This window comes from Larus michahellis, chromosome 8, assembly GCF_964199755.1.
Source record: "Larus michahellis chromosome 8, bLarMic1.1, whole genome shotgun sequence".
In the NCBI taxonomy this organism is placed as follows: Eukaryota; Metazoa; Chordata; class Aves; order Charadriiformes; family Laridae; genus Larus; species Larus michahellis.
The window spans coordinates 43,009,243-43,081,331 of record NC_133903.1 but is presented as its reverse complement, the minus strand read 5'-3'; the positions used below and the strand labels follow the sequence as shown (position 1 = coordinate 43,081,331).

The 72,089-nt window shown below is 37.7% G+C and overlaps 1 long non-coding RNA gene across 1 annotated transcript; it reads left to right on the top strand.

Moving 5' to 3' along the window:
* The first annotated feature begins 51,396 nt into the window (after positions 1-51,396).
* Positions 51,397-54,229, top strand: LOC141747680 (uncharacterized). Its single transcript, XR_012588798.1, has 3 exons — positions 51,397-51,495; positions 51,596-51,644; positions 53,344-54,229. It is a non-coding gene; the product is annotated as an uncharacterized LOC141747680 (long non-coding RNA).
* Positions 54,230-72,089: the final 17,860 nt, after the last annotated feature.

Genomic DNA, 72,089 nt, shown 5'->3' with positions numbered 1-72,089 from the left:
CTATATAAAGGCAGCACAAAGCTACTCTTTCTGAAACAAAAAAAATGACCCTCATCCCCTCGATGGTTCCAAAGGAAAGGGGAAACTGTAGAAAGGAAGGAGCAACAGACTCATCTAGGGGAGGAAGCATCATATCACAGAGACATATTTTAATACTCGGTGCTGGATTTTTACTGCTTGCAAAATTGCCTTTTCAGATAACACACATGAATGGAATTTATAGTGTTTCATTCTTTAATACAAACCATGCTTTCTGCTTTTATCAGTTCCATCCTGCATTTGTTGCGATACTCAGCTCATTTCCCTCTCAACACATTCATTGCAAAGGCTTTTTGGACAGGAAGAGTGGAGAGGGAAATATTTTAAATGCATGCAACATTAGAGTACAGCTCTGAAAATTGTAGAACACCATTCCAAATAACTTCTCCTTTTACTGTAGCTTTCTGGGACAGAGTTAACTGCAGCGCATTCACTGGACGGAGCACTCCCATCAGTTTGCTCTCTGAGTGAGACAGCATTGGCAATATTAATAACCCATTAAAATTGAGACTTTGGCATAAACTTCCAGCCTCATATAAAATAAGCTTTAGCAAACCAGTGAAATCAAATCTTTCTTGCCAACAGAAGGTTTAAGTTGTAGCCAAAAGAGGGTCAGTATTACCCACACTTTCAAATTTTCCTTACACTAAGGCATTCAAAGGAACTTCCAGTCTTAAAGTTCAACAGAAAATGTTGATCTGCTGTAGAATTACATTTACGCAGACATGGGTGCACACATATATGTTCATACACCTCTTTTTATGACAGTCATATTCAGCATCTTTTCTGACTGTTACCGTGTACTGCTCCTTAGTGGTACAGGTGTATCTCTTTGTTTGGTATAAAGGAAGCCTTAGGAGAATTAAATCTTCAGCTGTATTAATCCAGGTACTTTGAAGTTGTTATGGAATTCCCCAAGAAGCATCTATCTAGTCTATCTAGAAGTTCAGTGTTTTTCATCACAAACCATACTGAGCACAATGGTGATTCTTTCAAAACTTTCCATAAAAAAAAAAAAAAAATTGTTCTCTTTTTACTCTGATTTGAAGGCTGAGCTTCAATACAAAACAAATTTTCAAATAAAAATCGTTAAAAAAACGTGCCAAACATTTCAGTTTGAAAGTGTCAAAACAAAATTTTCTGACCTTAACAGAACGTCTTTTTCTTCCCGAAATAAAATTGTTGAATTTGTCAGGTTTCTGTAAAACATTTTACTTGGACGCATTGGTATTTTATATTCTCTGATAAAATGTTCTGTCAAAATATTCCCAGCTGGCCCTATAATAAGGCAGTAGAGATTTCTACCAGTTGAAGACAGGTCTTTTTTGTTCAGATACAGCCATCATAGGAGAAATATGCACATAGATATTGGTTTTGTTACTCTTTCCTATGGTTTTCTCCTCTATTGAAAATGGAAGATCAGAATGGGAATGTTCTTATATTTGCAAGCAATCAATTTAAGTTACTCTGTAAAAACACAAGGAAAAAAACAAAACCAAACGGTATGACAAGAAGCACATTCAGCTGTTCAGGGCCAGCCTTTCAGGAGGAGGTCTTAGTTTTTTCATTCTCCACAAAACAGTGCACATTATGAAATCATATGCCATGAATAATAGGAATGTGCTGCAAAATAAATGCTCACCGTTATGAGCACAGCAATCTACAAATTCAGTCAGGTTGGTGCAAGTGAGAATCCTATGAAAAATGACTGTTAAAATGAGCAAATTTTTTTCCTGAATAAAAAACTTCCTTTGGTCTATTAAAATCCCATGTTTTGGTGGTATTTAAAAATTTTGGCATGTTACTTACATGGAAACAAACCCTTTAATGACTGCTCCACCACTGCTACCCATGTCATGCCCTCCCCAGTCCTCTGCTGAAACCATTATGCTGAAGTCCCATCTGGTTCTGATGTCAGAGGACTCCAGCAGAGACTGGCATTTTTACTCGGGAATCTGTAAAGATTTTAATTTGCTTCATGGATTTTTAAACTGTGCAGTGAAATTGATGAGCAGACCACAAAGTCACGGTACCATAACAGAGAAAATTGCCAAAAGATGACAGAAGACAGTAGGGAAATGAGCAAACAGAACTGGACTAAGGAATTAAAGCCTCTTTCCATAAAACATATTTTTTTAATTGTTTTTCCCTTTTTCTTTTTCTTTTTTTTTTTTTTAATTTTTCTCTAAAAGTCTCAGTGTAATACTGGTTTTAGTGGAAAATTTAGGCTTCAGCTTGGGTTAGATTTACTGAGAGAGAGAAGGGTAGAAAGGCTGGCATTTCTGAGGCAGTGCGGCGTGATGAGGAGCAGCTGCACAGCCCGTCATCCCTAGCTCTGCAGCATCTTGCCCTGGCCAAATCACGGAAGGGCCAAGGCATTTCTGCTGTTCAGACTCATCCTCGGTGCATCATGAGCCATTAATACAAGCCACCCAGCACTGATTTTGTAGCATGCAGACTCTGAACAAATAAAAGTAATTAAAAGCATCATTTGGAAGGATGTTTATGCAGATCTTATCAATGAGAAATGAAGTTAGGAAGTGCATATGGTAAGAATCTATCTGCTTGAAAACTCATAAACAGGCTTACTTATTTGTCTAAGAGATTGAAAGGAGTTCTTTGGGGTTCCCAATTCAATTAATAATATGCTATTTTGAATGTTTAGTTCTGGTTTTATGATATGCTGCTCCCTGTTTCCAGTATTTACCATCTTACATCACAGCCACTGAATATGATTTGCCCAAAATGCTACTTTCCTGGCTAGTTTCCAGCTGATGTTTTTAAGCCTCTTTAGCAGGGCAGACTAGTGAGATGTTGCTGAAGACCAGGTCAAAGCTTCCGCAGCCTCAGCTAGTACATATCTGGAGATGTCCAGTTCGTAACTTCCTTTTTACCTGCTTGGCAGAGCGATTCACATCTTCCGCTCATTTGTTCCAGTAGGTTTATTCTCAGTGAAATCCAAAGAGGTTAAAAGAAAACAAGATTTCAAAAGATCTGGGGGTGGGGTGGGCACAGAAATGGTAAGGGAGGGAAGAAAAGCAACGAAAAGTTAGCATCAAGGTCTAGCGACTTATGTTTGTAGGAAGCATAGGTTACATACACATTATCTGTTCATACTAAGACACAAATCCCATTTTTGCTAGGAAGGTAGCTGCATTCAAGTAACTATATACATTCCTATTACAATATAGAAGAATTTTACACGAGTAGTAGTGCTTTCTATGAATTTGAAAGTCTCAGGAATTACAGAATGAGGTTTCAAGGTTTGTAGTAAATTTAAATCAGAAACACAGTCTTTACCAGGAGGAGCCAGCCTGAAATAGATGGCAACATGAAAATTCATCCCACTCAAGGTTTCTATCTCCCTAAAGACAGCTGAATACAATCCTAACCAGTGATTCTTTTTTTTCCTTCTTTCACCTCCTATAATTACTTTAAAAACTCTGTGCTTTCAATACAGTATTCTTCCAAATCTGAAGGAAGTTTTCAAAATGAATAATTTCTTTTTTTCTTTAAGCAGAATTGTGACATGCGTTTAATTTCATAAACTTAGATGACACGGGAACAAAAGAATAGCTTAAAATTACTTCAAGCATTTCTATCACTGAGACAGTATGCTGAATATAACATATAATTTTCAAATTTAATCTCTTGAACTCGTATGTTCTACAATCTTAAGTTTACTCATTGAAAATTAGATACTGTCTGGTGGGAAAAAATCTCCACCCAGAACTTTATGAAATTATAAACTGGAAATCTTCCCCACTTCTCACTGAAATCCATTCTTAGAATTAAGTCATTTAAACATTTGAGGAATATTTTGGAGGTATAAAGTGAGTAGAGTGACAAGCGCATTCAACTATGAAGCCTCAAGAACATGAAGCTTGGATATTGGTTCCATCTATACACTCCTTTGTCTAGCAATCCACACTCACTCGGCGGCGAGGTTGGGGAGATGAGTCAGTGCTGGCTGAAGTTAATAGGAGGCGGTTTCTCTCACAACTTATTCCTTTATTACCTGTTGCCTGGTATATTCACCTTCAGATATTCACCTTCACTAATTCGACAGAATTAATGGTGTGCAATTACTTTCAATGTTTGTATGTAGCCAGTCCTTCGCTGACGTACACAGACTGATGTTTAATAATTTACTACTTCTATGGAATGAAGAGTGGACCAGCATCCAAGTTCCTATTTATCGATACCTCATTTGAGAGCTGCTAACTGGAAGAGCTAGCATATATCACGTAGACAAAAAAGGTTTATCTGAAAACAGAAAAAATAAACTCAGGAGAAGCTAGTATTAGTTTAAAGCATGTTAGAGTGTGTAAACTTCCTGTTTTGATACGATGCATGCTTTTTAAATTTTGTTTTAGGACAGATTCAGCTGAAACTACTAGTAAACCAAATTACAGCTGTAGATAGCTATTTTTTCTTGTCTGTCTGCTTCATTATCATGTAATCTGCTCAATTTTTCTTTCCACACAGTGCAAATACCCACAGTACCGTACTATACTTTCCCTATTATATAGACATCTTAATTCTAAGAACTAGTCCTATTTGTCATGATAGGAAGCAGCATTATAGCATAATGAATACTCTCATTTCCTCTAATTTTTAATAAAAGTTTAAGCAGTTAAACTGTGCAATCCACTGATGTTCATTAGTGACACTGCATATTTTAATGGTGTATTTATTATGCAGCCATGCAGACAGAGCAGAAAAGATGTTCTGAGGATATTTTTTTAGTCTCCAGTTTCAAATGCTGCAGCCAAAATGTAAAAAGACCTTGTCTTGTACATAGACGTAGTGTTTGGGGAATTTCCAGATGAACTTATTTGGAAAATTGAAGGTACCTCTTTTTCTACATTGAAAAGTCTTCCAGAAACATGGATAAATAAGTATTTGGGCTTTCTGTTGGTAGAACATGACATCGCTGGGAATCAGTCTTCCCTCCCCTGTCCTCTGCTGTAGCTCTTCAAAACAATGGAGAGAAACAACCCCCCCCCATCTCTGTCTACGAAATACTTAAGCGATTGACTGGACAACCATCTTTGATACCCTTGTGATCATCTCCTTTTCGATATTTTGTTAAGGTACATCACCCTGTATACTTTAAGAATGGCAGGTTGGATGTGGGATGGTCCTTGCACTGTTGTTAGTTATCATACCAGCTCTCCCAGTTAATATGGCTCCACTGTATTCATCCTCCACATTTTGCATAACCTTGGTTAGTGTTGCAAGAAGGAATGCAGGATTAGCACTGAAAAACAATTTGGTCTCCATGGTGATTTAATCCTAGGCCTCTCTGAGGAAACTTTCCAAAGGTGCCCACAAGAGCTGTTAAATTATTCATTGTGAATAGTATTTATTCCAAATACCTTTTCCTGGTTGAAAATGACTCCTGAGCCAGGCCCTGTTGTTCAGGATTAACTGCCAAGTAGCCTAACGGATAAAATCTCCGGCCCTGGTTTAGTGACAAGTAGCCCACTCAAGCATTTGCCCCCTCCTCATGATAACTCATTGCGTGTGATTTCGCACATGCCATCAGTCAGGACGGTCAATCAGATGAAAAGCCAGACCAGAAATAAACATATAAAACCAGACACATAGGAAATGGTGAAAGCACGTAGCACACACACGTCAGAATTTTAGTCCATAACTGGTTTTGTTGGAAACGCTTTTCTTTAGGTTTCAGGCTCTCCAAATTCTGGCAAATGATACGCCACAAGTAACAACAACTGAACTTGCTGTTTCTGTTCATGCAAATTGTCACAGTTCATCTGCATTTTTATTCATCCAGCTGAAGAGTACACTATGATAGCGACGTTTGCTACAAAGACATTTGCCTGTAAGGAGAGCCTGATCCTTTCCCACTATGTTGGCTGTAACTTTCAGAGTGGTAATGACTTTCAGTCACTTCTAGTCTGGCTAAAACTCAACCCAATAATTTAGGTGTGAAAGACTATCATGTCATTATTACAAAATTCCTGAGCTCCTGCGCCCTCCTGGGACTACTCAAAAATAGGTGTATTTTTGGTACCACAAAATGATAAATTGCAGAATATTTCTAGAGTTTAAATATTTCTGAAAGAGCAATTCTTCACTCCCTGCTGTTTACAAGGGAAATACTGTCTACAAATAATACATTACATTAGCTGTCCTCTTTATCATAAAGCCATGTTGAATACTTGTAGCATTTATAAAAAGACACCAACTGATTGCAAGATGAGCGTTACCCTTGAGCAAATTATGAACACATTTATTTCAGTCTTATGCGTTTGAAACTAATTTTCTGGTAATATCAAAAGTGTTCATAGAATTAATTTCCTGTCAGTTCAGCAGTATTCAAGTGAATATTTTATGATTTTGCATTAGCTGTATTTGTCTAGAGTTGTGACATGATCGAGTCATTCTCTGAGGGAAACACATTAATAATTAAACTCTGTCCAATGTGGAGTGCTAAAGATGACAGCATAATTGTACATTTCAGAGACCGTTTCACAAGGCAGAGAATGAGAATTGCCCTGCCACCATTTAAATGTCAATTTAGAATTTCTTTCTAAAACTAAAACAGTCTTGCAGAAAACAAAAAAAAAAAAAAAAAAAAAAAGAAAAAAAGAGGGGATAGAAAGACTGATGTCAAATTCAGAACCTTGTCCCTTTTTTGCTTCCCCTTTCTTTTTAAATGTGAGCTAAATGTAAATGGCATTCCAAGAAGAAAAGGAGAAGGGAGAAGGCAGATAAATGATCATCTCTAAGATTTTCTCCCCCTTTCTTTTGGCGATATAATATCATCACCGGTTGTAGTACTAGAGCTGTTTAGATGATAAATGCAACATGCATAGATTAGCTCCGGAGAAAATACTGCTGCATGACACTGAAAGCTCTGATTGGTTTCAGCCCTTACATTTGACTCTTTTTTGCCCTGATATCTTCAGCAGTATTTTAAGATTTTAATCTACTTTCTAGTCAAATGCTCATGGATAGATCACTATATTATTTATTATTTATGTTTCTTTTTCAGCTTCTGAAAGTAAAACATTATTGGGCTGTAGCTAAGAGATCTCCAAAATTTCCGAAGCATATATTTTGCAAACACTTAAGCTTCCCCAACGAAAAGTGCCTGTACTGCCCTGGAGAGACATCTGAGCTACACTTACACATTGCGTACGCAGACCACTTAATGAACATGTATCCTTAAAAAAAGTGCATAAATTAGAGACATATCATTATTTCTGTAAGGCTCCTTTATTTCCCCCACTGCCTGTGGCTGATGCTATGCCAAAGAATGCCTATTTTGACGAGAACCCAGGTGATGTCCCACTCACTCACTGCATCTTTTACCACTTTCTCCCTACACATTTAGTCAAAAGCCCAAATGGGTAAAGCAGCTGGACGGACTCGGGCAAATAGGAATAACTGCAAGAAGTCTCCTTACAGGCCCTTTGCTTCAGGTTGCTGCCTTGCTGCCTCCGTTTTCCCTACTCCTACCTCACCCTTACAGTTTTCTTGCATGTTCTTTTCAGTTGATCCCTTCCTGATAAATCCCTTAGAAAAGGATAGATTCTTTTCATATAAAAACATTTAGCAAATTATATCCACTTCCTACTATCTCCGTGTTCACTCATTTGTGCTAAATCTTTTCCCTCACCCATATTTTCCATCTCATTCGTTTAGATTATAAGCAGCTTAGGAAAAGCATTTGCTCCTCTGCCTCTGTACCTCATCTACCAGAATAGCTGCTACTTGGCCACTACCATATGAAACATGATTGATCATAATAATTCATTTCATTTCATTTCACTCAGCCCACTTACATCTCTGTGGTATAATTCAAGAACTATTTAGGGTAAACAGGAGCTTTTAATGAATACAATCCCTGTGTTTTAAGGGGCATGTTTCAGACTTTTTGGCATGCAAATGTGAAAAAGGAGCATTTGATCTCAATGATGTGTCGATTTCAACATTTGGTACTATTTTATGAGCCAGTTAAATGAAAAGAAAGTGAGCAGAAGAAAAACTGCTATGATGCTAAAAGTGATTGATACCCCTTGTCGTTGTTTGTATATGCTCATAGTTGGCATCCCACTAGAAATATAGTTCTCAAGTACTACTTAATTTTGGATTTGCTAAGGATGAATTTCAAAGCGACCTTTTTAAATTTTTTTTAAGATTATTTTAACATATTTAAGAGAAAATATAAAAGAGCATTTGAATATGAAATACACCCTAAAAACCTAGTAATTTTTTGCACCTCAATTTTTACCTGTATGTATAGAGAAAAGTACCTATACTTTTCTAAGTACACTAAAGACAGTGAATGCTGATGACGTGTTCAGACACATGAAATGAAAGAGAAGCTCTTAAAAACATGGCAATAAAGGATATTTATAAAGCGGCACTGTGTGAAACCGTGGCAAGGTTGGGTTAGGCCAACGTATAGCAAAGTGAAAGAACCCATTTCTCCATGTTAGATAACTGAAATATAGTTGTTTTAGATGAGTATCCATGTTTAATTGTACAAGCTGGCAGTTAAATAACCTGTAACATGTGGTTCATTTTCTCCTGACATCCGTTTATATTACTTGCTTGTTCCAGTACAGCTGTCTATGTTATGTAAATTCATGCAGCCAGCAAACTACTTTTGAATTCCATGAAACTAGCTAAAAAATAGATGTTACTTCTACAGAGTGATTGTGACTCACGTAAAAAATATCAGTCCTAACTTTGCTGTGAACTTGTTTCAGTAAAGATCCCCTTATTCTAGTAAAATATTTGACCAGAGAAGAAAGCACAACTGATCAGTGTTCACTACCCCTTGCATTATTTCTGAACACACTTTTGTTGTGTTCCTTATTCTCCACACTTTCAGCAACTGAAGCCTCTCTAGTATTCAGATATCAGAGCTTGAGAACACTCAATTGCTTGTGTTTGGTTTTTTTTTCCAAATATTTAACTTTATTTAACATGTTAGAATAGATGAAAGTCTTTCTCACCTGTCATTCTTTGAAAAGTGTGTAAACAGGATCACAGAAGATACTTAGTGATTCACACTGTTAGGAGGCTGATAAATTGTTCCATTTTAAATTCCAAAAGCAGCTAATATTAAGGAAGCTGATAGGATTTTATCAGATATGATTCTTTTTCTTAGAAAGAATTTTAAACTACTCCTCCAGAATGTTCTTTTTGAGGTAATTTGTCTTTGATTGCAATGCACTTATCTAGAAGAGTGTGATGGCGTGACCCTATAGGTATGCAACATGTAGCACTTAAAATTCTGCACTTTTTGAACAAAGAATGGTATTCATGCCTGGGAGACACTTGTTCACCAAGTCCCTTTGGTCAAGCTGTGGCCCAGTGAGAACACAGAACACTGAAAACAGGTGAACCTGGTTTAATAAATATTTATAGATCATAAGTATTCACCAGTAATTAAAATGTTAATGCTAATGCTTTAACGAATTAAAATGTTAAGCATGCACTTCCAGGAATTAATGCACTGCAAACTCTTTCTCTGTGGTAGAAAGGACAGTGACTTGATTCTTGGTCTCCAATTAAATTCAGTATTTTTTTATTTTGACCACAGATGGGTCCATGGTCAGCTCCAAAGAGAACTTTGTGAGACTCTGCAGTATATTTGTAGCAGCAAATATTTGTAGGTTTTGTGTTTCTTTGAATTTTCAGATTGGAAACCAAACCTCTAGGCAAACAATGCGGTCCTTTGGGAGGAATGAGAACTGGCCATGTTCTAAGTCAAAGTCAGCTTCAAATATAGAAACCGTCTTCTATTTAAAATACAAACAAGGAAACGCCATGGCCGAAAAAGCCAAACTGGAATGGGGGGCTGCTTTGTAGCACTTGCAATGTAGTGCAGAGATGGCTGAGCCAGTAGCAGCAGCATGAATCTCAGCATGGGTTTCTCTTTTCCAGTCAGGTTCTTCCCTGGCAACTGCTGTTTATTTTGTCTGTGTTTTAACGACTGTTGCAATCCAGCAGTCTAGGGGAGAATCCTTTACTTAATTCACACAGAAGAGCCTACTTGCTTGTTCGCTATACTTTAACCGTAGTAATATATGTGTTTTATGATTCAAAGTAGATCTTCAGAGACTTTTCATTCCTTACTATTCCACCTTTTATGCAACTGAAACCTCAATTAAAATGTCATTTTTCCCATCCAATGTCAATGTTGTAGATTTTTCAGCACTATTGACATTTTCCTTCTTTTGTTTTGTCTTACTATACCCTAGAATTTAGTATGCTGAGCCTTATTCTTGCATTACAATCTATGTACATTGTTAAAACAGTTTCATCCATAAAATTTGTCCTTGCGTGCATAGCTAGAACTTCACTAATGTGAAGGGCGACACTTACTTCTGCTATTATTAGTAACATCTAACACAGAGTGAAGATCTCTTCATAGCCAAGGGAGACAGAACGGCTTCCCTAGGCAGTGATGCAAGGCACTCTGGATCCTACTTTTCTCCACTCATTATGTAAGTAACTTATAGTTCAATGTCAACAAATGAATTTTCCATTTCCTAAAATTAGCATTTTATTACACAAAATTGTTATTCCACAAGTATCAGTTTATACTTAGTCTTTTTGCATGGAGAAATGATGGCCTTTTAGATAAAAAGGATAAAAAGATAAAAATATCTATTCTAATTTAAAACAACAACAACAACAACCACCCCCCAAAAAAACCCCTCAGGAACCTCCCTCCCCAAAACAGATTCATTTTGCTTCCTCTAAGTGCATGAGGAAGCCTTATAAAAAGAACACACTGCCCATCCAAAACACTGGCTATTTAGAACAAATGAGTCCTATAGGAATTCATTCTGGATCTTATGTTTCTGCTAATGCCGATGATTATGATGAATAACTCGCTTTTGCTGTTGCTTTTTCTGCTGATTCCTCGGTTCTTGATATTGTTGCTACAGTTATTGCTGCTGGTCCAACTGCATAATGTGAGGAGAATCCAGAGAGATACAAACAAGCTCTTTAGCAGCCAAGTGAAAAAACCTGTAATTTTACAAACAGGAAGCAAAATGACTAATGATCACTAAATACCGCAGGAGGTATACCATAGCAGGCCACTCTGAGAAAATCCCAAACAACACCTGAAACTGTCTCTGTGTCATAATACTTTAAAGAAACATTGGGCCCCACGTTTTGGGTTTGTTCTTCTCTTCTCTTCTCTTCTCTTCTCTTCTCTTCTCTTCTCTTCTCTTCTCTTCTCTTCTCTTCTCTTCTCTTCTCTTCTCGTCTCGTCTCGTCTCGTCTCGTCTCGTCTCGTCTCGTCTCGTCTCGTCTCGTCTCTTCTCTTTCCCCCCCCCAAGTTAAACGAAATGACCATGTATTAAAAAAAAAAACAAACAAAAAACCAACAAAACCCCACAACTGAGGCAGGGTCTTTGCTTTATTGGTATCACTGACTCAGATGTAATGGAGTTTGGTAGCACAAATGGTCACTATCAGAGCCAAACCGTGTCATGACTATTGCTATCATCTTCCAGTAAGTGATTCCCAGACATATTTAGAATATAAGGCTTTTGTAAATACTCCAGCTTTTTTTACAATGTGTTTATAGCACTTAACATTGTATGGCTCTATTTGATGAACAGGGCTACCCTAAAACATCCTGACAGCAAAGTGAATTTAAGATAGATGAAAATATTTTAAAAGGGACAGCAAACATAAGCAAATATTTTTGATCTACGTCCAGTAGCTAAAAAAATTCCTAGCTATAAATGCTCTTTCTGTGATCAGCTTAGGAAACAACAAAGATGGTTGGTTGAACCAGGATATGGAGCACCTCATTTATAGGCAGACAGATATTATAAAGATCTAAAGACTAGCAAGATACTACGTGATACTGTTTGCTCTTCGTTTCTTAATAGACTTGTCCTGCAGCGCAAAAAGCCCCTGTCATTAGTGTAGTTGATGTTTATCATAATTTAAGGGACTTATATAGAATTCATGAACTAATAACACAGAGTTAGAACATTACAGTATTTCTGTAAGTATGTGCAACTAGGTGTTTGACCTTACAGACAAGGCTCCTAGAAATGGTCATACGTGCGAGCACAGATCTGTTACTAAATCTTAGTATAAGTCTATAGAGACTGGAACAGCTTTGGACAAAAGGTGTCCTCCTTGGGAGAGCTGATTTTTCTCATGCCTATCTGCAAGAAGTTGGTGTCTTTCCACACTCCAAAACCAGAAAAAAAATACTCTGGAAGTTTTGGTGAGGAAGGACATAAACAACTCTGAAAACTATGAGAAAGAGACTTGTGGCAGGACTTAGAATTTTGGGACTAATCTTGCTTTCAGAGCAGGAGAGAGGGAGGTTGTTTAGCTGTGGAATGAAGGTCAGAAATTAAAAACTGCAAGGTTCAAAATAGCAGGCTAAGATGCACAGAAGGGTCTTAGCACCATGAAGTCTCAAAGAATATCCCTGAGTGATCAGAAAATGGCTGATTTGTTTTCTTTTTTTGAGGTTTACATCCAGATACATGGTGAAGACCAACGATTTTCTCAGAAACTCTAAGCCAAGACCAGTTGAATGTGAAAGTTTAAGTGATAAAGCAGAAGACTCATTCCACCAGAGGTGAGCAAAGAGGATGTTTGGAGGCGCGCTGGTGTGATACTAGGATATTTTTTGTCAGACCTTGAAGACAGCCAGCAGATTCATCCTGTTGCAGCAGTCTGGTAAGCGTCTAATGAGAAAGCTTAGCAGAACTCATAGAATTAACAGTCAAAGTTGCTGACATTTTTTAACTCTCCAAGGATTCCCAATAGCATTACTGTTTAAATGCTGAAGGATTGTAGTTTGTATAAATAATTAATTCAATTAAATCAAGGAAAGAAACAACATCTTTATATAGTTACAGGGAAATTAAAGAGGTGGTGTGTCTTTTCAGTGTAGTTTTAGACACAACTTATCCTTAAATGGCTACATACTTCCCTTGTTTATATATTATGACATGCACTGCTAGACTGCCTTGAAAAGAAGTTCTCATCGCTCAGGGGACTGATTTTTCTAACACCAACTGAAATCGATGGCAATATTCCCATCCTGTTCGGTGGCTTCAGCATAGAGCCAAACTGAGAAATTAATCCTGAGACCAAACGTGCCGTTTGCAGCCAGGATGTGACATGACTAAAACCCTTACTTTGTAGAGTGTTGTTTAGTTCGGTGCGTTTTATTTTATTATGTCTTTAAACTCTGCATTTGCTACAGGACAAGCACTTGAGAGATGTAGGCTTCCCCTATTAAAATGACTTGTTTGTACAGGCAGGATGAAATTTAACACCACCAAATGCATGAAAGGATCCTAATGCGTGACAAACAGGCTGCCTGGTCCCCTCCCCTGACCTAGCATGCTCTGACTCTCTGTAAAGGAACTGTTTGCACTGGAGCCCTCCCATGGGCTGGCACGTAAATCTTAAAAATATCTTCGAAGCCCATCTGCTCTAGTGCTTCATTTTTAATGAAAATGGAAGGTGCCAACCATAAGTAGTTTTGATACACCAAGTCTCTTCCATAATGCCAGCTTGTTACATCTCGGAGGAGTCAATTTAAACGGCCACATATTTCTAGGACTTGCTTGTAAGTTTATGATTGACTGTCCTTAGAGATGAAGTAAAAAAACCCCAAACCCTGCAGACAAGAAAGACCCGATAATAGGCCATTTTGACAATTAAGCTGTCAATGTAAGATTGTTAGCTTCGATATATTCTCATGAGTTTGGTCTATTTGGTTTTCCGTACATATTTTGTACAAGATTTATATTCAGAGATAAACATCTTTCCAAAGAAAATTTGTCATTTCTCTTTTCAGCTGGCACATAGCTTTTTTCCTAACCGAGTCAAACCCAATAAGGACATTACCAATGTAGCGCTAGATATCAATGTTGAAGAGATTTATTTTCTTGTGGGGTTTTGTATTTTGCAGACATGTAGCCAGCATAAAATAAATAACTAGGTATTAGCCTAGAAGACTTCTATTTCTGCATCAGACTTGCTTGTCCATGCAAGTTAATGTTTACTATTCATTTCAGTAACAGTCCTTAAAAAAGCTGAAAAGTTGTTCAATAAAGGTTTTACCCAGTGGTAGGAAATAAAATAAAAATATCCAGATGTTTGGAAGATTTGTCACCAGTAAGTCAGAGAGTGTGACAAAAATAATGTCAAGGAAACAAACTTCAGAAATATTTGGAACAGCATTTCAAAAATTTGGAGGTTACTTTCCCCACATTCTAGAGCCTGAGAATGGGCGCTTCTGTAACCCCTTGCCTCAGAGAAGCGTTGAAATAATGTGTAGGTTATTTCTCAAATATTTTAAATCCCAGAAGTAAAGTAAATCCAGGTATTATTGACACATTAGCAGGGTCACAGAACTCACAATTCAATGGAAATAGAGAGGTACTAAAGAACTCTGAAACTTGGATTATTTCTTCAATACTGCCACAGGAGCACTACAGATTTACTACACTACCTGGAGTATGATTATTCTATAACCATTTGTATTCCTCCTATAAATCTGAGAAAAGCACTCTCTACAAATGATTAGGGGATTAACTTTCCTTGTGAGTAGGTTCACATTATGCATGGTCAAAGTCATATCACAGACACACATGGAAAAAAACATTTCAAGGGTTATAATTACATTCACATGTTGGCTAATTGGGCCCTCAGGGGCCTAGTTCCTAATTATAAGAGGGTATGCAGGAAAATACCAGTAAAAAAAGTATGTATAGAATGAGTATGAGATTAAATGGGCTATGTTGGCTGTATAAAAGCCGTAAAACTTGATAGGAAAGGAATGCAGTTACTTGCCAAGTATCTCTAAACCATAAATGTTTTTTTGGTGTCATTATCAGAAGGAGATGGGAGGAGGCTGTGTTGTTTTAGGGGAAGTCTGCAAACATCTATTGTAGCCTCAAGTGGAATTTCTTCATAATTGTAAGGAAATCAAGTAATGATTGAGTCAGATGAGAAAAAAGGGGGGAGAAAAAAGAGTAACGTCGTACAACAACTTTGAGATCCAAAGAGGGTGAAAGTAACCTAAAGGAAAAGAGGAGGAGGACAGTTGCATACTCACACGTGTGTCACTGAGACCTATTAACCAGAAATGAAATGCTCTAAAACCTTTAGATATTCATTAATTAAAACGGCATAAGCTTTAATGACACTGTTTATTAGTTTAGCTAAGGGCAGAATTTTTATCTCCATAATTGAAAACTATAGTTTATTACCTTGATTATACACCAGGTAAAATATACAGGCTTTACTTTCTGCTCCATGTCTCTCTGAGGGAAATGACTATAAGAGAGTAAATTATAGAACTTTTACAAGGTTGTAATTTATTTTATTTCACATCAAATGGTATCCTTTTCACATATCTATAAAAGTCTCACTGTTTATAGTAGATGTATATGTAATATTACATTACACCTCATCAGAGAGAAACTGGCAGGAACCCTGAAGCTGAATAAGAACAAGATTGTCTTTATCTCTTAAACCTGTCATTTTAATTTTCCACTCTAGACAGTACCGTATAAGTAGCCTGACTTAAGTTCCTAGTGGCTGTTAGACCACATTCTTGTAACATTTTGAATTTCGTACCTAATCAAATTGCTTTGCTTTCAGTATTCTTATCTTGATTCATAGGAATGGGTATACGGTACCTTTATAAGTATACCCAAAGGAATACAGTGTTTTACAGCATTCTAAATGCAAATCCTGTTTTCTTATTTATGCTGTGGCCAATGTAACTGCACCATTAAAAAGAATTTAAAATGAAATGCAGAAAAATTGAAATGACAATTTTAGCATTCTAAAGTCTTGAACAACCAACCAACCAGATGCTCCACAAGCCATGACAGCATGAAAGTGCAGCGAATGAATCAGGTATCACATACCAAACCTGGTCTTTGTGAAGCTGAAATTAAATGCTCACCTAAAAAAAAAAAAAAAGAAAATTTCTTTTGTGTCTAGTTTAAAATTTGTCTGTAACTACCAGAATTATAATCATATAAAACTGTAGTTACAAACAGTTATAAGACTGCTTCGTAAAAAACGTTGAATCTCAATTTCACTGTGTATTTCAGTCAGATCTAAACACTGTTTAGACTCGCTGCTCATTATACCTTTGATCTCATCAATCAGTATGGACCAAATTTTTGGATGACCACAGGCATATGCGTGCTCAGAATGCAAGGGAATAAAAGGTATCACTGGTGTAGAAGTTAAATAGTCCATCCGGTTGAGCTAGCTCTTGCGGCGGGGGTTCGGTCGGGACGAGAGGGCAAAAGTGATTATTGATACCTTAGCAAGAAGACATTTCATTAGGCGCATTCCTCCCATCAAGTTTCCGTACAAGAACATGACTATTGACAGGGTGTCTGCGGTGACAGTCTACACAAAAGCATTCTCTAACACAACTGTAAGATTGACAATGTCCTTCTGGGATACTGGGACAAGGAACAGTGTTTCTCATTTATCAGATCTATATTAAGGCACACTTATTTTGCAAGGGTAGTAATCCTGATAGTGTTAATAGTTTTGCTCTCTTTAGACTTCTGATCTGACCTGCCTGAGATGACTGGAATCTCAGAGCCATTCTTTTACATTTGGGAAACCAACGCTGCATCATCATCCAGAACTTCTGACTTAATAGTTTAATCATATTCCTAATTGATCGAGACATCATACAGTCACAAGATTGCAAATAATAATTAAAAGCTAAAAGGACAACACTGCCACCTGATCATAAGCTAGGGGAAATCAGTGCTGATGCCAAGTTCCCTTCTGAGAAAGTGGAGAGATAAAGGTTGCCATGATGCATAAAGGAGCAGTCAGGAATATTGTTGAGGTTAAGACAGTTTTCCTCTCAAGAGGAAAAGCAGTGTTTAAGTGGGATTCTTGATATATGTTCCAAACACAAACGTGAGTGAAAACGGATAACCTGTTCTCTCCTTGAAAAAAAATTAGAGGCTGAGAACTCCAAATAGAAGTAAATAACTGTGATAAACTGTAGGAAATAGCAATGAAAAGATCACAAGCTAACTAGAAGTCTTAAGCAGCAAGGGTGGTAAAACTCCAAATGATTATTAGAGAACAACCACGGCAGAAAAGTTTGATGACAATGTTGTTCAGAGCTTTTTTCTGAATACAGACACGGTTTCTTGTAAAAGGATTCGGTAGAACAGTGTTAAGAAAAGTTGTAAATACTGACCAAGAAAAACACATTAAAAAATGATCAAAATAGAATCCAATTTACATATGCGTTATGAAACAATATATAACTTTCATTTTAGCTATAGTACCTTAAGCACAAAATTTTGATTTTGTAAGTTTAATACATGGATAACTATCCTGCCAGAAACAATTAAAAAAATGGCTGAAGAAATCTCTGGAAATCATTGAGGTAACATCAAGAAGGGAAACAACTGCTACTTGGTGTTCATACTGGAGGCGGTTTACTGAAGAAAGTTTCTATGACATGCTGTGACAGAAAAAGGAATCTATGGAGAAAATAAATCATAATGCAGGAAAAAAAAGAGAGGAATTCTGTGTGAAACAAGAAATTTGAGAGACAAATAGATCAAAAAAAGTTCCACTTAAGTTTGGTGGTTACTCGATGAGACGGTTCAGAACTACCCCTCCAAGATATGATATTGGAGTAATGAGGTAAGAACTCATATACTAAGTCACTACAATATAAAAAAATCCTACATCTAAACAGAGGCCATTTTTAGGAAGTTATTTTGCAAAGCAAGAATTGCCACTAGGCAACAGGGTGTCAGTCATGGTTTCAGTTTGTTTTGTTCTTCACAGGGCCCTGGAGATCAAAATTCACTTACTGAAGACCAACTAGCTAACAGAAGTGGTGATGCTAGAAGAAAACAGACACTCAGAGACAAGAAGTGTCCTGTCCAATTTCCACAGCAAATGAATGAGGTCACTGAGGGAGATAGCCAAGGAAGAGTGTAATCTCTTGGAACAGGTGTTCAAGTGATAAAAGCTGTATTTTTCTGTTTTCTACCTGTGCAACAGGCATAAAAATGTTTTCCTTCTCACAGCTTTTCTTTCTTTTCCCTCACATTCAATGGTTTTCACAACAGTTTCTTGTTGCATGGCTGTACAGCTTCTAATACTTATAGTGCAAACACGATAAATTATGGATTTTGTGATAACCCATTGTAATCAGCCAAATAGCTATCTGGTTTACACAGTACCACCTACATCAGTATCTGAGAATAAGATAAGGCACTTGTATGGTCAAGTACTCTTTACCTCCAATGCAACTTTTTTCCTGTGTTGGCCAGAAGAATCAATATAGCATTCAAAAGGAAATTATTCTAATAGCACAGCATAGATAAATTTTATGTGGTTATATTAGTCTAATGTTATTTTAATGGATTGGGTTATTCTTACCTCTCCATAAAGGAAAGGAATGATAGGTAGCAAGCCTTGAAAGAATGTGATCTCTTATTCAGTACTACTATTTCTGCAGATGATAGTGTTAATCTGAATGTTTTGTTGACAGAGAAAAATAGGAGGAGAGGAATGTGGGTCCTCTTGGTCAAGGCTGTTGAGGGCAGCTCTGGTTTGAGGGAGGGTTAAGACCACATAGATACAGGGAAGAGCAGACCGCTACCAGGAGCACACCAATGCACCACTATTAGCCAAAATTACTACTTTTCACAAGATTCTGCCTTAATTATCCAGATTTTCTTGAACTACTGTATGAGAAAGTTGGGCATCTTTCCTTAACAAGTGCACTCCTGTCTATTAGGACAAGAAAACCCCCTCAGATTTTAATGCAAGAAAACAAATAGTTACATTTCAAGCAAATCATTTAGTTGAAAAAGAAAGCAATATGCCACAATAACAATCCACACTAACCCCAAAGGGATAGAAATATTTGTTAATTAGCTAAACCAGGTATAAAGATTTAACTATTATAAAGGAAAATTGGAAACTCTCACTGCCTTGGGATGTGTTGCAATACAGACATCAGATACAAAACCTCCAGTTGCATTTGCCTGACTCCTTTTGTCACCTTCAAACACTTTCACCCAAACGCAGTAAACAGGAGTCAGTAGGAACTGATCAGATAAAAAGATACTCATGTCCCTTCAATAACGTCAGGAATATGTATACTGAAGTTCTCTGAATATTGATACCATGTACGTAGTGCTCCGTTGAATAAGGATATACACTCAACTTAATTTCCAATCATTTGGAAAGCATAAAGCAAGACAATTAAGAGTTGAGTGTGCTGCACAGCTGGGCGAGTTATGATTTCCCTATTTGCTCCTGCTTGCTGGGGCTTTTTTTTGTTCACCACTTTCTAAAGACGCGGTTCCAGCTTCCCTGCTTGAAAAGCAAGGTATGTATCTCCCTATTATCAATGCTCCTTAGGGACAGAAGCCTTTTGAAGGTATTGCAGAATTTGTTCCACTACACAGAGTCTGCTATCCACCACAGGCCTTGAAGAGAGTGCAAGTTCACAATCCTAAATTAATACTTATGTATCAAGAGGCAGATTTATATCCTTTACTGTGAAATAATATATTTCTTCCCTTAAAGGACTTTTCACTAGATATGCTGATGTAACCTGAATGCATTCTGAGTGTCGCCACTATTATATACCTGAATATGCAGTTCTATGAAACAAAACCACATCAGCAAATGCTCAGTAAATAACAGGCCTGAAATATCACAAACCTGCATTATATTCATAAGCAATTTCAACTCTATTTGCTTAGTTTTTCAGAATATCTTGGTACAATACAATATATTGAACAGTTAAGCTGTAGGAAGCCTTAGAATATGAAACTTTTTCCCTTCTGTCTTTTTTGCCCTTCTGTCTCTGCATTGTGAAATACAGGGATAACTCCATTCTTCTGTTCTCATAGTCCAACTGACTAAGACCATCTCTATCAGTTCAGATTTAAACCTCTGGTGTCAGGTTATCCTTCAATTTTTTTGGCCTGCCTCCAGAGGCAAGTTTCTGTTCTGATGTGGTCTAGAGTGTGACATTAGTTTACACAAGCTTGACAACTCAGCCAAGACTTGTATTCAGGGGAGGAAGATCTACAGCATTATTTACCATTATAATTATCACAAAGGTATCTCATGCTAGATATCAGTTGGTTGTCCAACTCTATGAAAAAAGGAGAACACAGTACAATAATGAGAAACCCACTGTGACCCTGCTCTGGCAGGGGGTTGGACTAGAAGATCTCCAGAGGTCCCTTCCACCCTACCATTCTGTGATTCTGTGAAACATGGGGCTTCAGAAAGACAGGCTTATTTTCAGCTAAGCTTTTTTTCTGGAGGAACAGCCAAACAGGTACTCATAAAATCTTAGTTTTCATAACAGTGAAGTTTTTAAGAAAAGGGGACACGAAAAGACGCCCATAGCTCTTTGAAGGAACTTTTAACAGATCCTACAGGATCTCATTTTTTCATAGACAATTTTGTTCAATCTGGTTCTAAGCTACAGATCCTACAACCAAAAACGTAAAATCAGACTTTAAGAATAAAAAAGTGTTTATTTATACCTAGAAAAGATCAGAGGAAAGACCTAAAGACCTGAGCCTTTTTAAAGTAGTTCTTTTCCTCACAAGGAAGCTTCAAAGTCTAATATGATCATCTAGAGAGGAGAACTTTCACCTTACAAGCCTCGTGAGGAAAATGAAAGAATTAGTCATTTATAACGCATGATAGAGAAGAAGAGAGAGAATATGAAGACCTGTTTATAGCAAACAGTAATTTATATATTCCCTAGCTACAACTGCAAGACAAGTCATCATTTTCAGCAAGCAGCCAATAGACTATGCTACAGAAGAATAAACCTTAGAATTTCCTAAAATTGTCATACAGTTGTAAATATTTTCATAAATTGTACAAAGCAAAGAAATCAAATATCTCCTAAGAGAAAAGGATAAAAAAGAGACCAGCTGACCAAATCCCAATACTTCCCCTAAGTACCTTGAATGAGAAATTTTTTTTTTTTTTTTTTTTTTTGTACCTTCAATACATGCAACTCACAGATGATCGGAGCCCTTTTATTACTCCACCCTCAATTAGTCTCAACAGGGTACTTTATAAAACTGGGCTCAGCGAGGCACAGTTCTTTTGGTTTAAAAGGGGTTATGGGGTTATTGAGGGTATTGTTCTTTCAGCCTCAGTGTTGCTTTTTAAATAGAAAGGAATGTTTTAATGTCTTTCTCTATTGAAACTTCTCATTAATATATTATTTTCCTAAGCTAGTAGTACATGATATCTAACCAACAATTTTAGCTTAAGTTGCAGTAGAATATTGCGTAGTTTGTATTAATACTCAGTATTCAGCAACTGTCACCTATAGTTCAAGATTTTAATCCTGTTTTCTTCTAGATAAAAAATGAAATAGATGGTCAAGTTTGTAAGGGTATTATTTAGGATGTGTTAGACTTTTTTTTTTCTGTGTACAGTACACATATTATTTAAGGCTATTCTTGCTGTATGCTTCACCAAATGGTAGGATATATTCTTTATAGTTGCATAAAAAATATTTCTAATTAAAAGTTCATTTTCAGTTTGTAAATATTTTTAAAAGGTGCGTAAATTATATATTACCTGTGAGATATGTGTAAATTACCTGAGAATACCAGCTTGGGGCGGATCAAGTTATTAACTGTCTATCCGTGGAATAATAGAAATAATGAGAAGAGGTTATTTTTTCACCGTGCATTCAAGGTCTTTGGAGTATGCAGCATTATTTCCCTTGCACAAATTAAAAATCAGGTCACAGAGCATGTAATGTCTCACACCTACTTCTTAAACCTGTAAATACTTGGAAGCCTGGTGAGCACTAATGGTATGATTTTCTGCAGTATCTCGCACTCTTGTACTCTGAGCTGTACCCTTTTACGTACTGAAGTAGTTTTTCCTACAAATGGTCTGCGTTCAGATTTCCCCTTTCCTAGAGTCTTTGTATGAGAGCTGCCCTTGAGGAAGGGCGTGTATGGGGTCCTTTGGGCTAATAAAGGCTGGGGTGGGGGGAGGATACATTGAGGATCTTGTTTTTAAATCACAGTAGGCTGAAGTGTTTTTGCTTTTAAAAGACGGCTCTACAGCAGTGACATTTCTAATCTAATTTTAAAAGTAATAAAATTGGTCCCAAAAGTTTAGGGATTCAGCAGCTCTAAGTTTGGCCTTAGAACGTATTAGTACAGATGATCCTATCAGTTTATTAAAATGCAAAAGCCAGTTACAGAGGGACACAAGTAACTCAGTTCCTCTTGGCAGGAATATTCAAAGTGTGAAGGTAGCTAGATACAGAGAAAGTCTGTTCTGCCCTCGGGGGGCTCTGCACAGTGACCCTTCCTGCCAAAGAGATCTGATGTTGTGAAGTCCTGATTCCTGCCCTTATCAGGAACAGTGGGGAAGCAAACCAATGCTGTAAGGGAGTGCTGGCTTGTGCTTGTTACCCCCCAGTGTGCTAAGTGACTGCAGCAGCCTCAGCAGAGCTGGTATAATTAACATACTTCCCCTCTGAGGTGCGATGCTGGAACAGGAGCAATGAAGCAAGAGGTACGGTATGATTAATGAACAAAACGGGCTGCAGAATTAGTGAACCTGGCCCTTCATAGGGTTGCATTATTAAATCCATATGTGTGTGTAAATACATGTTTTATATGCATAATATTGTTTCAGTTCTTATATTTGTTATTCATATCATATTTAACCCCTAAACTTTTCCTTTTATTTAGCTTGCTTCTTATGCAGGTGTCATTACTTTTTAACTAGTAGGAAACCAACCATCTGACATTTCAATTTAAATCAGGCCTGCCATTCATTTTTAATAACATTTATGAATCTCTGAGGTAGAAGAAATCTATACACATTTTTAGGAAAACAAAATCAGCAGGAATTAGAAAATCCTTAGCAATGCTTTCAGCTTCTTTCTGGGGAGAAAAAAAAATATGCTGTCAGTATTTTCTATTTACTTAAATGTTCATAAACATTTCAGATTTAGGAGGGCTTCTAAGAAAGAAACATCTTTCTAAAATCCTTAGGCTTTCAAAATGATTTGTGACTTCTGATCCTGGCATTTCTCCATTGCACTATATCTGTCTGTCCATCTTTCAGCTCAACTGGAAACATGAATTGTGTAGGTGATATAAAAATAATTCAGCTCCTTATGCTTTCTGAGGTGACTCAGAAACAGGTTAATTGGAATTCATTATACACAGGTGATAAGTTGAAAGAAGTGGGCTCAAGATTTTGAAGTCCTATGCATTTCCTTTCTTGCTTAGCTTTTACTCGGATGCCTTAAACAGATATCGAAGTATTATAGGATCTAGCCAAGTAAAACTCAATCGGATTTTCTGTTACCTTCCAAAGAGGATAATAACCTTGTTTTCTTGCAGTAAAATAATAAAAAAATATTTTTTATTAATTTAAAAATACTTTAAATTAATTTTTAATTTAATCTTAAAATTATTCTGATTCTAATATCATTATTTCATTTTCCAGAAGTAAGTCATTCTCCAGTTGTGCTGGAGAAGAATCTGTACTGCAGTTAGTGGTGATGCTATTCTCTGACCTTTCAAGTGATTTACTCCTTTTAGGATACAACACTCTTAAAATGGTTACTCTTGCTAATATTCACTACTGAGATGGATATTAGCACCTTCACAATACCTATTTGCCAAACCGCCGTCATCTGTTAATTCAAGTCCTCCTTAAAAACTTGTTCAGTAGCATAGAAAAGTGCGTAAATATCAATTAAGAGTGGATTATAACGGATGTATCAAACTCTGACAAAGTAATTAAATAATCCTTTCAGTGTAAACCTTGACCCTAATTGAACTAACGATGTGCTAATGGACTAGAAATGTTGGCTTTTAAGAAATTTCTACCTATCAGTGCTTTTACTTGTGCGTGATTATCCTTTCTCTTTCACATGGTCACTAAATACAATATCTTCTTAGGCAGAACAGATTTGGCATACTCCCTCATGTTAAGGATGCAGAAATATATTTTTATTAACAGGGACGGAGTGAGTTCTTCAAATATGGTGTGTTAGAAAAATCTGTCGTTCTTTTTACTTCCTTCACTTCTGCAATATTTTTATCTGCCTAATCTGAGTCTTTGGAGCTAAACTAATTCTTCTCTAAATATGTTTTCCTCACCTGAAATCACTAATGGGACATTTAGATACTGTTATCACTGTCAATGTAATACAACAGTAAGTTGGCTGCAGTTAAACTATAGCACAAATGGAAATCTTGGTAACAGAAAATGATCAAATATACCTTACGGAGTTTAGCTGTAATGACTATTTCTGATATGCATTCTGATAACTAAATATTGAGATGCTGTGCATGATCTCTTCAAAATTCGGTACTAGAGTTAATTACAGAAAGAAATTGAAAGCTTGGGAGCTACTCACCCTCTGTTTTCGTATGACCCTGAAATCCTCAACCGTTCTGGGAACACACACACACGAGCTTCAGCCGGTTTACTCCGGTCAAACTGTGCTTTTCCTGGGTGTCTTGTTAGCAGATAACATGTAAGAACTACTTGAATCATATATCAAATTTGTGTAGCATTTCCAATGATTTTCCTCGGAAGTATAGAATTAAACACCACAGAACTTCAAATCAAATTTGGTGGACGTAAGCATTTTTGGGCACAATATCTCATAACTTCACCTTTAATTTCATTAATGATCTGCAAACAAGCACTTCTGGGCTACTGGGAAACTATGGGAAATCTCAGAACTTTCTGTGACTTGCTATTTGCGTTATGATATTGTATAAATCCCATAGGTATCTGTAGAAACATTAGGTAAATGTATATGGGTTAAAAAAGCCTTTCCCAGAGATCTTACGGTTTCATTTGATGAGGGATATACAGAGGTAAAAGAAAGAGAAAATGTCTCTATCCCTTCGTTTTATGTGGCAAACAGGGTAACTGTTATAAAATGCTGACTTACTGCAATGTTTTGAATAGAAAGTAAGAAATACTTAAATAATACATAAACAACCTTTTGCTATTGCATACAAAAGGGAATCTTTTATTTTCCATGTGACTTACAAAACTGTGTGGGCACATAGCTTTTTTGTTTGATTGTTTTTTAATTTTTGTTTAATAAAACATACTTAGAAAAGGGCCATGCAATTTCCTAAAGAATGTATTAGTTCTCAGGATGTGAGAAGGAAGGAACAGATCAGACTACTGTCCGGTATATAGGAGATAAAACTGTTTTTACCCCCCTCTAAACATTAGTATATTTATTTTTTTTAATACCAGGGACAGAATAACAATATAGCATTAAATATTTTTAACAGGTTTGGGAGTCTTCGGTTATGTGTTGTTTGTTGGGCTTTAGGGTAAAATTTCAGTAGATTGTTTTAAGCTATTGATCTTTTCTTTTTTTTTTTTTTTTTGTCTCCACAAACGTACGGCAGAGAAGTGCACTGCAACGCATGTACTGGAATTAGGGTTATAATCACTGAGCCTGTGGGCCACGTTTGCCAGATAACGCTTGCAGCATTTAGTTACTTTCTGCTTCAGCACGATTTTCTACACCAAGGGCCTAACATTCCCCTTTAGTCTTTAAAATTTCAAAAGAGGAGCAGATACAGTGGACAATAAATCTAGACTAAAAGATGTATTTAAGCAAAGCATTTACATCTCTTGTGTGCTGCATTTGCCAGCTTCACACTGTTAGTGGAAATTTAGCAAAGAGCACCACAGCAATTTCTCAATAGCTGCCGTAATAATGTCTCTAGTTATGACTTTCTGATCTAGCTCTTTACTTATAGCCATTGTAGGTAAACAGAATAGCTCTAGCAGATCTGTTAGTAGATCTGTATCCTATTTATAGGGGAAGAAATACATGTGTATATATATATGATACTACATGTGATGTTAACCGAACAGTATAAACATGGAGACTTGACCTTCAGAGCAAAAATCAAGAAGAGGAGAAAACTATCACAAATGTACATTTTAACAGCTCTTCAGAAAAACTTACGTCTGTTTTCTCTGAAAAAAAAATAATCTTACTTCACAGTCATATTAAACAGTGTAACTACTTTTCAAAGTTGACTAATTGTGCAGGCACATATATATCTTTCATAAGTACTTAAGTTGCAGAGGGGTGGTTGGATGCTAGGGAAAATGCTATTTTAAAGTTTGGCTGCACAGTTTTGAAAAATATTGTGTTTAATTCTTGCCCAACATGGCTGAATGACCTTTGCATAAACAGATTGAGAAACTAAGTGAGATTTATCTGTCTAAACCTGTTAATGTTGTTTCTGTGAGGCGGACTGTGTGGGTCAACTGAAATGGTGGGCTTGAGCTCTCGTTACGCGGCTGGCTCGTTCTGTTGGGTCCCTCACCACAAATGTGCAGATGATGTTCTCTTTTGGTGGTAGAAGAATAGTCAGAAATCAAGTATGATCCGACCAACTATTTGTATATTGAGTAACCTGGGAAAGGATGCAGTAGTCTGCTGTTCTACAGTCCAAGAAACTGAAATAACTCTTACAACCTACTCAATTGTGTCTGAGAGCTATTAGTTTGGGATTTTTTTGCATATCCAGTTTGTCGGTGGCCTGGATTGCCCTTCTCACTAACAGTCAAGAACAGTTCATGAACCACAGGGCCCAACATTTGCATACAGAGGAACAGAAGGCATTATAATATGCATATCTGGAATCAACAATAAATAAAAATTGACAATAAATATCTGGAATCCTGGCACTCAGGCCATCCTGGAATGCATGAGAGTGTGGCTATATTTAAGTACAGAAAATTAAGTGAAACTGGAAGGGGGGTACTCGGTCAGCATTATAGCAGATTTGTAAGATCTTTCAAAACCTGATAAAAATATTTTTAATGTCATATTTTGTTTGTACTATATTTACTGCAAGATTTACTAGGCGTACCCATTACCTCTGTGAAACACAAATCAATGGCGTTTCCCAGTATCTTAAACTCCTGGAGCGCAACTTTTCATTGCGTTTCAAGGAAGGTACAGGAAAAGAAATAGAAAGCAGATCCCAAATTGTAAACCAAAACAAACCAGAACCATTCCATAGAGTCATTTCAAAGTTTTTTGGTACTGACCGATAACGTTCAGGTTTCAGTGTCTGGCAAGAGCCGCTCCAGGCTCTCAGACCAAAGAAACTTGGAGTTACACAACACTGCATTGTCTGTCTTAACTAGACATGCAAACAAAAGCCTAACATCTGGGCTGAGCCAAAGCATTCAGGGAAACCGTATGTTCTTCTCATCATTGAAACTGTACTAAATTAAGAGGCAGAATCACTGTGTTGTCAGCAGAAACATATCTATGTACATAAGAGCTCTGTGCCTGCTAATAAAACTGACAGCATATTGCAGCAAACTTCATGTGATACCAGCACATTTGTCCGCTGCGGTATCGCAGTGTCACTTCCTGGCTCACCAATCACCTGTGTGAAGATGTGGCTCAATTACAAGCCCTTATGAATAAATAACAAGTCAATCTGACAACTCACTACCTGATTGAGATAAAAAATATGTTGAGCTTTGTGAATTTTTAACCTGAAATACAAAGTATGGCATGTTACAATGATAAATATTGATAAAGCATCTAAACTGCTTTCCACACTATCTACTTTATATTTAAAATATCTTTAAAATCACTCTGAATCGAATGAGTTATGCTTACATTATATTAGAAGAAAATGGAATAAAGTTAGCAGATCCAACTGCAACCGGATTTTGTTGTTCCAGGCCATGGGGAATGCCTTCTGGGCTTCTGAGGCAGAAGATCAGCTTTCCTTAGACAGGTAGGAAGCCCCCAACAAACATTTTGCAGCAAGAACTGTTTTGCACAACCCTGTTGCAAGACTTTTAGTCTCCCTTTGGCCAGCGTTCACCACAGACTGCACCAGGAACCAGAGGGTGTAACAGGTTTCCGTCACCCCCTGTAGAGGCTTTGCTTGATGTTTCCAACAGCAGTACTTCAGGAACAAAAAGAAAGCCTTTTAACATGATGCTCCAGGAATTAAAGGGTTACACGACTCCAGCTGATTCCAACTAAGCACACAAAGTGTGTTTTTGACTCTGTGATTGTTACACATGTACTATATATACTTAACTGTGTTCCTTGGAATTTGATAGTTTCTTTGTATGGGAAGAATTAATTCACTTTGGCTCTAAGCTATCAAGGACTGAATATCACTAGAGAAAATACTTGAAATCTCCTAATCCCTAAGAGGAGTTATAGTAGAAAGTATTGGATCAACTTCATTTCTAAAGGGTCAATACCACTTACAACAAGGACAAGTGGTACAGTCTGATGAATGTTTGAAGCCCCTTATGTAATTAATGGTTTCAAGTGCTGCCTTCTGTGTTTTTTCCTGTTAGTTTTTATTAACTTTCCTAAAAATTCTTTCCCTGTTTTGCATTTAAATGATATTTTTAATCAGCATTTTCATAACTGTAATTTCTATTTGAACGAGCCTTTCTTCGCAGCAACACTCCATCTGTATTTTATAAACAGAAATCTGACCATCCATTGCAAATGGAAAGTACGTTGAAGAACCTTCCAAATCCAGGCTAAAGAAAAAAATTAGAAATAAATAGAAAATAAGGCTGGAAGGGACCTTGAGAGGTCACCTCATCCATTCCCTCTGCCCCAAGGCAGAATCAGTTATACCTAAACTATTCCTGACAGATGTTTGTCTAACCTGGTTTTTAAAACCTTCTGTGACAGAGATCCCATACCCTCCCCAAGCAATCTACCCTAATGCTTAACCTTCCTTTTAGTTGGAAAGTATTTTTATTCTTTTTTTGTTCTCGGGCTTTGTTTTTTCCACGTTATCTAATTTAAATCTTCATTGCTGTAATTTAAGCTCATTATTTTCTATCCTGTCCACTGTGGATATGGGGAAAAGATTATTCCCTTGCTCTTTGCAGCAGACTTTTGCATACTTGAAAACTGTTAAACGAGAGGAGGAGTTAGGAATACTAAAAATAGCCTCCAGCACAGTAAGTGACCAGTAGGGGAAAAATGGATACAAATGCGGAATGCGTTGGAAGGGAGCCCAAACAGGCAAGCGAGCCATAATGATCTGATAATTTGGCTAGACAGAAGGGAACTTGAATAAAAATCGCACATATGTGGCTCATATTGGATACCCACAAAAGATATGCATATGATTTCTGGCATACTGCATCACAAGCTATTTAGTTTAGCAGTAATTAGTTGTAAACACTGGTGCAAAACTTTTAAGGATGAGATTTGCTCTGTAGTTTCTTTTGGAATGTTGTTTCAGTGTTTAGACGAATGGGAAGAAAAATGTTCCTCAATTTCTAAGAATTATAGAAACTAAAACCAAGTAAAGCTAAAAATGTATGAGCCTGAGGCAAAAGGTGGAAATTAAAGTGTCTCTAAATTCTAAAAAAAAAAGGTAGGTCAGTGAGTTGAAATTCAGTCAAATAATACCTTCAGAGAAACTGTATTAAAAATAAGATACTGTTCTGCAAAGGTTGATTTGATTGCATCCTAAGGACAAGAATAAATAAAAAAAAAATCTTAAAGAAAATACCCACAAACCAGTAGCTTCTCCAATAACAGGAGAACAAATACATGGCAAAAACCCAAAAGTACGATATGTACAAAAGAATTTCAGAGACTTTTCAGTGTTTTAACCCAAGCATCAGATTCAAGATGACATTTACCGCATTGCAAATAGCTAGAAGCTGGGCTCGACTGGTCTTCAAGAAACTCAAGATTTTCGGCAGAACCACAGCATGTAAAACGAGAGATATTTTAAGAAAATGGGAAAGTAGATGATAACTATCTGTATGAAAAACAACCTAGGTTGTTTTGTGCTAATGCTGATAAATTAGCAGGAAACTGTGCAAATGAAAATCATTACGTCTTTAAAGCTGATTTAGTTAAATATCTTGATTATATTTTGGAGACATCAGCTTTTAATGCTGAAGCTGCTATGACAAGGTTGTTTTATCATTTTAAAAAAGTCAACTCTCACATTAATTTTGCATATTACAGTAATCATTCTGGTAGGGGAAATAAAAAAAACCCCATGAATTCTTTGTAACAACACTTTCTTAATTACTTTCTTTACTGATAATTTTTATACCTTTTATTGTTGGCAATTAAAAACATGTTCTGTCTTCTTGCAAGGTGAATAAAAATTAAATATTAATTTAAATAATCTCCATGCTTATGTTCAGTAATCCAAATCTAAAATATTATTAATGTGATAAATTATTAAACATAAATTACAAAGCTAGAGCTTTCAACTTGTAGAATTCTCTAGGGTAAGTCATGGCACTGTCATCTGTGAATTCATTTTTACACACAGAATCTCAAGCTGTTGTGACTAAACGTATACGCATGCAAAATATCTATAGGAGAGAAGAAGACCTTGAGCAGTTCCAGTTTTACAATTTTTTTTTATCTTCTTGGACCTAAATTTCATTCCATAATGATAATTTCCTATCAGCAACCTTCCCTTGCCGTAACAGAGTGGTGTTTGATGTTTTTAATCTTCAGTGTATTCTCTTTATTCTCCACTAGTTTCATATGAGAGGATTTAGAAGAAGAATTTGGATGGATCCAGCCTGCAGTTTCCTGTGGTTCCTCTGTGCAGGATCCAGCTGAGACTTCTGGAAAGGAAAAGAGGGCCTCGCTGCCTCCCCGGGCGTCTCTACAGAAGGCTGTGCAGAGACCTTGATTATTCTGCCTTTCTGTAGATACGATGAATTTTCATTGAAAATGAGTCACTTTTCTGGTGCACATGGGGAAGTGCGTGCTTCAGTGTGTCATATTAGCATCTTCCCTGTAATAGAGCTGGCCAGATACTGGGTAAATATATGTATAATATATTTTAATTTGCAGTAAAAAGAGCTTTCGGAGTGAGTCCTGGATGCTTTCAAGTTAACCGATTTAACCAATCATAAAGGTTAAAGACCAAATATGGTCTTTATGAGAAGCAAAAGTCAGTCACTATGAGAAGCAAATATAACAAATAAAATATTAATTTGACTAATTCTGGTGTGTATTTTCATCTCCAATCTGTATGGTAATAGGATTTACAAATACATATCAAGGCAAGAACAAACATCAGAAGTATTGATTTATCCGACGCCATTGAGTACAAAAGCACTACAGAGTATAGTGAGTATAAAATACAGACAGAGATAAAAGAGCTATTACAATAAGCAAACTGATAGCAAAGGACAAACAGGAAAAACACTGCTTTTCCATCATGCCTTAATGGGATGATTGCATTCACTAGCTTTTCTAAATACTGATTTTCACTTACTGTAAGCCTTGGGGATATTAATCAAAAAGTGTTTCCAGTAATGAGAACTTTGTGAAGAATTAAAAGATTGACAGTACTAAGTAGCAATGAAAAAATTCTAAGGTTCATTCATGAGTGTTCACAAGCTGAAATATGAACTCGAGCAAGCAGTCAGCTCCTTGGCAGTGTCTCAACACATGCTACTTCAATAAATCATTGCATTTGAAAATGTAAATTATTACCTCTTAAGTAAGTGATCAAAAAGATTCCTGCTTAATTTATGATTTGAATATCTTTTTCCATCCAAATATTCTAGTTTCAAGATGTTTTCCTGGTAAAATCCATGTATCTGTATACACAAATACAGACAGAAGAAAAAGAAATGAGAGAGGATTTTGACTCTGCAAGTTTTATAGTATAAGTTGAATTCTACTGCATGAAAATTCATTTTGTTGTACACAATCATATTTTATTTGTGAACAGCAGAGTAAAACCAACAGTCGCCACCTGTTGCTGTATGGTGTGGGCTTTTTGAAAAGTTGGCTCAACCATTTATTTTTTTTTTAACTTCTCACTTGAGTTTTTGGGATGGGAGCTATTGATTTGTTCTGACAGGAAGGTAAGCCCCTGCAAACAGCATGCATAAATGGATTTGCTGAATGCTAGATGTGCTAGGTAAAATGTTATTCTGGTAGAGAACATTTATTTACCTTTTGATAATCTGCTGGTTTGGCCTTTTCTAATTCCAGCTGTGCTTTCACCTGCAATTGATAGAAAGGACTGAACTACACGTGAAAACAAAGGCGCTTGGTATTGAAATAACAAAATGGGGGGAAATACCACAAAACCCAAACCCGCTATAGTCTTAAAATTCAGAGACTTTATCAACAGTAAGAAATAAAATAATTGTATAGGGTGCTTTGTGAATATACATGTGAAATTTAAATAGCTTTAAAGAGGAAAAAAAGTTGTTAAAACAGTCTGCCTGGTTACCTGGGTCAAGCTATTACAAATGTTATTGTATGAGCTTTAGGATCAATGACTGCTTTCCATCTCCTTTTCCATCGATTCCCTTCTCTGATTTGTCTTGACCTGAATTGTTTTGTTTGCTTTTCTGAGAGCACCTGGGAGGTCGCGCTCCAAGGTGTTTCATTCTGCAGAGCACAGCGCAGAGCAACGCGTGCCGCTCACGGCCCACAGCAACATGCAAACGAGTGCTGACAAGAATGAACTTACTAACAACAGAATATGGGAAAACTGGCATGTTGCAGCGTTTTCTAGGCATAGTAAGCCATCTACCATGCAAATAGTTGTTAGGTTTTGTGTGCAATAATAATAATATAATAAAAATGGAACTTTTCTGAGCATCCTGTTCTCAGTGTCATTCTCAAAGTGTAGCTTTGTAGGAAACTCAGAGCGGAGCAGTGCTTGGGGTGGAAATGGGGTGAGTTGAGCAGTTGAAAGGCGAGGGCTGCCGTGTGGTCAGCCTTGCTTTTGCACAGCACAGGGGTCTTTGGGAGAAGCGTTCCTGGTTAGGAGGGTATTAAATAGTCAGTCTTGCGCAGGCTGGTATTTGGTCCTTTTTAACCCTTCCTGGCAAGTCACCAGTATCCTTGTTCGGACTCAGGTCCAATGATTATTGGCTGTTCTGAATTTTAGGTGAGAGCCTGGTCAGACTGGCAACCTTTGCCATCCCGTCTTGGGGCTGTGGGTGGGGGGGGCTGGGGATGTCTTCAGGCAGAACAGAAACCACTGATGCCTTAAGGGCAGGTAGGGAAGGGTGGAAATGAGTCTGGCAGGTGGGATGGACAGCAGGTCCCCAGCAGGGATCATAAGCCAGGGCCAGGCTGGGGACCTGGACTCGCTTTGAGGCTGGTAGAGATTCGCAGGACATTTGTGTATCTCCGTGCATCAGGTGCTCTCTGATCCGCTTTGTTTTTCTTGCATGTGAGGTATTACAGAATCACAGAATCGTGGGGTTGGAAGGGACCTCTGGAGATCATCTAGTCCAAACCCCCCTGCCAGAGCAGGGTCACCTAGAGCAGGTTGCACAGGAACACGTCCAGGTGGGTTTTGAATGTCTCCAGAGATGGAGACTCCACCACCTCTCTGGGCAGCCTGTTCCAGTGCTCTGCCACCCACACAGTAAAGAAGTTCCTCCTCATGTTTAGGTGGAACTTCCTATGCTCAAGTTTGTGCCCGTTACCTCTTGTCCTGTCCCCGGGCACCACTGAAAAGATCCTGGCCCCATCCTCCTGACACCCACCCTTTAAGTATTTATAAGCATTGATAAGGTCCCCCCTCAGCCATCTTTTTTTCCGGACTGAAGAGACCCAAATCCTTCAGCCTTTCTTCATAAGAAAGGTGTTCCAATTCCCTATTGGGGACACGATGTCCAAGACATTCAGGAGCGGGGTCCCAAGGGTGCAAGGAGGACTTGCAAAGGCTGCAGAGCTGCCCACACGCAGCTTCAGGCTGCAACTCCCAGGTGCTGGGAAACCGGGGTGCACAGCCAGGGATAAGATCAGAGAAACCTTTATAGAGCAGCTTTGAGCTGCCTCCAAGCCTGCACGTTGATAAAATGCCCTTATTATTTGGTAGCTTATCTCTCTTAAAGGGCAAACACGTTGTCTTTAACCTTTGCTGTATTATTTCATATGGCACCTCTAACTTTGCAGGTGAGTAGAGAAAAAATACACTGCACGCTGCCAAATCAACGACTAGTGACAAAAAAAGGGGAGAGCAGTCAGTGATGGCAGCTACCAGAAGCAACAAGCTGCTAAGGCTGTCCATGTCTCATTCACAAGCTTATTCTAGATCAGAATTTCAGCAGCTTTGCTGAGCAGTTCGTGCTTCATGCCAGATAGATGACATGGATTGTAGATTTCCAGCTCTTCACAAGATTAATGGGCTTTAAACTTGAGGCAAAACGTGTTCTAACAGGGTGCTTATACCAAAAAGTACGCCGTAACTTTTATTTTGAGCAGTATTAATCCTACAGGCTGTTACATGTTCACTCCTTCATCCCCATAATGAAGATAACCTGCCTCTCTTGTGGCACTTGGATTATATCTTCCTCGTGTTTATAAAAGATAACAGAGGTCTCTTTAGGACCCTCTGCATAGCTCAGCAATGTTAACAATAGTCTCTCTCTTTATTTCAGTGCTCTTAGAAGCTTATGATTTGGGGTCAGCCGAGGCAAACTGGCAAACCCTAACCAATTTTCAGTTGGCATAATTTCTACCTTGGCAACATTTGTTAAAACAAAAGGCTCAAACAAAGAAACTCCTATATTTACTTAAATTGCCTTCACTTCTTCCTACTGTGATTGAAAATGACTGACAATCTGGAGGGACAAGCTGCCCTGACTTAAACATTCGTGTTTAATACAATGCTGCTAGAAATGTACTTGTTATGAGTCTGTTCTCATAAATTGCACTTACTAATTTATGTGCTGATGTGTTTTGAAGCTTGGAAGTCATGACTGCTTCAGCACTATCGTGTGATGGACAGGAAATAAATGCTTTGCTTTATGCTGATGGATTCTAAGAGTTGGAGCCGGACAGATTTAAATCAATTTGTGATAAAGACATTGTATACCAACACATGATCTGGAGTACGCATAAATATAGGACAGAAACAATTAAGGACCAGCTGGGGATACAGACACAAAGAATTCTAAAGTAGTAGGCTTTTAAGCCATCAAAGCTGCAGGATTAGTGGGTTAGGGATGAATATGAATCCTTGCGGGTTATATACGAACTCTTGGGAACCATTTCTATTTGAAATAGTTTACATCCTTTCTAAAAATATATAAACTAATACTCTAAACTTCACACGTGTGTACTGGTGAGGGCACAAGGGAGCCTTCCTTCTTCAGGTAAAAGCTAGAGACAACCTGGGAAGGCTCTGAGCTGGCACTTTCTCACTGAACTTCAAAACAAAGCGGAAATTGGATTCAGAAAGGGACCGGCATCGAGCTCTGTCTCTGTGCTAATCCGCAAACCAGCTAAGCAAACAGCGAGAGAGGACAACTGCACCCCAGAGAACACGAGTTCCTTGTGCCTAGGTATTTCAGTGGCTTTCTTTGCTGTGAGCTTTCAGAAATTTTGCCAACTTTACTATAGAAAGTAAATTTATAATATTAAAAAGAGTAAAAATATATATATTAATTACTACTGCTCATTTTAAGGAACTTGGAAGTTCCTGTTTTGAGGTCCCATATATTGTCTGCCCTGCAGCACCAGGGCTATATGCAATAGAAATTTGTGCAACAGATACTCAGGTTTGTTGGGACATGTATCCTGTGGTGCCTCCAGACAATATTCCAGTCTGCAGCAGATTTTTCTGACCTGTATCGTCTGAGCTTGTTCAGGATGATTTAATTCTACTCACAGAGATACCCAGCCTGCTCTGTGGAGGCCAGCACCTCCTCTAGGTGCAGTGGTAGGAAGGCATGAGTTTCTAGAGCCTCAGATGTGTCTGGACACATCAGATTTTTGGGGATCTTGGCTGCAAGACAAAAAACACTAGGCCTGGGTTGTGGGCTACAGCACTTTCTTGCTTTTCAAAGTAATTTCCTATTCCATAGGGGTTATTTGTGCACTCCTGTGGCATACCTGAAGCATACTCAAATACCCAAGGTGAATATACTCTCCTAGAGATGAGGAAAGACAAAAATAATTTTGTTTTGTGATTTCTGGAGCTGATGCTGATTCCTGCAGGGAGCCCACAGACATGGAAGCTGACACCAGTGTCAGGGTATAATCATGCACTCTGTACGGCTGCTGTGCAAATGGGAGGGAGGAATCAGATCATCCCACTCAGAATGCGCTAATCCTCGGATCATGGAAGAAGAGGTGTGCAGAGTAACAGGTATCAAACGATGTTACTGCCTCTCCTGGGAGTGTAACTCTGCAGCCTGGGAAATAAGGGATAGTGTGCAAAAAGAAATAAAATATACCATAAATAAAAATCTAAAATCTACCCCATGACCTTTCTGCATAGACTAAAGAGCCTGGACTGCAAGGGCAGCTGCTGCATAAGGTTCCAGGGAGCGCCGTGTCACCTGTGAGGGTCCACCAGTATAAGTGTCCAAGGTCTGCGAAAGCACTAGGAGATATTCTCCTGGCTGCTGACTCTGTGACACTACTTCTGCCCACAGTAATTGCCCCAGTCATAACCTGAGGTTTATGCTCTGTGCGGAAACTGTTGGGAACTGCAACGGCTTTTTAGTAGAGGAAAACTGTGACAGAAAAGCAAAAAGGCTATGCAGAAGTCGTGAGGGAGAAGAGACTTGAGCGCACTGACGTTTACTGGCTTGGGCTGGTGTGTGCCCATCCTCTCACGAGGACTGAGATATCTGGAGCACCTCCTTTTGTGCAAATGGAGAAATTGCTCTTTGTCCCTGGTCAGGTGAAACCCAGCTATAGGCAGGGTCCCCATGGAAGTGGCATCCAGCCCGAATCAAGGTTGCCGTTCTCTAGTACCCTTTAAACCCTCCTTTTTCACTGCTGCACCCGCTCCAGGCTTCTCACTTTAATTTTGGGCTGTGAAATCTAGCCATCCTTTTGTCAGATGCCTAGGCATTACTGTGGGTGAAGGTTTATTTCTGGGTCTAGACTGTTTCATATTCTAAGATTTTTAGCAGTTTTTCAGCATAGAATCAGAAAACCTTCTTTTAACAGCTGTGTTCATTTTTGGGGCCCTCACTAGTAGAGAGACACTGAGGTGCTGGAGTGCATCCAAAGACGGGCAGTGAAGCTGGTGAAGGGTCTTGAGCATGAGTCTTACGAGGAGCGGCTGAGGGAGCTGGGATGATTCAGCCTGGAGAAAAAGAGGCTGAGGGGAGACCTTATCGCTCTCTACAACTCGCTGAAAGGAGATGGGAGCAAGGTGTGTGTTGGACTTTTCTCCCATGTAACAAGCAGTAGGATCCAAGGAAATGGCCTCAAGTTGCACCAGGGGGAAGTTTAGATTGGATATTAGGAAAAAATTTATTCACTGAAAGGGCTGTCAAGCATTGGAACAAGCATCAGAAGTGGTTGAGGCAGCATCCCTGGTGGTATTTAAAAATTTGTGGATGTGGTGCTTATGGACATGGTTTAGTGATGGACTTGGCAGTCCTAGGTTAACAGTTAGACTTGATGATCTTAAAAGTCTTTTCCAACCTAAAAGATTCTATGATTCTACACAGACTTGGCTGCTGTATAACCCACAACTAAATTAGGCCAAATTAATCTGGGCCAGAATCTGGTCTACTGGAGCAGGTTTGCGGATTACATAGAATTATTCTGTCTTTAAATGAAACACAGAATACAGCCCCTTATGCTCCACCAAACAAATGCAATTACAATACTTCTTTTCCACCTACTTACTTATATTTACACTTAAGGATATCAGTGGAAAATACCATCAATGGATACATTCTGGCTGATTCCTAAAAGCACGCAGTAATATAAAATATTTATTTTAGAGAGTGAGATACTTAATTGTACTCAGACACCTCTGGAATCCACTCTCATTCATTTCTGTTCGAAAAGCAAACAGACAAAAGTCTAGCTGACAGCTTGCCAACACACTAATTAACTTTCAGCTGCAGCATTCTCAGTCAGACTTCACTCACAACCTATACACCCTGCCAGGAAGCACAGCAACAAAATGTAACTTTAAAATATAGAACTAGACAGAATATAGAGGGTGTCTTCATAGGAAATGAAAATGTTCTGCATGCAAACATGGGTTATACTTTTTTATCATTTATTTAGGGAAGACCGGTGTGTAATTCGCTCATGGCTTGGTAACTCAAATTTTATTATTACTCCTCTTTAATTTAGGAAATTCAAAGATCTGTTCATTATCCACATACATAACTCTCCTCTTCATTGTTTTGCTGCTGCATATCTTTCCAAATGTGTACTTTGTGCAGAGGAATACAGTACAGGTGGAAACCTTCAGTTTCCAGTTTTTTCTAAACAAAACCTCATGGTTGAGAAACTCTTACATTCTCCACTTTCTAGTGCTTGCTCAAGTGACATTGATGTTATTTTGCTCTGTCTGTTATGTTTTGCAGGCTCTTCAAACTTTCCTCTAGTGTAAGACACAAAAAGTGTGTTTATGGGAAAAAGGAGATTCTAAATGTAAATTACAAATGTAATTCATATTTGTCCTCCTTTGTCTTTAACCAAAATTAGCCCCCTCCCACCCCCACATCTGCTCTGCTTCTGGTCTCTTCCCCCCTCCCATCTGCTCCTGCTCTCCCTTCCCTCCTCCCCCATCTGCTTGAACATCACTAACCCTCCAGGGATGCCTTTTCCTCTGTTTGACTCCCTGCCTACCTCCCAACTGGGCTTTCCTCTGCTATCTGAAAAGAAAATGGTAAAAACGAATGTTTATGATGGAGAAAGCAACACACATACTATTGCTAGTGAACTTCTGCAAATTTCTTTCCTTGTGCTTTGCAGAGAAAACAGAAAACACCTCCTTGACTTCTCAAGCACAATATATCATACCACATCTGAGACTTCCCAGAGGGCTCAGGCTCTTTTAATGGATTCAGTTGAGGCATTGATTAGACAAGCGCCCCAAATGTTTCACTCAGAGTGGGAAGCTTTATTCTTTTGTCTCATTACCATGTCCATCGTTAGCAGTGCCAAATATCAAAAGCAGCTCCTCAATACTGGGTCAGACACAGTTTTCTCCATCACTTCTGGGAACTGAAAACACGGCTGAACTGGCTTTGATGGCTGCAGGTTCAGGCAATGATGAAACCACAATTGACATCAAGTTGCAAAGGTCTTTGAAAACACAGCGTTTTCCACCCTACCCATTTTACATGGGTCCGTTGACTAACCTGCAGCACAACAGAGCAGAGGGTAGTTCCCTGAATATCAGAGAACTAGTTTTCAATTATTTCATTGTTATAAAGTCTTGCCCTATGCACAGCGTAATCCCTGTGGCCCGCACCTCGGTTGTTTGGCACTCGCTGTGGCAAACTCGGCAAAACATCCTGGTATTTTTCAAGTATTCTTCCACAGAGTGCATTTCAGTAACAAAATTTCAGGAAAAAATTTTGGGGTTTAGAAAGCTTAAAGCGGTATTTTGTTTTGACCGGTCTTTCCATGGATGCATGAACGTACTGTGAGCCTTAGGACCCTTGTTGAGAAGTCGCAGTGCTGTATTGCAGAAATCAGCCTTGAATTGCTTTGCCCGGAGACCTGTCAGTTTTATTTAACAGTAAAAATATATGTATATATTCTTAGGGGTGTCTAGCTCCACAGCTACTGCCTTATATCCCAACCCAAAGCTAGGTCAGTGGAAATATTTTTCAAAAGCATGCAGAATTGAACAAAATGTCACTGAACATACGCAAAGCAAAAATTAAAGGACTGAGAAAGTTTGCCATAATACTGTGGCCCATTTTAGGGCAACTTTGTAGTTTGAATATTAAAAACATTTTTAAATCTCATTACGTTACCTTTCTGTGTCTCTTTATTGGTAGTCTAATAGTTTGGATGGTAGATGAATTATATGTGATGAAGTTTGTGGTTGTCAAATACATTTATGGCTAGTTTGGTTTTAAAAACTCAACATGAGAGAAGAGGAAATGTGTGTTTGCTGCATACAGTTTCCTACGTTTCACTGTCACTCCTTATCCAAGGAAAAGGCATGATGTGTCTTGGTAGATAAACCAAATGAGAACAACTTTTCTGGAGAAAAGATAGCTCCGCTAGGTCCATGATGACTTTGGCGAAAGCAAGTGTGCATCTTCAGAGAACATATGCTAAATATATAGCAGGAGGAAAATTTTTTTTAGTGAAAAGTATATTGATTTTTTTTATATAAAATTGAAATAATTTTCCCTGATTTAAAAAAAATAATAATCTCTCCTTAGAAACCATTCCATGAGTAATTATTCTTCAGCTTCTGTTTCTCTAGCAAAGGCAGGGAATATACAGTCCCTGCAGGCTTAACAGGGTTTATGTTTTTTTCTTGTATTAGAGAACAGGATTACAGAGAAGGCAGCACCAGCAATGTTTTCAACTTTTACCACAAATTCAACTACCTGTTTTGTCATGTGGATTTACGATCCCTTCACAAATAGCTGAAGGGACTTCTTGTCCGTAAAGGGATTGGGAAAGAAGAATAAAATCGCAAAACTACATTGCATATTAAGTATTAAAATCAGTCCTATAATACTTTGTATCTTAAGAATCTTGGAACAATTTAAAATATTTAATGAATGTTTACAACTTTTCTGAGGGGTAGTGTTTATTTTCCCCATTTTATATGTGCCAGTAGAATGATATGCTGATGGAGTCCCGCAGGAACTCAGGAAGTGTTCCATAGCTCATTTCATCAGATTGGGCCTAGATGGATGGATGTAAGTGGCTGCCCAGAAAATCTGCAACAGAACAGGAAATGGGTCCCAGATTACACAATTATCAGTCCTATACTTTTAAATAGGACGAGTCTCCCAACTGAGGCCTCAAGTTGAAACCACAACAGGATTTATTCTGAAGTTAAATAATACCTCTATGGTGAAATATCATAAGGTGAATTTTCAGAATAGAATGCAATCTGACCTCCAAAGTGAAATTTAAAAAGTAATTTTGGGAATTAATCTGCTTTTTTGGTTAGGTAATGAGTCCAATAGTGCTAAACCAGATAAAATATATGCAATTTTTAAAAAGGCATAGAAAAGAAAGAAAGAGGGAAAAGGAAAGGATACTGCACAAAGCCTTAATGAGGGCAATGTTCTGTATGGATTATTTTGGGGTTTTGACTATTTAATTTTTATTATACGTTTTTTTGAATAAACAAAACCACAGAACTTCCAAGGATAAAAAGTCTAAAGACAATAATCTAAATACAATCCAATGTGACTGTAAATTTTTCTCTGCATGGCTTCTGCTCCAGATGGTTGATAGTTTTTATTTCTACATCATTTAGAACATCCTGTTAGGATTCTAAAGCCTTAGCAAGGACTATAGAAACCTTATCTTTTGGGTTTCTGTATTGAATAGAAGTTAGTATTTTGAAGAGCTGAATGCTAGCATCCATTTTGTTACCACTAGGTAAAGGTAGTGGTCAGCATAGTCATTTGAAAATGTTCTCTACTTTCATGTGTTTAAGTATGTATATTGTTGGCACCTGATTTTCTGGTATTTTAATTTCATGCTTTTCTAGCAAAATCATTTCTATATAATTTAATTCGGGGGGTGGGGGAGGGTGGGGGATGGGGGAAGAGGAGAATGTTTGCCTTTAACCATAAGCAAATTTCGGCTTTACCTCTAGAATTTCAGGCAATGTATGTTAAATGTTGATTCATAGCTCAATGTCTTGTCACAGGATATCAGTTTGACACATACAGAAAAGATCCATCAGTTTTAATAAAGTGTTGCCTTTCTGTAGAGTTAAACAACCCATAAAATTTTCTGTAGGAGAAAGATGTAATAATGCTCAATGATTACTATTTTAGAACAATATTTAAATGCTACAAGACTCAGTTTTGTAACTCTTCATGTAGAGAAAGCCAAGAAATTAAACCTGCATATATTTGTCTGTGCAGCAGTTAAATGGGTGAGCAGAAGTCACTTACTTGCATAACTTGATATAGCTTTAGTCTATTTACCAACAGCAATATAGACATAGAGCCAGAGAGCTAAGTATAGGCTCAAAATCCAGCTGGGAACATGAGTAAGACTTTTTGCTCCACAATGTTGAAGGTAGCTTGTAGATATTCGTGTAAGGTGAAGCATTGCTTTTGACAACTGTCTAGATATATCTAAATGTAAGTAACTTAAGATAAATTTAACCACATCAAAGAAATGAGATACCTGTCATCTATAGTGGATATTGCTGGATTTAGCTGGAAGACCTTTTTTTTTAAACTTGGTCTTACTACACATGTTACACAATCAAACAAGCAACTGATCGTAGAATCATAGAATGGTTCAGGTTGGAAGGGACCTTGAAGATGATCCCATTCCAACCCCCCTGCCCTGGGCAGGGACACCTCCCACTAGACCAGGCTGCTCAAAGCCCCATCCAGCCTGCCCTGGAACACTTCCAGGGATGGGGCATCAGTGATCATTACACACTGCACAACTAACTGTGCATCACAACAAAATTGCTAGTGAAAACTTCATACCAGTAAAATTAATAAAAGGATGTGTTTACTTTAAATAGCTGGAATACTAGCTGCTTTGTATATGAGAGGAGAATTGTGTTCCCTGTTCCTTCTCACAGCACTGGCACAAAGGTATTTAAATATAGTTGGACTATATGATCATCGTAGGTCCCTTCTAACTGAAATATTCTATTCTATTCTATTCTATTCTATTCTATTCTATTCTATTCTATTCTATTCTGTTCTGTTCAGAATAAGTCAAAGAAAAACATAACTGAACCTTTTGAAGAAAGCAAACGGGCACCTGCATGATGTGAGGTGTGGCAGGAGAGTACCAAATTGAAACCTTGCACCAGTGAATCTTACTGTTTCCTGTTTCTTCATGGATTATGTTCTCAACTAAGGGCATCATTGTCTGAAGAGGAGACAACATATTTTTCTCTAAAGATCCTTACTCATACATACTAGATAAGAGGTTAAATATCGCAGATATTTTTTTTAAATTCTGCTTTTAATCACAGGTGCTTCACTGTTTTCTTGATTTATTGGAGAATCAGAGTTTATGCAATTAACTGAAGTTTAGCTTTGATTTTTAAAATCAGATACACTTAGTGAACTTTTGATGTACACAGTTAAAAATAATATATATTGAGTATTTCTGAATAAATAAAATTCAAGGAATCTGTTCATTGACACTCCAGAACTCGAAATGTTTGAGTAAATTATTCAGCGTGAATTATTTGTTCAGCTCTCTTCATTATACCTCTGGTTTGCTTGATTACTACTAAACAGACTTTCCCAGAATATGATATTTTCAAGGACTGAATTGGGAGTACAAAGGTGACCTTAGCTTACACCATCAAATTTAGGAGGCCTTGAATTATGAATTCTTAATCCTCTATCTTTTTGCAAAGATCATATACTACTTCACTCAGAAAAAATTTCTTCAGTTCTTTTTTCTTTCTTAATATATCACATATACAAATCAATGCCAGCAGTCAACAACCGTAAGCAACCATGAAGTAACGAATCAATGAGCACAAGAAATAGTTGAGGAAAACATCTTTTAAAAAACAAATTTCAGTTTTAACTTTCAATAAGTAGTTTATAAACGGTAACAGCGAATTGAAAACCTCCTAGTTTTATGAAACAAAAATCCTTTTTAATTCTTCATTTTTTGATTGTGAGGTAAACATTTCTCTTAACATTCTAAAATACTAAACAGAATCAGGTTTCCATGTTTAGCTGAAAGTATGTATTAGATGGCTCTGGAAAAAGACGTAGAAGGCTCAGTGCTTTAGAGGTTGTTAGGTGATTTGACTACACAACACCACTATTTCTCCTATTTTAAGGGATAGTTTCTTTTTATGTACAAAAACATCTTGTTGCTTCTAATTTAATTAATTTGTTGTGAATTTTAAAAGAGAGCTGGAGGTTTGAGGAGGGCATAAATGGCTTAAAAAGGAAAGCCTGCAGCAGCTACTGCCAACCTCTTCTAAGCGGTTGCCTTTTAAACCCGAGACCGTCCAGCCCTGCTTGATGGACGACTTGAGGCTTACGGGGTTTGAGCTGAGGCCAAACATTTAAAAAAAAAAAAAAAAAGAAGTCAACTTTTGTCTTTGTCCTAAAAGATCCTTCCTGTATGTATATAATACAGGAGGAGAAGATGACATCCAGAAGGTGACACAAAATAGGGATTATAAAACAGTGGGTTTTTAATGCCTTTCTTTTTGAAGATAGGTGCAGTTACATCAATTCCTCGGAGTCAGCCAGCAGAAATGGAGCTGCTAGGATTTAATAAGCCACTGAAATGCTGTCTTTTGCAGGTTGTCTCCAATATTTTGTAAAGAAAGAAAGGCATCAATCCAGAATTCTACATGCCCTTCCAAACACCTAATGATTGAGGAAGACTTAGATAAAACAATCAGACCAAGAAAGAACAATGGGGAAAAAAATATGGTTTGTTCAAGGTTCCAAGTCTTTATGCCCATTACTTTTTATATTTTTAAAGAAATATGATAGGAAGTTGTCATTTGGAGATAGTAGCTTGATTTCTGCTTATAGAAGATAATACTTACTCTTTTTAAAAGCAATAGTACTAGAGACTTATTTAGTTAGCAGTTGAATTAATATGCATATTAGCTAGAGTTCCCATTGTTTAGAGTTTGCTTTTGGTCGCTGTTGATCCTATAACTGGTGATACAGATGTTTCAAACAGGACACTGCACCAATTCGGGTGCACCAGAGCAGAAGGTGGTCTCCTGAGCTGTGTCAGGGGCAGGATGAGACCCGCATTTCCTAGATAATACAACCACCACCTGAAAAAGATAAGTTGAAGGATTAGTAAAACAAGTGTGTTTGCTTAACTGCTTTAGCAGGTGCTGGCAATCAGCATTAACTTAATCATGGCTGTTTCTTGAGGGCTGCTGAAGTTGGTCTGCTCCTTCTGGAGCCTGAAACCGGCAAAGATTGACTCAGCCGCTGCGTGTGGGCTGGCTGTGCTCCTGCCTTCTGCTCTGGGCAATGCAGTCTGCAGCACTACCCCTGCCACTAATCCAGTGAAATATTTTGTCACTTTGCCTTCTTAGTAATCAAGAAAAGATGTGTACGCATTTTGTGCCTCAGGTATGTACAGTACAAGGATGTATGTTCATATTGTTTGCTGAGACTGCTTGAGTTATTTAAAAAAACATATTCAACTTCTGCCTTCAGTTTTGTGGGTGTTTTTTTTTTTTTTTTTTTTCAATAAAGACTCTGTGGAAGTGTTAACAAAGCTGCTGTCAGCTACTGACTGATTCTGTGTTTTACATTCTGTTTCCAACTTGGCATAAATCCTAAAATTAATAAAATGATGTGGTTCTCCTCTTGGTAATTAAAGCAAGATGATTATTCTACAATAATAATCCTCTTAAATAGCGAGGCATATAAACAATGAAAAGATAATTCTTTGCTTAGCAATGTAATATATTGGTAAATAAAAAAAATAGATTACTTTTGAATTGATAAACAAGTAATCCTGTTTGTTTCAGTCAGAATAATGAATCTCCGTTTGGGTAACAAATGAGCATTTGGTGTGTGACCCTGAAGATATAAGGTGGAATTCGGATAGTCCATGCGTTCAGAAATAACTATTTTATCAACTTGCCGATTCTGAGCCTAAAGCATACATCGTAGCTAAGGATAACAATCTGTTTCATCCTGCTGACTTCATATATTCTGATAAATACTAAACAAATAAAGGTGTAAAGGATATTTCAGCTGTAAAAATTCCTTTTTTATTTTTCTTTTCTTTTTATCCGAAAACTTACAGCTAAGCTGTCCGTGCTATAAATATTACACAGATCATGGACGTTTTTGCAAATATATGTTTGATGCTTGTTTCTTTATCTTAGAAGAGCAGAGCAGGTTCCTTAACACAAGCAAAATTACTTCTAGTGCAGAGGCAATCAGCCTTAGGCATGAATACTTCCCAGAGGTAAGCAGCTGTCTGCTGAGAGAGGAGAGGATGGGAGAAGGGGCTGAAGCAGCCGCAGTGGTGCATGATGTGGGTATGGGCATTTTGCTACCCATTGCTAACAGAGGGGGAGAGCGATAGAGAGGGGACGAAAGGGTTCAGCAGTTCCATTCACACACCTGTTTCACAATGGAGCTCAGTAATAAGAGCCATGCGGCGTACTGAGGCCAATCACTGTAGGGGCATGGAGAAAATTCAAAGCCCTATCTATCTGAAGCACAATGCAAATCAGCTGCATGGTCCATGTGCAGCACGTCCAACCCTTCCTAGGTAGCTGTGTGAGCAGAAAGCCAAACGTATCCTATAAAGCTGTTTGTCATGGGCATGACCTAGTTCAGAGATCACGGGACCTGTACGCTTTAGCTGTGGTGGATGTTCAGATTTTGTTATTTAAATATTTAGGACAATAATCTATTTTATTATCCATTATGTCTATAATACTCTGAGAAAGTAAATAGAAATATAAAAGAATGTGGTAATAGATCATATAAATAAGCTTCTCATCGTGTCTCACATTGATATAAATCAAAGTAAATTTTCACTCAAAATCTCTGCCGCTTGTGTAAATAGGATCACATAAGGTAAAAACGAGAAATAGAACTGATGGGTAACGTCCAAGTGTGTGTTAGCCATGATAGTGGTGTTGTAGTTGCCAACAGTACTGCAAAATAGCTGAAAAATTGATTCACACTGGAAGTAATGTGGCAGTGAGCTCTACTATGAAACTAAAGGGAATAAATTTAGCCCTAGCCTAGCATTGTCTGTTTAGGCTTCAACATTTTTCCCCTACAAAGTAAATAAGTATAAATCACTGCTATGTTCTTGCAACCCTCTTCTGAAAAGCGGAAAACAGTACAGCGGGAGGGAGCCAAAACAAGCTGTCACCTGGAAATCCCAAGTTACATATTTATCACTTTTGTGTAAAATTCTTTCTCCTTTGTTGCTATACCACAGATTACTGGTTTTGGAGCAAATGGATATGTTTGTCCTACCCATTCTTGGATGAAATCACATTTAGGTTTTATTCATACTGGTCTAGAATAAGTTAGAGTTTTTTTGCTTGCATTATTCAAAGAAGCAAGCTCAGGTTTACATGAGGAGTTCAGCTCTAGGAAAGCTCCTGCGCTGGGCTCCTGTATGCTGAACAGCATTATTTTACCTCCTCGTTTTCCATTCCCCGCTCTTGGAATGAAGGTTTCTCTGATAATTTGCGTGTGTTTTGAATGTAGAAATGGACATACTGTCTCTCAACAGGACTTATTTAATCCAATTTCTGATGCTATTATCACTGACAGCTTTTAGGGGAGCAGCTGTAGTTTTGATTTATGTCCTCAAAGAATTTGTTCTGTCAAGGAAAATTTCCAAATATGTCGGGACACATAAACCCTTCTCAAAAGGGATCCCTTATGAAGCATAAAATGATAGGATCAAGGGATTGCAAGCATTTGACACATTTCTATATTAAACCCTTTGGGTTCTTAAATACATTTTTGTCTATTCCAATCAGCCTTAAATCAAAAGCCCTTGAAGACGATGCTAAGAGAGGTAAGTAGAGGCTACTTCTCAGGTGAACCTTTCAGGGAGCAATTAGATTGATCAATTTTATGTAATTCAGTTCCATATGTAGATCCTGGCAAAGTGTATACAGGGCTTAAACATTTGCATTAAACTTTATGCTATATGAATTAAAGACTTACCAACTACTGCTTATACCTTTAGCTATGTAAACTTAACAATTCTATTCAGTATTCTAGGGCATCAATGGCAACTCTTATATCATAAAAATAGAATTGTCTTAATCGCTCGCAACTCCCTCTGACCGCTTTTCATACATCTCTTGAAACAGACTAATCACGAACTCTGTAAGGTAGCGTGACTTATGGGTCAATGATGGGCGGCCTTGAAAATAAATTCTTTTTCTTTTAAAAGTTCTTCTAACAAGGTGTAACTATTATGGTAAAATAAATCAAAACTGAATTTGTCTGAAGACCCACTCTAGAGATTTTTATTTTTTTTTTTTTTATAGTGGTTACTAGTGGTGGTGCTTACAAAATTATTATTTTAAGGTGTTTAGGAACCGCAGCCTTCAAATGGATTACCCTAGTCCAGTTTTCTCTTCTCTGATCAAAAAATACATAAACAATACTAAGTGGCTCTGTTCAATTGATCCAGAATCGAATGGAAACAATTTACAAAATTATTTCATTACCTTTCAAGTAAAGGATTGTTTAGAGACCTACTGGTCACACATCTGACCTCACTTACATTAGCTTACAACTGCGATCGATTGAGTTGCTCTGGATTTATGGTAGTATAATGGGGAGTTTATTTAGTGGAAATAGGCATAGTTGCCTAGGTTCTGGAAACCAGAGCCTAGCCTTTAACTGCCTGTTCCCGCAGCCTTGAAGAAAACATCTTCACTGTCCCAAGGCTTATTTTTTCTGTTTTGTTTTTCTTTCCTTTTCCTTCAAAATAAGGGAATAAGCATCTCAAATGAGCGAGCATTAAAACCTTATTTAATCAAACCACAAGGCTACTGAAAGTAAACTGCATGAATACTTTCCATAACTTTTTGACCCCGTACTGTTTTTGGACACATTCAGGTTCTCATCTTATTCTGTGTCTGTGTGTAAAATCCACGACAACGACTTGGAGAGCTGAACGTGGTGGAGTCTTAGATGTACTTCCCCATTGAATCCAGTCTTAACAGAGAGAGGCACTCGCTTCTAATCAAGAGAAAACTTAACTCTAACCTTTCCCAAAGCACAATGCATTTTTTTTCTTTGCCCAAGTGTTGGTATCTGTAACAAGGCTAAAAATTGATGAGACAGTCTGTCTTCCAGATAATCAGGACTTTAGTTATCTGAGGAAATTTACAATGCAGTTAATAGACGTGGGATAACCAGGCATTTCAATATTTAGGAGGTAGTATTGTATTTGGTAAGCTAATATAGGGCCCGTAAGTCAAGGCAGCATTCCAAACGGTAATTATGACTGTTCTAATTAAAATAATCTTTCCCTCTTAAGAATTTTCTCCTGGGTCACTATGAAACAAATATCCAGTGTGCTCAAGACGCATGTTCTCACTTGCTGTAACTTGTTTATTTCTGACTATTTTGATGGTATACTGGATTGCTGGATAGCAGTGTTTCATGTCCTCTTTTATTTCAAATACTTCACTGTAAAAATCTGGTATATTGTCCATAGATTTAGTCACGTTATCAGACCACAGACTGGTATGGCAACAAAATACACAAGCTCAAAATAAAAGGATTTTTTTTTTTCCTGGAAGAAATTATTTTTTTCCAGATGAATGCTTCAGCAGGCTTCCCAGTGGTGTCTCCTCAGGCTGCTATCGCCTGCTAGCACTACTGAACCTGTCAAGAGCTATTGGGAAGTATCATAGATTTCTTTGTCTTCACCTTGTTCAGATCCCCAACAGGACAAGAACCTTCTTCTAGGCTGAGACGATTGTTTGATATCAAATGTGTCTTAATTTCAATACTAGAAAAATTAAAGTCTTGTGAATTGCCTTGAAAATTTGGCAGCTAAAAAAGAGGTGCATGCTAGCAGGCATGGTGTGATTGTACCACGTATTCCTATTCTCATGGAGATGGAAAGTCTGATCTGAGACATTGCTGTAGAACTCAGAAAATCTTTTTATGTAGCAGCCATGTTAAATACTTCCTGCTGCAGTACATTGTGAAGTATTCAAGTTAACATTTAGTTGGTTTATGTTATGTTGAGAGTTTGATTAGTGCTGGTCCTAGCTATCTTTATTCGCCAAATATCCGTATGTGTGATAATTAGGTACTTTGCTGGTATTTCTAATGTAGTGAGTCTATCTGATATGCCTATCAAAATTGTATAAAACTACCATATAGTAGATAAGACTTTATTGTGGGTTTGGTTTGTTTTTTCTAAATCGCTAACTAGGAGTGCTGAATTTTAAATATCAGAATGATAGAAGAGAAAAACTGGCATCTACTTTGTGAGGTTAACTTTCATTCATAAAATAAACGCAATAAAACTGTAGAAAAAGCAGTGCAGAAACTCAGGTTTCCAGTCCAGGAGGTACTTTGCTTCTAAGAGGTCCTCGTGCAGACTGTGGTTCTAGTAGATTAACATCAAAAAAGGAGATAAGTTGTGCTAAATACACTAGCATCATCACTATCGTGTCTATGAAACCAAGGGGTAATGAATAAGTGATGGTATTTCCTGGGTAATAATAATTTAGTCTCCAAATGTTGGGGTGAATCCTTCATGTGTCAGGTCCAACTCAGCTGTCACGGATATATTAACATGTGTGTTTTGTGCTGGCACACATGTGAATGAGACCAAAAGGTATCTATAAGAGCAAATACAAAAAATGTTTTCATTAGCAAATAGCATGAACTAATAGGAGAAGATCTATAGACCAAAACTGCTAATGTGGGCATTTATGCTGTATACACTTAGATATCTTTACATCAGACTACCTGTATGTTCATTTGAAGCTGGTGTGGTGCATTGGGGATATTCCCGCAGTGTATCTGCCGGTGCAGTTTCTTCTGGGTGAAATCCAGGTCGTGTGCTCTGAAATGCCTTCAGAAGAGGAAACCACTTCACAGTTAGCAGGGAAACCTGGAAAGACCGCTTCAGAAATTTACTGCTGGTCCAGTTCAACATGATAATGAAGATGCACTTTTTGTGGTCACAGAACGAATACTAGGATGGATACTGTGCTGCCCACATTTTCCAATGATTTGCATTACTTATATCTGGTATTCAGAATGTATAGCCCTCACAGTGAAAGGTTCAGTGAAACTATCGTTTTTAACTCATTTCAGTTCTTCGTGTTGTTTTAGTCTATTAAAGATTCTGTGAATTGTACACTCAATGTGTTAAGCAATAATTTTTTTGCCGTGAGCACTTGTGTGAAAGGAACATGATTTCTTCCAGGTTTGTGGAAACCAAGTCTGAAACGGAACAATGGACACAATCCCTGACATTCACTCCTAGAGAACATGAGCAAATTCTTGAGATATTCAAGCAGCCCTGGTGTAGTTTATGGTACTATCTTTACCAAGCAGAGGTGCTCAAAGTAGTTACTAGACTAAAGAGAAAAGATAGAATACCTACTTAAATACATCTAGCATAATACTATAGATACGTTACCAAAATATCTCAGAAGAGCAGCTGGGTGATGCTTGCAGGGAGCATATGTATGAGCTTGAAGAAGCATATGTATGAAGTGAATTTTATTACAGAACAGATGTCAGATATGTTGAACTGTGATACAATGTAGATCATTTTATTGGCTTCCTTGTAAAAGACAGTTTTAAAAGAATACTGACTAATCTCTTCTACTTTCTTGTACATCATCAAGGGAGAGAGATAAGTCAGTGACCAACTTCTTGAAGGGATGAAGAACTCCTTCAAGGTGAAGGAGGCCAAGAGAAAAAGGCCGCTTTCCTTAAGGCAAGGTAACAAGAGGTTGAAGGGGGCATCCAATGGTGAGTTTTGGGGATTTTTTTTAAGCACTTGACAAAGGGGCCCTTGACATTTCTTTCTTTCCTTTCTGAGGCCTTGGCTCCCGGAGGGGAAAAAGAGGATGAAAAAGCTCATAGGAAATGTAAGTGATCTTTATTGACCTGTGACTTTCGTGTAACCATGGCCTCTGGCGTGTGACTCAATGTGCATTTCTTGTCAAAACAGGTAAGGGAATTGTGCGCTGCCCTGAAGGAATGTATAGTGTGTGTGTGTAGAGTGCTGAAAGGCAAGAGATTGATGGGAGGGCTGAGGTGAGAAGAGGAAGATACAGGAAAGTGTGAGAGGGAAGAAGCACTGTGAAATGAATTGCATCTTGTTTCCTCAATGCTGGTGGAGGATTGCCAGACTCATTGACTTTTTTCTATTACTAACTCAGTGCTATTCCTCTTTTTTCCTCTTGAAATTTCATGTTTATTTTGATTCAGGAACTATATAGTTATATGCTTTTATTTTTCTAAATTTAATGAGGTTTCTATGATTTAATGAATATTTCCATCCAATATTTCTGTAATTGTATGCAATAATTAAGGTATGTACCCAACTATCAGGAAAGATCTGATAGGAATAGGCTGTGTAGGAATAATTAGTGTCACCTGCGATGGTCGAAAGAGTTCATACCCTTGAGGTAAATGTCAAAAGTATCGTCCAGCCAATTAGTACTGTTTAGAAGGGCAAGGCAAGTCTTGTGTTCTTACCAAAGATTAGGTCAGCAATTAAACCAAGGCGTTGAGGTCCCAATCAAACATTCCTGTGGAGAGGTGGAGCCTGAAAAGAGACAGGAGAGCTCTTTCTGAAGGCGTTACAAGCAGCTAACATAGCACTGGCTGTATTTTGGACCTACCCCTAGTGGCCCTGCGGTGTTGTGTCAGAAGGACAGGGATATCCAGGTAAAGTGCTGAAAATGTGCACGGGCATCTCTGGGTTCTGCCTTCTCACCCACAGTTAAGAAAGGGAGACAAAAATAAAGTTGTATTTAAGATGAGATACATGAAGTATGGCTTTTGGAAGCATGCATTTTGATACGTTGCTCCTGAAGTCCTCTGTTTTGTAGGGAAAACAAAGTAGATGAGGGGAAACAGGCTTGCACAGAAAACCAACAGATAAATCTGGAAATGTGCAAGACATGCAGACACCTTTCTCCAGTTTTTGGGTCAATAGATATGTCAAGGGATGCATCTTTCTGCTTCACTGGAGGCCCAATTTTCTTCTTAAGAATGAGTTTTTAGACAGCCAAACCAAAATACACTGAGACATTGGGCACTTGCTAGAGAAGAAAATTAGGGCCCTCCGCTCCCTAGATGGTCAGAAAGCTTCTTTGAAACTGGAATGAATGGGATGGTTTTTATCAGGTGGGAGATCCCAGGAAATGACGCAGCTGTCAGCAAATTATTCATACACAGCTTCCATGGACTTGGAAGAAGTCAAAATGATTCCTGAATATCTTGTATGTGAGAGTCAAAAACTTGAGTAAGGCAGTTCTGGTCAGCATTTGTAGGTAAAATGACAGAATAGATTGAGGCCAATTTTGAGGATATGACCTCAAAAACACCTGAAATGAGGAGTGATTTATTGGAAAAGACTAGAGTGATCTGAGTTTAGAGGAAGCTCTTGCAAGAAGATAACAGCATTCAATTGCCATAAAGTCGGCTGGAATTATGTGAAAAGTAGATTAGGCTCTTTCAGTACAGCAAGCCTGAAAGGATTGAGCAAGAGTGCTTCGGATAGAAATGATGTTCTCTTTTGTGTGTTTTTTTTTTCTTTTTTTCTTTTTTTTTCTCTAGGGTCAAAAATACCTGAGAACTTGAGGAAGACCATGTGAAACTGGACTAAGGTCACATGTGGGGCTGAAGCTTAGGTTTCATAAAATGACCGGATTAGGATTCACTACAGAGCATGCGTGCCTGTGAACAAATTGATAGCCAGACGTGAACTAAAGAAAAGGCATCAGTTACATTAAGTCTCACAATATATGTCCTTCTGTTTGCTTTTTTTTTTTTCCCAGCACTTACTGCATTATAAGTCTCTTCACAGGGCCAGTAGTCCTTCCAAATTGTGTGAATGATACCATACACGTTTTTCTTGTATTTTAAATACCTGAGTTATTGTGTGCCTTTTGGCTTGTGGAAAGAATGAGAAAAGAGAACATGCAAAGGAGGATTTAGGAAATAGCTTGAAGAAAATGAAGGATGTGAATAATATTAACACAAAAGAGTTGTGTGGACCTTTTGACCTTTTTGAATGAGTCTTCTGTGCATACTTTCTGAGATTAGTTGACATATTTACAGACCTTGTCAAAGAGAAAAAGAAAGGATGAAAGTGGTGGGGAGGGGGAAGACAGCTCACTGGTCCCTACTGTAAAAAATATCATCCAATCCCTGTGTGGTTACTTTTTCTGGTTTCACTTCATAGAAATATTTCACAGAAAAAGACAACTACTCCTTGTGCTTCAAGCTGACTCCTGATCCCTCACATCAGATTTACCTAACTGTTTCATCCTGGGAGCAGTGAGATCAGACCTGAGAGTTCATGTCAGCGGCAGCAGTCTCTCTGCCAGATGTGCCTAAGGGGCAAACAACAAAGTGTTTGCAAGCTTGCAGGGGTTTGTTTTCCACATCGTGAAAACATCCACTCCTGAACAGCTGACAGCAGCAGCTCTACTAAAGTGTCCCACAGAACAATCAATCTGAATTGTAAAATATCCCATAAAACAGCTTTAGTCCCGCTGGTATTACCCTCTGCCCCAGAATTCAAACCTAATTTGAGGAACGCTTTGAGGAACGAAAATTCAAAGGAGTTTTCAGTGCAAATATATTGAAGAGTGATTTATAAATCTCAAATGGTTTTGGCTGCCCTGTTTCTATGCCTCACAAGCATCACCCCACCTTACAGAGTCAGGCACTCTGGCTTCAGTGTCTGCATGCTTTATGAGCACGTGCTCCGTTAGGTGTCTGAAGATAAGGTAAGCAGAAGGCAAAGAGCTGAACGGCAAACCAGGAAAGATAAGTGATAGGGAGTGCTAAAAATAGACCTGATGCTCAGCCAAGAGCCTGCAGTCCCCTTTCCTCCAGCTAGGATTTGCAACTGGTGGCCATCTCCTGCAGTTTGGTGCCTAAGCCACAGTATTCATTTTTCACAAAAAAACATAACGAATGTTTAAGGATAGTGCTTCATTTTTCAAAATTAGAAGGGGCTCTTGCCTAACCCACAAAGCAGGCTCGATTCCCTGATTAGAAATTGGGAGTTGGTGGTAGGTCTCCCATTTGTCAGGAAAGGGTCCCAAGTATTGGCTTACTAGGAATTCTGTCTCTCAGAATTTCTCTCCTATTAAAAAAAACTGTTCCACTTTGTGTAAACAATTAAATATTAATTAAGCTGGGGGAAAAAGAAGGGAGGAGAGATTGACTCTATAGTCTGGTGGTTAGGGCAATCATGTGGGAAAGTCAGATTCACGTCCCTCTTCATTTAATTATTTATACCAAATGGAATAGTGTCATCTGGAGGGAGTGAAAGATTCACCTCGGACTGCGCTATAGCGTAACGGTTACAGCGGGCTCTCAGGAGGTTGACAAACTGGACTTAGATCCCTTTGTCAGACTGAAACAGCGAGGGTATGAACTCAGGTTCACGGAAGCTACCTACCCTACCTTCTAATGATTAAGCTATGGGGGGAGGGGGAGGTGGCTCTTCCACATTTTTAGCAGTGCCTGATGTTTTAGGATTGTTATTGGGTTACTTTGGCAGATCTCCTTACAGCTAAGATAGCAAGAGGAATGCTTGGCTTTTGATGCGCGTGTGATGTTTTTTGTTCTTTGTTTGCTTTTAAGGTAGTTGGGGTCTGGGAGGGCTTCTCACCATCAGGAGTTTAGTGATTTTGCAGTAGTTTGACCGGTATGTTTTGATGCAGGAACCATGGAAGTGTAGAGAAAAGAGTAAACATGCTGGAGGTTAGCTAATGATAGTCTGGCAAGCAGAAAGTTTGCAAAGCAATGCTTTCCACCCACTGTTGATTTTGTGCATTATGGCAGAAGTGTAAAGTCTGACAAATGTAACCTAGAAATCTGTGCAGTTAGGGAGCTTAAATGCTTCCAGATGAGGAAGAGGCAAAAAAGGCTTATAAAAATGTGCATTTTGGTTTTGGTCACTAAAATTACAGTAATACATTAAACACTTTGTGAATATAGAACGTCAAAAGGTTTTAACTTCCTTCTGGTGCAGAAAAGCACCCTAGGTAGCTGTGTCATGAGCCTGAAATCTGCAGCACCAGGAAAATTTGAAAAAGCACCATCTGAAAGTAATGCTTGCTGTGGTATTTCTGGTAGTATTTTAGCAAGTTTTCTTACACTTAATCATCTTTAACATTACATTTTAAGTCAAGTAAAGTTATTGCATTATAGGTCCTACTTCTTAGAAAGCTACAGCTGATCCTTAGGAACTAGTCTCCATTCTAATTTGTCTAAGAGAAAAGTACTATACTTTTCTCTTATAAAGCTGTGCTGACTTTTGGCTTCCAAAGTACTCCTTTCTCCCCAAAAAACCCCTAGTCCACTTATTTTTAGAGATTGCTGCTTCATTCCATTTCTCCACATACAATATTGTATTGTCGGATCACCTAGCATTGTTATAGTGATTCATAACCCCAAGTATTTGGGACCTTTACTCCTATGACAATAGCCATATTTATCTATTTATCTGTTTGTTTATTTTTTACAAAAACTGACATGAGAATTTTTATGCATCAAGTATTCTGAGAACAATAACAGTAAGCTGTAATGGCACTCAGATCCTTCAGGAAATGGGTGTCCTTGAGATGGCCAGCTACTCCTCTGACTTTCAAAAACCTCTTCAAGCTGATCCATTCACTCTCCACGATTCCACTCACAATTTTTCACGCTTATGTAACACCTATGACCTGTGAAGTAATCAGTGGACAGTTAGATTTTTTTTAAAATAAAAAAAAAAAAATAAAAGGTGGGGGGAGCCTATTAGGCTTACTTTATATGCTCAGGATTGACGGTGTTTCTTGGGCCAGCACTGTTGCAATTTCCAACTTTAACTGCGGTGTCTCATTCTGAAGATTAAAGTCATAAGGAGAACAACAAAGTGCGCTATTATTGTAGCCAACATTACTACAACACTACTAAATATCACAGTATAAATCTACTTTGCTGACATGCTAAGATCATAATCTTGTGTTCCATCTCAGATACCATACTTTTACTTCACGCCTGTTTGTAGCAAAACAAGTATATGCTGATTGTATACCATGGTAAAAACTCTTGGAAATAAAACACAGCACAATAGGCCAAGTTAGCTTATGAGGTTTAGATATGTAATGGGTTAATTTCCACATTAAAAAAAAAAGCCAAACAACAAACCAACAAAACCCCCAAAACCACTGGGGTAAAATTGTGTTATATAGAAGTAAACAAAGATGTTTTGCTGTAAGATTGGAGAGAAATGACTGCAGACTTTTCCTTTGTCAAGGATTTTGCATGGTGCAATCAGACCTGGACCAGGGAATTATAAGGTCTAAAGGAAATCACAACAGCAGGTGTGATATCCTTGGGAGGGCGTATTCTAACTGCAGTGGATTCAGGCAACATTGTTGGGAGTCCCTAGCGTAGAATAGGGAGTTTTTAACAGTAGAAAGAAATGGAAATGTTTCCTGTGCTTCCTTGAAAATCAAAATACTGCTCACTGGAAACTAGTGTTTGTGGTGTCGTCTAGTGGCTTCTACTTCATTAGAAAGAATCTAGCCTAATCCTCAAGTTAGAGTAGATCAAATATATTTAAACATTTTATTATTCTTCTGAATTTACTGATATTGTAAATTATTTTGCATGTTTGAATTAAAAACTCACTAGAGATAAGTTTTTTGACAAGTGAAAGTTAGATAAAAAGAAAAGTCAATGTTTTTAGGTGATCATTAGGCTACAGTGGGGACAGATATGCTTTGTTATCTTCTTTAGAAGGATACTGGAGATATTGTATTAACCTAGACTCTTAAAAGAAAAGGCTAAACTAGGGAACCGAAGAGAGGTTTTTCTTTGACCAAAGAAGAAATGTATATTGAATGTCAAACACCTGCATATCAAAAGTTCTTAGAACGTTGTCTTCACAGGGAAGAAATGAACTTGTGACATTAGAACTATAAGTGCACAAGCTCACAAATCCCACCTGAGCAAAACATAGTATTCTACTTTGTACTTCTATAGCATTTTCCCACCCAGGATTACAGAATGTTTTATAAACTTTAATGGTGGAAAAAAGACAGGAAAGGTAAACTGAAATCAGACGTGTTCAGTTTACCTGTCTTCCCAAAATCCACTAGAAAATCAGTGGCAGAGAAACCAATGAACAGAGATCCTTGAATGGCAATTTACTGTCAACACAGGGAATGATAATTGTCAGATATTGTACCCGCTGCTCTCCCCCTTTGCTGATGCAGAGAGTAGTCATACTGGCGACAAACTAATGGCCTGATCCAAAGTGCATTCAAAGCAGTCAATCTCCAATTTGCTTGCATGCACTTTGGATCAGGCAGTGACAAGTGCACAGCTGTTTTGCAGTAAATCTTCTAGAGCAGGATCAGTGGATCATTCATTTTTTTCAAAGCAAGAAATTAATATTCCTTTATCATATCTATTCTGTTTGGTTTTTTTTCTATACGTTCATGCATTTCTCAGTCTCAGAGACAGACTTTGGGAAGCTGATACAAAGAGAATATGACATAAAGCTCAGTATGCTTCCTAGGAAGCATAATTTTCAAAATAATGATATTTTATATATTTAATCATCAGACAAATAAATAATCCGTATTGCTAATTACTGAGTTGTACAGATAGTATAAAAAAGGGAATAGAATGACTGTGTCCATGCTAGTAACTGCTTATTTGGTAGAGAGGTGCTATGGGAAATGAAAACATAACCGTGATTTGAAGTAGCGCACAGTGAATTGTACAGGTCCTGTAAAAGGGTTGGGTTCTTCTGTTCCTCTGTATAGTCTCACTCTTTTGCTTACAATTATGAGCATATTTATGGCATCATGATCTGTTCTCACAGCAGTGATTTGATACAGTGGCCATGTTGCACAATCAATGATTCCAGTACCTAAGCACATGTGTGTCCTACTAAGCCGATTCATGCTGAGTTTCTAGGAGAAAGACGGGAGAATAAATAAGTCAAGAAGCTCTATTTCAAAAGCAAGTAACTGGCAGTTTGAAGAAGTAATAAAAGGTAAAATATCATCATCTGAAAGGTAAATAGGTTTAAGAGCATTATACTCAAGTATAATTAGTCTGACCTTGCATGGCACAAGGAAAAGGGTGCCAGCCCCATCTAGACCATCCTCAGATTTCCAATGTCTGCATTCCTAGACATATCTGCAATTCCAGCTAAGCTTCATAGCAAGATTCACTGTCTCATATCTGATGGTCTTCTCTATTGAGAAAAGTCTTCTCCAAAGTTCATAGCTGCAGTATTGGCAGATTAGATTTCATACAAGTGGAAATGATTTGGTGTTCAACAATTGTCCTCGATCCACGTAACTGTACATGTGTGTTAATAGCGTAAAATGAGCTTTTTGTAACCAACCCTTGTTAATGTGTCAGTAGTATTTCACATATTTGGAACTGAAGGAGAGTAACAAAAATATATGATATATACATAGTGACTTGTAATAGGAGATATATTGAGACTGTGGTGAAACATTTATCTACAGAAAAGTGAAAAATCAATTAAGTTATTTTAGAAGTAAAGATTTTTTTTCAAGGTTATTAAGATATATGTAAGCAATGTAACTATTGTTAATAATACATTCTAACAATACATAGTGATGTGTTTATGATTCTAGCAAGTGAAATATAAATTGGCGTGCTAAACTTTGGCTGAATTGAGATACTTAGTTCCAAGAAAGAAAAAGTTATAGGTTTTGTTTTGATTTTGAACAGCTAGTGGTTCTTTACCATCTTCCAATACCTTTCATCACTGGTGAGGCTGCACCTCAAATATTCTGTTCAGTTTTGGGCTCCTCACTACCAGAAAGACACTGAGGTCCTGGAGCGTGTCCAAAGAAGGGCAGCAAAGCTGGTGAGGGGTCTCGAGCTTAAGTACTACAAGGAACAACTGAGGTTGTTCAGCCTGGAGAAAAGGAGGTTGAGGGGAGACCTCATCGCTCTCTACAACTACCTGAAAGGAGGTGGGAGTGAGGCGACTGCCGTTCTCTTCTCCCAAGTAACAAGCGATGAGAGGAAATGGCCCCAGGTTGCACCAGGGGAGGTTTGTCAAGCACTGGAACAGGCTGCCCAGGGAAATGGTTGAGACAGCATCCCTGGAAGTATTTAAAAAATGTGTAGATGTGGTGCTTATGGACATTGTTTAGTGGTGGCAGTACCAGGTTAAGAGTTAGACTTGATGACCTTAAAGGTCTTTTCCAACCTAAATGATTTTATGATACATTAAGGCAGAGAGTAAATTCCTGCCTTTTCTGGATGCTTACTTTTGTATAGCATAGAAGCATCAACTTTCTTGATCCACATCCATTATATCTCTGATTGGTGAAATACCCACAGCAGGAGAAAATATTACACACATCTTACCTGCATGTATATTTTTAGGGAAGTTGTCCTGGTTTGAGGTAGAACAGAACCACCTTTCTACTCAGTAATTTTACTTCTCAGATAAGCCTCTTCTAACTCTCTGAAATTAACAGCATATTGTGCAGAAAACTGTTCATTCTCAGAGTGATAAACCAATGTTTATAGTTGATGCCAAGGAATGCTATGCAGTGAGGCTCTTGCTTATATTTATTGCTATAACAACCAAGGTCAGCTACCTTCATTATTTGCCCCATTGGCAGCAAATAATGCCGGAAAAAAGCAGAAAAGTGTAGAGGGGTCACACCTGTAGGGAGGAGCAGACAGGACAGGTAACCCAAAACTGAACAACAGGGCATTCCATCCCATCTGCCCCATGCTCAGTATAAAAGCTGAGGGATCAAAGGGTTAGCCTCTTTCTTCAATGGTCAACATCTGAGGAGGACCCAGTTTGTTTGTCTGCCTTTGATCTTGATCCGTGCATTCCTGACTCCAGATCTGGAATCCAGTTCCCGTCCATCTCTGAGTTCAGTCTGGGACTTCCCCAGTGCTGGTGACATCATCCTGGGAGCTTTGTATATCTTGTATCTATTTCCTTATTTCCTTTTAATTTTATTAATATTTCAATACAGTAAATTTAGTTCCTTCTCAACTCGTAAATCTCTTTATCTCTCCTCCTCCTCTCCTTGGAACGAGAGGTGGGGGAGAGCATCTGTTGTCCATCATTGGCCAATCTGGCCTAAACCACGACAGTAGAATAACAAGAATGTGTATCTTATGCACCTGAAAAAACCCTGTGCCTTTCGCAGGAGGGACACATGACACTGGACGCTTTTTCAGAGCAAAAATATTGCCTGGTATTCAATACCAGACTACTTAATTTGGCAAAGTCGAGGAGAGCCTCTCTGAAGTCTCTTCTCTGAAACAGTTTATGTGGCCTTTCCCATATGAGTAAAGGGACTCATAACTACTGATGCAGCCTCATAAATATATGTCTTTAGCTTCACTATAACCGATTCTTTCCTGTTCTACACATAACATTTCTCCACAGAAAGACAGTTTATTTGTCAGGGAGTATAATGACCTGACCTTCTTATAAACCCTCCTAATAATTCACAGTGTTAGGGTAGGGTTTGTTCCTCTCTGCAACCACGAGTAGGAAAATGTTTGTACATTATAAGGGTAATATGGAAATAGTGTATTTTTTGATAACACCAAGAGTCAGGAAAGCTAGGAAATCTGCCAGTATTGTTTGAAATCCTTTAATCTTTTAATATTAAAACTGAAATAATAAAAAAGATATTACTGTGTTTCTCCCTGTAGATTTTCTGTAGAGTTGACTTTTGCCATGTCACTTTTGCCATGTGACATAAAAATGCCATTGGATTTAGATCTGTGCCTGCCTTATAGAAATGAAGAACTTAAATTCATGCACCATCCAAAAAACTTACAATTTGTTCTAGTGTGCATAATATTGCTTTAAGTTTAACTTGTATTGTGGCGAATGTTATCCTTTTTGGAAGAGAGCATTTAGTAGTTCCAGCTAAATGTTTTTCTGGGTTGTGTTTACTGTTCTTTGTTTTTCTTACTACTCGATTATGTTATTTTCTGGTTTGATCATAGAACAGATTATTTTCAGGTCACTGAATGTACTTGGGATGCCCTACAACAAAAATAGTGTGTTAGACCTTTGCCCCATTTAGAGGCTTCTGACCACAAGGGTCTATGGACTACCATACCCAAAATTACCTGTCGAGACTGGAGAGTCATCAGCTTCTTCAGGTTCCCAGGACAACATGGTGAACCTCTAACTGCCTGCTCTTGAGCCAAGTGCTAACTTTGAGGTCCACGAGGCTACTATTGACGTGGATGAAAGTGACAGTCTACAGACAAAAACAGTGTGCACACAGAAATAAATTTCAAATGTACAGATAACTTGCTTTCTCAGGGATCCTTGGTAGGTTAAGATAGGTATTATCACTTTCACCCATAGCAGTCAGAACAAAATACTCTCCAATGCCACGAAAATGAAAAATGAAGTCATAGAATGGTTTGGGTTAGAAGGGACCTTAAAGATCATCTAGTTCCAACCGCTCTGCCATGGGCAGGGACGCCTCACACTAGACCAGGCTGCTCAAAGCCTGGTATTGAACACTCCCAGGGATGGGGCATCCACAGCCTCTCTGGGAAACCTGTTCCAGTGTCTCACCACCCTGACAGTAAAGAATTTCTTCCTAATATCTAATCTAAATCTATCCTCTTTCAGTTTAAAACCGTTACCCCTCATCCTATCGCTACACTCACTCGTAAAGAGTTCTCCCTCCCTCTCCTGTAGGTCCCCTTTAGGTACCGGAAGGCTGCTATAAGGTCTCCCAGGAGCCTTCTTTTCTCTGGGGAGAATGTTGGAGTCATCTGAGAGGAGTCAGAACTCCAAGTATTCTTGGGGTAACTGATTTTAAACAGAGACTCTTAAAGCTAAATTAAGAGAAAACATAATGTCAAAAATAATCAAATGGACATCTTCTACTTTAAATCTATAAATGAATTTGCCATTAAAAAATTTCCCCAGCCCCCACCATGTCTTATTTAGTTAAATCACAACTGGGCTACTGGGAGTAAGCCAACATAACTCTGTGCACCTGTATTCTGGGCACTTAATATCTGCAAAGAGTTTGCTGGGTGAGATCAATGCAGAATATAAACACAGCAAAGATCAGCTTGACTTGGACATTGATTTGACATAAAACTTCACATTTGCCATTCCTTTCTCGTGATTTGTCCAGTTTTAAAATTCAGCACTTCAATTCTGTTTAAAATTTTGTTAGAAGTTTCTTTTTAAAGCTGTTCTTATTTCACTTTGTTCTGTAATATTTAATGTATTGCTTTATTTGGTTGCTTCTGCAATATTTGCGTATACTGTGTATATTAGCAGAATAATCTCACAGCTCAAGAAATTTAAGATTTGATACAGGAAATACTTTTGTATGTCCACTTTTTATGGCAGTCTTAGTTTGGTTTCACACTAAACATACGTTGTTTTCTTATTAAAAATAATAAAAGTTAGTTAGTTTGATGCACAATGGGCAAAAAAATAAAAATGGTACAAGCAGCAAGAATGTAGCAATAGGAAGTCAGGGAAGGCTGGTGCCCAGAAGAGTAGACTCATTTTCTGCAGCTCACTGGGAAAATCACAGTAAAGATCTTGTCCCCAGCTTATGTTAGCAAGTCTTGTTCATCTTCTACTAGTAAAATGCTCTTAATGAGCACAAAGCAATGCGTAGAACTCATGTGGCTGTGCACTTGCCTTGTATGTTTTGTTAGAAGTGTTGGATGCTGGATGGGAAGTTATAGGAAGGAGACTTCATGCACGCGGAGGCCAGCATTACAAGCTGAGATAGCATTTTGTCTGGTGTTGTAGTCAGGAATAGTAGGTATCACATTACACTGTATCATGACCATCCTCTGTACCATATATCTATGACTTCTGTGGCTATTTCAAAAAGAGTGGCTGGGCAAAAACAGCTTTTTGGAGAGAAACATCAATAGGAGGTGTTTTTTCAGGATTTTCACTTTGGACTAGCTCTTTCTCTAATCTGTTCTTGGGACTGACCATCCATTAGAAGATAAAGTGTATTATCTGAGCTCCCAGAGCTTCCCATCATGTTTCATCTAAACTGGATGCAATTTATATGCTCCAAGGCCACTCTGAGGTGTGAACCGAGCATGGCAATTTGGGACAGCTGGAAAATTTGTTTTAAGACTCCGAAAGAAAATGCTTATTTAAGCACATCCTACCAGGTCTGAGTGATCTTAGCTGCACTCTCTCTGCTTAGTTCAGTAAGGACTAACTTGATGGGGGAAGCCAAATTTACCTACTTCCTCGTTCTCTTTTTACATCTGTCAGGAGGCAGCCTTCTCTCTTGCCTTCTCTTTAAGAGAGTCTTGGTTTAAGTACTTTTTCTAGCGAATAATTTCTGCATTAGTTGTATTCTTTTCATAAGTCCATTGGGAAGCAGTATTCCTAAGGAAACATATAGCCAAGGCTGCCAACTTGTTGATTTCTAGTTCTCCGGTTGCTTTGAAATATCACCAAAGGACGATGCAGACAGATTTGTATACAGGAGGCCCACAACCTCCCTCTCCCACCTGTCCTGTTTCTGTTCTTTCCTAGACTGAATAAAAAACGGGTCTCTTAACAGAGAAATAATCTCAAAATCTCTGCTAGTTTGTCCTAAGTTTAGGTATTCACTGGTGATTAAATTTTTTATTTATATCTATGCTATCATTCTGCAGTAATTTTACGGAACGTAGTTACTTCACCTGAAATAATACCATAACCAACGCTTTGCTCAGTTTTCAAGTACATGGATTATGTAAAGCTGAATCTAAGTACTGAGAATGTAAAATTTAAATTTCCTCTTTTACAATAAATTTGTATATATTATTTAAAAAATATTAACGGGTGCAATAAATAATGTTTTGTTAATGTTTTTTAATATCACAAAGTTGATATTTGGTCTAAAGGGAGAAACGACGCTAAAATTATGGGTGTTATTCTACTTAAAAATCTGAGATAAAATTTCTCTCACTAGGCTTATGCAGTGACAGATGTTTACATTTATTATTGAAGTACAATGACTGAAAAGGGATTCAGAAATTAAATAAGCTTTTAATGTTATTGTCGATAGCCTAGGTTTTATTTCAGTTATAGATGAGAAACTTTCAGACAACATGAGCAAAACCATTCTCACTATGTCTAGGAAAAATGTTCACTTCTATTGCTAGGCTATATCAGCTTTTTAAAAAGAAATGCAGCACAAAGTAGTTGATCACCATCATTAAGTGCTTCGCTGAAGCACCCTGGTGTAACTGTCTGATACAATTAAAATATTGAAAGAAAGGGGAAAAAACGTATTCCGATTGTTTTATACCTAGGTTAAAATTACATCACAGTCAAAATTCATGAATTGCATCTGTTTCTGGATTCCATTGCAAATTTTCCCACTAGGAATAAGGTGTTCCCTGAAGGATAGATATATTTATTCTCTTTTGTCTGAAAATCTTGTGATATCTGCTGTAATCATTACCTCTACAGCTTCTCAGAAGACAGGCTTTTGACATTACAGGTCAGATTGGAAATCTAAACATAGGTTTGGAAGCCATTGTAGAAATGGATATCATAAAACTGTTTCGAAGTGCACTGGTTTCAAATTTGATATTTACCATTAGTAAAATTTTTAAATCAAAAGCAAAATATGTGCGTGATGGTTTGCATTGCCTTTTGTGAATTTACATCAGCTACTGGTTTCTCTTTTATAGCACTAGAGTTCTACCTCAATTGCAAGATAAACAATGTGAGAATACAGCTTCGTTTTCTAAAACATCTAAGTTACCACAAGCCACATAATTTTAAAAAAACTCAACAAAACCAAAACCCATAGAGTTAAGTAATTTTCAAATGTATCCGGATACTAGGTCTCTTTCCATTAGCATGAGGATGACACAAAACACTCAGCATGAGTAAAAGCTCAGCTAAACTGTAGTGGCCCTGTTTTTAAGAAATAAAATGGAAAATACTTCTCTTGAATTTGGATGTCAGAAGACCAGAGAAGGAAACAGAAGAAGCTTTTTCTATCATGCAAAGCTTCCCAGCAAGCAAATTAACTCAAGTAGATAGTATACACAATTTTTTTTCATAGACAGGAATTTGCACATTAAAGGCAAAAGTTTGCCAAATGTTTCTGTGAACAACTCAAAAACAATATTATCAATAATTTCTAACTTGCAGGAACACTTCAAACCTTGGGATTTTTGCCCTGACAAAGAAATTTTTCACAAAGACGTATTCAGTGATTTAGGGAACTTGCAGTTCCATTAACTGTTCTGCTGTTATGTTCCCAGGCTTGTCAGTCTGCCACCTTCCACAAATTACATTTGTGAATTTAAAAACAAAAGAAATTCCTGCTCATTTCTTTTGCTGTCTGGGATACTATTATTAATTCCAGATATTATGCTGATTATTTGCGTTACAGTAGTCAAAACAATGATGAGGTATTTCCCTTCAAAGATTGCATCTCATTCAAAACAAATTTAACCCTTATGTTTTGAAGCATTTGCACAGACTTTCAACTATTGGAATTTCATGCCTGGCAATATTTTAAACAGTTACATTCCAATGCAACTGCATAACCTGGAAATTCCGATACAACTGAATAATCTGTTATCTGCTGAAAACAGCTTAATTTTAATATGCTGCAGTTGACTTAAAGGTTAAGCGACCTCTTAAAAGAATGTGAACTTGTGAATTAGGGAGTTCTTATACTCTCAGGTGGCATTTTATTCACCACAAGAAGTAACTGCTAATGAGCTCCCTAGCTAGCAAAAGCTAGATGTAAAATATGTAAAACTCGAAATGTCTAGTGTTTCTGAAAAAAATACTCTGTGAGCTTGGCTTATTAGGTAAATTATAATAGATCAAAGAAGGAAAGGGTAAAACTAGGTGTCAAAAGCTGAGAATGACCAGCCAATTTATTTTCTAATGTTATTTCATGGTCTACCCTTATTAAAGTATTTGGTTAATACAATTTGCAAATAAAAGATTACTTCATCTAAAAAGTGTGTTGGATTAACATACATAAAAACCTCGGTATGATGGCTCAATATGCCAAAGAACAGGCTCATTATGTGGGAGCCAATTTAATTCTTTTTTTTTCTGTTCATATCAAGCTTAAGCAAAGTGAAGAGTCCTGATTTGGAGTATTTAGGCTAAAAAAAAATATCTTTCCTTTGAGAGTTCATCCCTGAGATAAGGGGAAAGGGGATTCTAATAAGAGCTGCAGAATGTGCTTCAGCACATTGCACTAGAAAGCTAAATCACTGACAAGTGCAGGAGAAAACCTCAAAGGACAAAGTGCTTGTACGAACAGTGAGGTCTCACCCCCTTGAGCATAGCAAGCACTGCTACTCTGAACATGAAGGCAATAATTATTTTGAGTCCCTAAATTTGCAAAGCATTAAAGGAAGCGTATAATCTCAAACCTGTTCCACAAAGTATCTAGGCATGTGCAGAGCTTCTACCGGCTTCAGCGAGACTTGAGCAGTTGGCTGTACAGCATAGAAGGGAAGTCTGTGCTTAAAGGCAGTTGGGTGCTTAAACAGCTAGATAAGTCAGAAAGCAAAGTAATAGAAATGTAGCTGTATATCTAAATGTTTAAATTTCTGGGTATTTTAAAATATCTGTACTAAATCAATTATCATATTAATGTTTTAGTTAATTGTAAATCTATGATATGAAAAGAAGCAAGTGTTCAAACCATAAAGGATCAAGTACAGTTAGGACCACCTCCAAAAGGACATGTAGATGCATTAAAATGGGATTTCAGTCCAGCATGGACAACCAGAATGAAGAGGAAGGCACTAGGAAGTCATAATTAGTTCGCATTTAACCCTAGAAATGTTTGAGTCCTCCAGATGCTTCTGTTTGCATTATCAAAGGCTCCTAGATACAAATTTTCTGCTTTTGTAGGTTATTTTACGGTTCCTTCATATTTTCAGAATTGCACTGTTCATTCCGCGGCTCGTGCCCAGCGCTGAACCCTGCTCGAGCATGAAGTAGCCCCGTCCTGCAGGCTGGCACTGACCACAGGGAGGAATCTTGTTTAGTTCGGTTCTCACCATGATGAAGGTTAAATTTTCCTCTGTCCTTTCTTGGGGACTGTGCCTTAATTGCACTGATTATATATTTCACATTACAGCTCTGGGACCAGAAACCCTCCAGGTGAGTGATGTGGTTCCTAAATTAGACCGTCTCTCCCCGCCTGTGAAGCAGCAGATCTCAAAATCCCTTGCACAGAGTGGTGCAGGCAGATGGCAACTAAATACATCTGCCCAGCGCCTGCTGCAATCCAGTGGTGATGGCACTCCCCAGAGAGACAGAAGCACGATTTTGAAACTCTTCAGGCAAAGGCAAGTATAGGAATAGGGTGTTTTGCATATGAAGATCACTGGCAACAATTTTATGCTCCGTCACACTGGCTGAATTTCATCTATGCTCCTGCCTTATTTCAGGGGAGAGAGCGAAGGTGGTGTTACGGGGATTAGGAAACTGCGCTCTGGCATTTGAGTTCCCATGTTCTTCCTCAGAGGGCTTGTGGATCTGACTCCTGAACGCTGGAAGAATGACTTCCAGAATGCTGGAAGAAACAAAAAACATTAATTTATGCTAACCAGCAGCTCTTACAGCAGTCATATACATCTCCACCGTGTATGTTTCTACTCAATGTTTGAAGAATCATAATTGATCAAAATCGATTACTATAAGGGTCTGGGCTGCTTAAGGTATCATTTCCCCCCCAGTGCACCAACGCGGTGATTTCAGAGTGAGATAATTTGGAAAGACGAGGTATAAGATAGCTTTTGATTACTAGCAATTAAATTGGAACAGCTGATGGGAAATTTTCTTTTGCTTAGTTTATCAGCAATGAGGCTTCCCAGAAAAGTCACTGTAGATTGTGAGTGGTTGGAAGTGCCTTTAAATTTCCTTGGCTGCTGGTGGTCCTTGACGGCCAATACAGACAAGTTGGCTTTAAATTACTGTTTGCACAATATAAATGTGAACAAATTTATGCTACATTTTTTCTTTAGCATTAGTATTGTCTATTTCTATTCTTAGTTTTATTTCTTCTTTTTTTTTTTCCTTCCTCTTATTAGGAAATGGCCTAATTGCTAGTTTATCCTATTGCAAGATGGCATATAACTCAGGGGCTTGCGTTACTTTATCTATAAATATTCTTCATTTTCCCAAATGTCTACTGATGAGCAATTTGGCTTTCAAGGTGCTCAGTAAACTGGTATTATTTGCATATACATTACTCTCTAAGGTCTTCATCTAGGGAGCACCATTACTTGCATTGCATGCCCACCGCTTTAGACAGCACTTTGATTTTTAGTCCTTAATTACACAGCTACTATTTCAAAATGTTTCTACCATTAAAAAAAATGTTAACAGATAATTGGGAGTAAAAAAAATGCACAGTGAAAGACAATGTAAAGTTAGCATGTTTGTTGGTAAATCTCTGTTCTCAGTCATCAACAGCTGCAGTTTAATTAAACTCAACTGTTTGCAGGTGTTTGTGAGAGAATATTGTATAGTTATGTATGTACATACACAATTCAGCTGAAAAGATTTACCTTTGTAAAAAATCATAGGCTTCTAACACAGAGGCACCTTTCTCTGTATTTTTGTGATTAATGTTCGGGTTTCTTTCTGATATGTAAGGATGAGATATTATCAGAGAAAAATCCACAAGAAAGCATCGTAAAGCAATAAGGGAGGAACACCAGCTGTGCTCATAAATTTAGACAGTTAGTATAGCTGAAAAGCATTATCCATCCTAAGACTGGTGTTATAGTTAGGTGAGTTTAGCGCATCAGACAATACGAAAGGATTTAATATGTATTAAAGAAGGAAAAGTAAATACAAAAAAAGACTTTCTAAAGATCAGAACAGCTTTAGATGTTGTGTGGATCAATAGTAGTCTCATCACAGGTAAAAGTTCACTAGATAGCATATTGAGCTGCAAGTTCAAAAAGTCAATAAGGTGTGTAAAATTTAAAACCAGGACATGTTATAGGATAGTTGTAGTTAACTTTTGGTGCTCGTGTTATAAATATTTCTGCTCAGCAGGGTGTTTGTGAAAGTTGACAAGAAACCAACACTGCTAAATCATTTAAAGTTCATTTATTGCGCACTGTCTAATGATCTAGTCCAAAGAGGAATTCTATAAATATACATGTACCCACAGAGATTTATAACTGGGTCAGAATGCTGCTTCCACATCTAGTACTAATTAATTAGGTGCAAATAGCAAAAGTACCTCAATGACAAAATCTATCATTTCAAAATTCCTGTATTACTGTGTAATGTATCAGCTGCATTTGCAAGTGCTCAGTTAAAAAAAAAAAGTAAAGGATTAATTCTTACAGACTGTACAACACTGCACAGTATGTGTTCATTTCTGATCTCTAAGCAGTGTTTCTAACATTTAACTGGAGTAAAGCATAGGATTAATGCTTGTGGTCATTCTGCAGCAACTCTATTAGACTGCCACAGATTCAACAGATTTACCCACAAAACAAATTATTATTAATTTTAATTTGAAGGGCAGAGGAATCATGGATGTTCTTTTTTATAATCGCTACTTTATTAACGCATTTAATCATGGTAAAAGTCCAACTTATTTTTGTTATTGTTGAAATTAAGTTATGAAAGTGAAAAACAGCAGGATACAGCGACAATCAAAATTTATCTGAGAGCTTTTTTATATTTTGTATGACTATTGTGATCCATATTTTCAGCCTTGTGATTAATAAACAGACACTTGCATAATAGAATCTTTATTACCCATATATGAAATATATTATGTCCTTTGGACCTGTAAAGGGACAGTTTTAGGAAGTTGAGTTTTAACCAAGATTACTTGTGAATGATCCGCTTTGTTATGACTGTCAAAATTTTAAAATCATGACTAAACCAACTTACTTTTAGGTGAGCAGCATAGCTCAGACTTATGTATGATCATATAATAAATGAATATTTATTAAGGGTACAACACAAATGTTTTTAAACACTCTTTGATAAATCGAGACGCTTTAAATATTTATTTTGTTCTTGTCAGAAACACCTATAGATAAATATACATAAACATATCATTTTTTAAGGAAATATAGATTTTTATATTACAGGTCTGTCCTCCAGTACTTAAAAATTAACAATATTTTATATTTTAAAGGATTAGTGTGCTTCTTGAGAGGCTTGATTATTAGGCTTTTTTTATTGACAGTAACTGAGTGGCTTCAGCTGGACCCACAGTCACTTTTGGGTCCCGTACTTGGAGATGTCCTATGTAGCTTTTTTTCTGCAAAGTGTAAGAATAAGATGCGACTAACCTTTAAAGTTGTTTTTTTGTTTTGTTTTGTTTTTTTTCACATACTAAAATATGACCACAATATCCAACAAATACCACCCAGATGATTTCAATTTTGTTCCACCCAGAATGGGCAGAAGAGGTTTTGTGTTTATTTGTAAGTTAATGATGTCAGCAGTTTTGAGGTTTTGATTGTCAATGAAAATGCAATGCAGGATAATTAAGCGATAATGTAGTGTGCAGAGCACTTTTTAACAGGATAAAGTCATGATGAAGATGAGCAGTGTCAAGGGATTTAATGTTAAAGCAGAAAGCATTTTTTCACCTAATTTGCATTAAAAAGAAGTTTGCTAAAATGCCAAAATAAATGATGTGAAAAAACAAATGAAAAGGCAACTTTTAAATAAAATTAGTTCATATAAAGTTTAACTAAGGAGGCTATCAATTTGTACGTATTCCTTATCTTTTATTTTACTAAATTCCCAACTGCATCGTTTCAGTCCACTTCAGTAGGGAATAGAGCAGGGAAAGAGCAGGGAATACACTCAGGGCACAGCCATGACTGTGTAGGAGATAACTTCTACCTTTGAATTCCAAATTAGCATTGAAAACATTTCACTTGGATCTCTTTTCTTTTTGCTTGGTAAAATTAAATCTTTCGAGGCCTCTAACAACACAGAGCTTCCTGGAAAAGTGATGTTTAAATTCAAATAAAGTAAAATGAGTTCCTTAATAGAAAGTGGCACTTCCTAGTGCCATGGTAATGGTAAGAAATCATCTCTTCGGTAGGTGCCAGCTTGGCCAGAAACGCTGGTATCAGTGGGGAAAGCATTGTGTGCTGTATTGGCTAGCTTCTTCTGTCCAGTACCTCTGACTCCTGTGCAGAGCAGGGTTGGAATTGACACTTTCCAGCCATTTTCTATACATTTTCTGTAAAAAAGACTGATACAAATCCACCTTGCATTAAATAAAGTGGAAATGAACGAGGAGAGCAAATTATCAGTCTCA